The 50,889-nt window shown below is 57.7% G+C and overlaps 1 protein-coding gene across 2 annotated transcripts; it reads left to right on the forward strand.

Annotated features, from left to right (window-relative positions):
• The first annotated feature begins 15,123 nt into the window (after nt 1-15,123).
• On the forward strand, nt 15,124-36,544 carry IRF2 (interferon regulatory factor 2). Of its 2 annotated transcripts, XM_029076952.2 has the most exons (9): nt 15,124-15,286; nt 15,706-15,798; nt 25,083-25,182; nt 25,733-25,909; nt 27,123-27,169; nt 27,714-27,831; nt 33,357-33,521; nt 35,554-35,600; nt 36,208-36,544. In XM_029076952.2, exons 2-9 carry the CDS (start codon nt 15,712-15,714, stop codon nt 36,508-36,510), a joined length of 1,044 nt encoding a protein of 347 aa, XP_028932785.1. In that variant the 5' UTR covers nt 15,124-15,286; nt 15,706-15,711; the 3' UTR covers nt 36,511-36,544. The 2 variants fall into 2 exon arrangements, with proteins under 2 accessions (XP_028932785.1, XP_028932783.1); XM_029076950.2 differs by lacking the exon at nt 15,124-15,286 and having other exon boundaries at nt 15,598-15,798.
• The last annotated feature ends 14,345 nt before the right edge of the window (nt 36,545-50,889 follow it).

A 50,889-nucleotide genomic window follows, 5' to 3' on the forward strand; every position in this document is an offset into this window, starting at 1 on the left:
GGGCTCGGTCTTCATCCCCAGTTTACAGGTGAGGGAACCGAGGCACAGAGAGGTGAAGGGACTCGCCCAGGGTCGCACGGTAGACGAGTGGGGGAGCCGGGATTAGATCTGAGGTCTTTCTGACTCCCGGGCCTGGGTTCAATTCACTAGGCCGTGCTGCGTCTCCATTCTACGACCGTACCCGCACCGGGTTCTAGTAATTTTGCGGAATTTAAAGTGGGGATATTATGATAATCACGGTATTCGTTAAGCGCTGACTACGTGCCAGGCACTGTTCCTATCGCGGGGGCAGGCCCAGGGTATTCAGGTTGTCCCACGTGGGGCTCACGCTTTTAATCCCCGTTTTCCGGATGAGGTCACCGAGGCCCAGGGAAGTGAAGTGACCCGCCCACGGTCACCCAGCTGAGGAGTGGCGGAGCCGGGATCCGAACCCACGACCCCTGACTCCCAAGCCCGGGCTCTGTCCACGGAGCCACGCTGCCTCTCATCATCATCTTCAATAATGGGCGACGAGGGTATTGTTCTTATCCTGATGGTGGGGTTTCCTCTTTCCTTGTCAATTTGTGTCATCAGTCCCCTTCCCCCGCCCCTCCGTCCCCGCTCATTCTTAGGCCGTGAGCCCTTAATGATGATTCATTCGTTCAGTAGAACGCTGAACCGAGCGCTTACAGTGTGCAGAGCACTGTACTGAGCGCTTGGAATGGACAGATCAGTAACAGAAACGGTCCCTGCCCTTTGACGGGCTCACGGTCTAATCGGGGGAGACAGATAATAATAACGCTGGTATTTGTTAAGCGCCTACTATGTGCCGAGCACGGTTGTAAGCGCTGGGGCGGATACCGGCTCATCAGGTTGTCCCACGTGAGGCTCCCGGTCTTCATCCCCAGTTTCCAGATGAGGGGACTGAGGCCCAGAGAAGCGAAGTGACTTGCCCACGGTCACGCAGCCGACCCGGGACTCGAACCCGTGACCTCTGGAGAAGCAGCATGGCTCAGTGGAAAGAGCACGGGCTTTGGAGTCAGGGCTCATGAGTTCAAATCCCAGCTCCGCCACTTGTCGGCTGTGTGACTGTGGGCGAGTCACTTAACTTCTCTGTGCCTCAGTTCCCTCATCTGTAAAATGGGGATGAAGACCGTGAGCCCCACGTGGGACGACCTGATTCCCCTATGTCTACCCCAGCGCTTAGAACAGTGCTCGGCACATAGTAAGCGCTTAACAGATACCAACATTATTATTATTATTATTATTAAGCCCGGCCTCTTTCCACTGAGCCACGCTGCTTCCCTTTCGGGGGCCAGGGACTGTGTCTAATTATCATTTGGGCATTTTCTCCCCTTCATGTTCGTACACCGTCAGCGACTGGTATTTGTTGAGCACCCACCGTGTGCAGACCACTGTACGAGACGCCAGGGAGCGGACAGTGCAGTCGGTAGCCCCGACTCCTGGACCAGAGGGAGAGACGGATATTAAAATAAAAGACAGGTGGGGGAAATGGCAGTGAATAACATACCCTCACCCTTAATTAACGATGGTATCTGTGAAGCGCTTACTATGCGCCGAGCCCTCGTCTAAACACTGGGGTAGGTACAAGATAAGCAGGTTGTCCCACGTGGGGCTCCCAGTCTTCGTCCCCACTTGACAGATGAGGGAACTGAGGCCCAGAGAAGTGAGGCGACCTGCCCGGGGTCACACAGCGGAGAAGTGGCGGAGCCGGGATTAGAACCCGCAGCCTGGGACTCCCAAGCTCACGCTCCGCTGAGCCACGCTGCTTCTCTTGCATCTTCTCTCTCTCCGTCTCTCACACACAGACGTGGTCCGGCCCGGGGGTCACCGGGCGCCGACACGTTGTCACTTTCTGCCGTTCTTGATTTTCCCTTCCCCTCGGCCTCCCCGCCGCCGCGGTCGACGCGGGAAGGGTACGGAGGAGCCGACCCCGGGGAGGGACGACTATCGATTGACCGCCCACCGCCAACGTTATTACCATCACCCTTTGCGAGCCCGGCCGTTTCTCCTGGCGAGGGGAAAGGGTGGAGCCGGGGCGGGGAAGGAGAAAGAAAAGGCCCCAGGATCGAGGCCGGGAGCACAGAGGGCCGCATTTGTGTAATAATGATGTTGCTGTTTGTTAAGCGCTTCCTATGTGCCCAGCACCGCTCTGAGCGCCGGGGGAGATCCAGGGTCATCAGGTCGTCCCACGGGAGGCTCCCGGTCTTCATCCCCATTTGACGGATGAGGGAACTGAGGCCCAGAGAAGTGACTTGCCCGCGGTCACACGGCTGCCAAGTGGCAGAGCCGGGATTCGAACCCGTGACCTCTGACTCCAAAGCCCAGGCTCTTCCCCCTGAGCCGTGTAATCATGATTATTCTCATCATTTGTCTAATCGATTTTTTTAATCGGTTTTTTTTTTTAATGGTACTGGTTCGGCGCTTACTGTGTGCCAGGCACCGTACTGCTACTAATAATAATGTTGGTATTTGTTACGGTGCCAGGCACTGTAGTAATAATAATAATAATGTTGGTATTAGGGTGCCAGGCACCGTAGTAATAATAATAATAATAATAATGTTGGTATTTGTTATGGTGCCAGGCACTGTAGTAATAATAATAATAATGTTGGTATTAGGGTGCCAGGCACCGTAGTAATAATAATAATAATAATAATGTTGGTATTTGTTAGGGTGCCAGGCACCGTAGTAATAATAATAATAATAATAATGTTGGTATTAGGGTGCCAGGCACCGTAGTAATAATAATAATAATAATAATGTTGGTATTTGTTAGGGTGCCAGGCACCGTAGTAATAATAATAATAATAATAATAATGTTGGTGTTAGGGTGCCAGGCACCGTAGTAATAATAATAATAATAATAATGTTGGTATTTGTTAGGGTGCCAGGCACCGTAGTAATAATAATAATAATAATGTTGGTATTAGGGTGCCAGGCACCGTACTACTACTACTAATAATAATGTTGGTATTTGTTAGGGTGCCAGGCACCGAAGTAATAATAATAATAATGTTGGTATTAGGGTGCCAGGCACCGTACTAATAATAATGTTGGTGTCTGTTAAGCGCTTACTAGGTGCAGAGCACCGTTCTAAGCGCTGGGGGAGATCCAGGGTCATCGGGTTGTCCCTCGTGAGGCTCCCGGTCTTCATCCCCGTTTCAGAGGTGAGGTAACTGAGGCAACCGAGAAGCGAAGTGACTCGCCCACGGTCCCACAGCTGACAAGGGGCGGAGCCGGGATTCGAACCCATGACCTCTGCCTCCCAAGCCCGGGCTCTTTCCACTGAGCCACGCTGCTTCGCTAAGTGGATACAAGCGAATGGGGTCGGACACAGTGTCCCCATCCCCCGAGGGGCTCAGTCTTTAATCCCCGTTTTACAGGTGAGGGAACTTTGGGCCCAGAGAAGCGAAGTGACTCGTCCAGGGTCACACAGCAGACAAGTGGCGGAGCCGGGATCAGAACCCGTGACCTCCTGACTCCCAGGCCCGGAACAAGGGCACTTAAGCGCCTACTATGTGCCAGGCATTCTTCTAAGCCCCGGAATGGGCACAGGATAATCGGGTTGGACGGTCCCTGTCCCGCCGAGGGCTCACAGTCTTAATCCTACTTGACAGATGAGGGAACTGAGGCACAGAGGAGTGAAGTGACTCGCCCAGGGTCACACAGCAGACAAGCCCGTCAAAGGGCAGGGACTGTTTCTATCTGTTACCGATCTGTCCATTCCAAGCGCTTGGGACAGTGCTCCGCACTTAGTAAGCGCTCAATAAATACTAGTGAATGAATGAATGAAAGTGGCGGAGCCGGAATTGGAACCCAGGTCCTTCCGACTCCCAGGCCCTTGCTCTGCTAGATGGATTTCCTTTTCGATATCATCTGTTAAATGCTTACTATGTGCATTTGTCTCTATTATTTATTACCCTATTTATTTTGTTAATAAGGTGGATATCTCCTCGATTCTATCGATCTTGATGACGTCGTCTTGTTTTTGTTTCGTTGCTTGGCCGTCCGCCTCCCCCCCCCCCCCCCCCCGGCTAGACCGTGAGCCCGTCGTGGGGCAGGGATGGTCTCTCTCTGTGGCCTGATTGTCCATTCCAAGCGCTTAGTCCAGTGCTCTGCACAGAGGAAGCGCTCAATAAATAGGACTGAATGAATGAATGCCAGGCACGGGTGGCGATACAAGCTAATCAGGCTGGACACACTCCGCGTGTCCCCCATGGGGCTCACAGTCCTCATCCCCATTTTACGGGTGAGGTAACTGAGGCACAGAGAAGGGAAGCGACTTGCCCGAAGCAGCAGGCGGCAGAGTCGGGATTAGAACCCAGGTCCTCCGATCCCCCGGGCCTGGGCTCTTTGCGCTAGATCACACCGCCGCTGAGGACGATAGTGCTTAGTATGTGCTGCGTGCCGGGGTGGACGCAAGAGATCGGATGAGATGGTCCCGGGCTTCTCTAAGCAGCAGCCTGGCTCAGTGGAAAGAGCCCGGGCTCGGGAGTTGGAGGTCATGAGTTCGAATCCCAGCTCCGCCCCCTGTCAGCTGGGTGACGGCGGGCGAGTCACTTCGCTTCTCTGGGCCTCAGTTCCCTCATCTGTCAAAGGGGGATGAAGACCGGGAGCCCCACGGGGGACGACCCGATTCCCCTGTGTCTACCCCAGCGCTCAGAACGGCGCTCTGCACGTAGTAAGCGCTTAACAAATACCAACATTATTTCCTGGGCTTCGGAGTCAGAGGTCACGAGTTCGACTCCCGGCTCTTCCGCTTGTCAGCTGTGTGACAAGTCACTTAACTTCTCTGTGCCTCAGTGACCTCATCTGTAAAACGGGGATTAACTGTGAGCCTCACGTGGGGCAACCCGACGACCCCGTATCTACCCCAGCGCTTAGAACAGCGTTCGGCCCACAGTAAGCGCTTAACAGATACCAACGTTATTATTAAGCATAGAGAAGCAGCGCGGCTCAGTGCGAAGAGCCCGGCCTTGGGAGCCAGAGGCCGTGGGTTCGAGTTCCCGCTCTGCCACCTGTCAGCTGGGTGACTGTGGGCGAGTCGCTTCACTTCTCTGGGCCTCAGTGACCTCGTCTGTCAAATGGGGATGAAGACTGGGAGCCCCACGTGGGGCAACCTGATGCCCCTGAATCTCCCCCAGCGCTTAAAACGGCGCTCTGCACAGAGTAAGCGCTTAACAGATACCATCATTAATATCATCCCAGGCCGAAGGGAAAGGAGGCGGGCATCTCATCCCCATTTTACAGATGGATGAATAACAAACGTCCCGCAGGAGGGTAGTGGGAAGGCCAGGACTGGAAACAGTCTCTCAGTGGTATGTACTGAGCCCCTCCTTTTTTTAAAATGGTCTGTGTTAAAGCGCTTACTACGTGCCAGGCACTGTTCTCCGCACGGGGGTGGATACCAGCCGGTCAGGTTGGACCCGCTTCCCGTCCCCCACGGGGCTCACGGTCTGCACAGGGAAGCAGCGGAAAGAGCCCGGGCCTGGGAGGCAGGGGTCATGGGTTCGAATCCCGGCTCTGCCGCTTGTCAGCGGTGTGACCGTGGGCCAGTCGCTTCGCTTCTCTGGGCCTCGGTGACCTCATCTGTCAAATGGGGATGAAGACCGGGAGCCTGATGCCCCTGGATCTCCCCCAGCGCTGAGAACGGTGCTCGGCACATAGTAAGCGCTTGACAGATACCGTCGTTATTATTAGACCCCCCCCTTCCCCTCCATGGGGGGCAGGGAGGGTGGCCCAGGGGCCCTCGTCAATTCTCACGGACCGGAGGAGGAGCCAGGCTCGGGCCGCGGCACCCTCTGCCAGCTCGCCCTGCGGAGAAATGACCGTTTGTATATCTATATAATCATAATAATGACGATGGCATTTAATAATAATAATAATAATAATGATGTTGGTATTTGTTAAGCGCTTACTATGTGCCGAGCACTGTTCTAAGCGCTGGGGTAGACATAGGGGAATCAGGTCGTCCCACGTGGGGCTCACGGTCTTAATCCCCATTTTACAGATGAGGGAACTGAGGCACGGAGAAGTGAAGTGACTCGCCCACGGTCACCCAGCCGACAAGGGGCAGAGCTGGGATTCGAACTCATGAGCCCTGACTCCAAAGCCCGTGCTCTTTCCACTGAGCCACGCTGGCATTTGTTAAGCACTTCTGTGCCAAGCACTGTTCTAAGCGCTGGGGGAATACAAGGTGATCAGGTTGTCCCCCGTGGGGCCCACGGTCCTCATCCCCGTTTTCCAGATGAGGTCGCCGGGGCCCAGAGAGGTGAAGTGACCCGCCCAGAGTCGCCCAGCTGACGAGCGGCCGAGCCGGGATTCGAACCCATGACCTCTGACCCCCCCCCAGGCCGGGCTCTTTCCGCTGAGCCACGCTGCTTTTCTATATGTATATAGTTAGATATCTGTACACGTTGTTATCAGTGGTGTCCGTTAAGCGCTAACCCTGTGCCAGGCGCCGTTCTCGCCTCCGGGGTGGTTACGAGGTCATCGGTCCCCGTCCCCCAGGGGCTCACCGTCTTAATCCCCATTTTGCGGAGGAGGTAACTGAAACCTAAAGAATAATGATGATTCGTAATGACGATGGTACTCGTTAAGTGCCGTCCGTAGCAGTAATAACGTTGGCATCCGTTAAGCGCTTCCTACGCGCCGAGCACCGTTCTAAGCGCCGGGGGAGTTTTAATCCCCATTTTCCAGATGAGGGAACTGAGGCCCAGAGAAGGGAAGCGACTTGCCCGCGGTCACACAGCCAAGTGGGATTCGCCTACGCGCGCACGTGCGCACCCTCGCCCTCCCCACCCGCTCACCCCTCTCGGTTCTCGCACGCAGGGCCGAGGTGTCCCGGCTGCGAGCGGGGGGGACACGTCCCGTGCGGGCGTTTTTCGGGGCGGTGGGCCCCGAGCCGTCCGCGCTCTCCCCGTAGCCCCCGCGGGTGGCCGGCCGGCCGGTCGTCCCCGCGTGTCACCTCCCGGGGTCGGGGGGACCCCGGTTAAATCACGGGGGGGCGGTCGCTTGGGTTTCGTTTCGGGGCCGGAGGCCGCCGGGGGCCGCGTGTACCTCGGACGGAAGACGGACGGGGGCGGCTTGTGGACGCCGGGGCCGTCGAGGGTGATGGTGGGCAGGGCGTGTGTCTGTGCGTCCCCTCCCAAGCCCCCGTGGCACAGGGCGAGCGCTCAGCAAGTACGACCGACCGGATGAACGTCCCTCCGTCCGTCGGCGGAACGCGTCCGGCGCCCCGCGCTCGGGAGAGGAGGAGGCCACGGAGTCGGCGGACGCCTTCCCCGGCCACGGGAGCTCACGACGGAGAGACGGGACAGAGCCCGGCCCCAGCCGTTGGGTCCCCGCCCCACGCTGCGGCTCGGGGCCTGTGTTCGGGGGAGGACCGCGGTGGCCTTGGAGCGGGGCTGGGGGGCCCCGGGGGCCCTCCCGGCCTGCTGCCGTGCGGGATCTGGGGTAGACCCCTAGTCCTCGGGACCGTAAGCTCGTCGAGGGCCGGGAAGGCGAAGCAGGGTGGTGTGGCGGAGAGGACCTGGGCTTTAGAGTCAGGGGATGTGGGTTCGAATCTCGGCTCCGCCACCCGTCAGCTCTGTGACACGTCACTTCTCGGTGCCTCGGTTCCCTCGTCTGCAAAAGGGGGACGAAGACGGTGAGCCTCCCGGGGGACCGCCCGACGACCCTGTTTCTCCCCCAGCGCTTAGAACGGTGCTGCGCACATAGTAAGCGCTTAACAAATGCCAACATGATTCTCATTACCCCGGCTCTGCCGCTTGTCAGCCGCGTGACCTCGGGTAGGTCACTTAACCTCTCTGGGCCTCAGTTACTTCATCTGTAAAACGGGGATTAAAACTGTGAGCCCCATGTGGGACGACCTGATTACCCCAGTGCTCAGAACAGTGCCTAACACACAGGAAGCACTTAACAAATACTATGTTATTATTATTATCATTATTATTAATGCAGTGCTTAGAACAGTGCCTGACCCATAGGAAGCGCTTAACAGATACTAGGTTGTTATTATTTTTCTTAAACCAGTGCTTAGAACAGTGCTCGACACATAGTAAGCGCTTAAATACTATGTTATTATTATTAATGCAATGCTTAGAACAGTGCCTGACCCATAGTAAGCGCTTAACAGATACTATGTTGTTGTTATTTTTATTAAAGCAGTGCTTAGACCAGTGCTTGACACATAGTAAGCGCTAAGATACTATGTTATTATTATTAATGCAGTGCTTAGAACAGTGCCTGACACATAGTAAGCGCCTAAATACTATGTTGTTATTATGATTAATGCAGTGCTTAGACCAGTGCTTGACACATAGTAAGCGCTTAGATACTATGTTGTTATTATTAATGCAGTGCTTAGAACAGTGCCTGACACATAGTAAGCGCCTAAATACTATGTTGTTATTATGATTAATGCAGTGCTTAGAACAGTGCCTGACACATAGTAAGCGCCTAAATACTATGTTGTTATTATTATTAATGCAGCGCTTAGAACAGTGCCTGACACATAGTAAGCGCTTAAATACTATGTTGTTATTATTATTAATGCAGTGCTTAGAACAGTGCTCGTCACATAGTAAGCGCTTAAATACTATGTTGTTATTATGAATGCAGCGCTTAGAACAGTGCCTGACACATAGTAAGCGCTTAACAAATACTATGTTGTTATTATTATTATTAATGCACTGCTTAGAACAGTGCCCGACACATAGTAAGCGCTTAAATACTATGTTGTTATTATGAATGCAGCGCTTAGAACAGTGCCTGACACGTAGTAAGCGCTGTTGTTATTATTTTTATTAACGCAGTGCTTGACACATGGTAAGACCTTAACAAATACTATATTATTATTATTATTATATCTGACTTTCCCAAGATATATATTAGATCTATATTATTATATGTTATGCTGCATCCGCTTATTGTCGCACCCTCCCAAGCGCTCAGTTCGGTGCTCCGCACCCAGTCGGCGCTCCGTAAATACGATCTCCCGACTTACGCGGAGTCGCCCGCTGTGCCCGGCCTGTGAGAGGAGGGTCGTCCGTCGCCACCCTGGCTCCAAAAGATCATTGCCCCAGAATCCCACCAGGCTCCTGCCCGTCATTTTCATCACCGCAGCGTTTCGGGGTATTTTTTTCCTACGGTATTCGTTAAGCGCTTACTCTGTGCCGGGCACTGTACCGAGTGCTGGGTTAGGTAGCGGCTAATCAGGTTGGACACAGTCCACGTTCCCCGGAGGGCTCACGGTCTTCATCCCCGTTTTACGGACGAGGGAACTGAGGCCCAGAGAAGTGAAGCGACCTGCCCCAAAGCACGCGGCGGACGAGGGGAGGGGCCGGGATCCGAACCCGGGACTCGGCTCCCCGGCCCGTGGTTCCGGGGGCTTGGAGGGCGTCCTGCTTGGGTAGATCTTCCGAGGAGGAGGCGGTGCGGCGTTGGGGGGGGCGGGGGAGGCATCGGGATCGTACATTCCGAGCGCTTAGCACAGCGCTCTGCACATAGTAAGCGCTCGGTAGAGACGATCGAACGAGTGAACGGAGGTAATGGGCCGGGGCCGGTCGGGAAGCCGTCGGGGGGCCCGTCGGCAGCGGACACGCCGAAGCCTTTTCCTCCTCCTCCCCCAGGTTTGCCGGCCGAAGCACGGCTCGTTCTGCCGGTTTCTTTGTTTCCGTTCTTATTAATGTCGGCATCCGTTAAGCGCCTCCTACGTGCGGAGCACCGTTCTAAGCGCTGGGGGGGATCCAGGGTCATCGGGTCGTCCCACGTGAGGCTCCCGGTCTTCATCCCCGTTTGACAGACGAGGGAACCGAGGCCCGGAGAAGGGCAGTGGCTCGCCCACGGTCACCCAGCCGACAAGCGGCGGAGCCGGGATTCGAACCCGTGAGCCCCGCCTCCCGAGCCCGGGCTCTTTCCACTGAGCCACGCTGCTGGTGCCCAGGTCGTGTTGGTCAGCGGCCCCAGGTTCGACGGCTCCCACAGAAGTCCGCTGTATTGGACCACCGGGCTCCCATAAGGGCCTGCTGTGCTAGACCCCCCCGCTTCCCACAAGCCCCACCTGCACCCGGCCACTGGGCTACCACAGGCCCCTCCTTTACCGGACCACTGGGCTGGGAGAAGCAGCGTGGCTCCGTGGAAAGAGCCCGGGCTCGGGAGTCGGGGCTCATGAGTTCGAATGCCGGCTCCGCCCCTTGTCGGCTGTGTGACCGCGGGCGAGTCACTTCGCTTCTCTGGGCCTCGGTTCCCTCGTCTGTGTAAAATGGGGATGCAGACCGGGAGCCCCACGTGGGACGACCCGATTCCCCCGGGTCTACCCCAGCGCTTGGAACGGTGCCCGGCACATGGTCAGCGCTTAACAAATACCAACGTCGTCATTATTACTACGGGCCCCTCCTGTACCGGGCCACTGGGCCTATCCGTTCATTCGTTCCTTCAAAAGTATTTATTGAGCGCTTACTATGTGCGGGGCACCGGACTGAGCGCTCGGAACGAACGAGTCGGCAACGGATGGAGACGGGCCCCGCCGTCCGACGGGCTTCCGGACTGATCGGGGGAGACGGACGGACGAGAACGATGGCGATAGATAGGCTACCACTGGCCCCCCCCCCCGTGCCGGACCCCTGGGCTCCCGCAGGCCCCTCCTGTATCGGGCCACCGGGTCCCCTCGTCCCCCTCCGTACCGGCCCGCCGGGCCCCCATCAGCCCCCGCTTACTGGGCCGCCGGGCCCCCTCCGGCCCCGGCAGGCGAGTGGCGGAGCCGGAATTAGAACCCAGGTCCTTCCATCCCGCGGGACCGTGCTCTACCCAGGAGGCTACGCTGCCGCCCTGCTCTCCCCTCCCGCCCCCCCCATTAGTAATGTTGGTATCTGTTAAGCGCTTACTACGTGCAGAGCGCCGGTCTAAGCGCTGGGGGGGATACAGGGTCATCGGGGGGGTCCCCCGTGAGGCTCCCGGTCTTCATCCCCGTTTTGCAGATGAGGTCACTGAGGCCCAGAGCAGCGAAGCGACTCGCCCCCGGTCACCCGGCTGACAAGCGGCGGAGCCGGGATCCGAACCCACGACCCGGCTCCCGAGCCGGGGGCTCTTTCCGCCGAGGCACGCAGCTTCTCCCGTCGGATCCCGCCCCCGCCCCCAGAGGAGGGTGGGGAAGTGTCGGGGGCCCCCGGGGGCCAGCGGTCTCCCCGGATCCGGCCCGACTCGTCGGACCGGTTGCCGCCGGGGGCGTCCAGCCGCCCTCCGGGGGGGGGGGGGGGGGGGGCAGAGCGATCCGGGGGTCCGCCCTCCCCACCCCCCCGAGGGGCCCGGCAACGGGGAGGCCTCGGCGTCCACGCTTCGAGTCCACCCACGGCCGGAACCCCGGGGGCGGAGGGCTCACTCGTACTTATCGAGCACTCGGCCGTGTGCAGAGCACTGTGCTAAACGCCCGGGCGCGTCCAAGAGGACGATAAATCGACACGCCCCCCCCCCCCGCCCACGGTCTAGAGAAGCCGCGCGGCTCGGCGGCAAGAGCCACTTAGGAGGCCGAGGTCGTGGGTCCGAATCCCGGCTCAGCCACTCGTCAGCTGCGTGACCGTGGGCAAGTCGCTTCCCTTCTCTGGGCCTCAGTGACCTCATCCGGAAAATGGGGATGAAGAGAAGCAGCGTGGCCCGGTGGAAGGGGCCCGGGCCGGGGAGTCCGAGGTCAGGAGTTCGAATGCCGCCTCTGCCACCTGTCAGCTGGGTGACCGTGGGCGAGTCACTTCGCTTCCCTGGGCCTCAGTTCCCTCATCTGGAAAACGGGGGTGAAGACCGTGAGCCTCACGGGGGACGACCTGATGACCCTGCATCGATTAGACTGAGCGCCCGTCGAACAGCAGGGGCCGTCTCTATCTGTTGCCGACTTGTTCATCCCAAGCGCTTAGTACAGTGCTCTGCACGTAGTAAGCGCTCAATAAACACTATTGAATGAATTGAATGAATCTGCCCCAGCGCTTGGGACAGTGCTCGGCACATAGTAAGCGTTTAACGGGTACCAACGTTATTATTAAGATCGTGAGCCCCGCGTGGGACCACCTGCTCGCCTCGTATGCCCCCGGCGCTTAGAGCGGTGCTTTGCACCTAGTAAGCGCTTAAAACGTGCCACCGTTCTTATTATTAGAGGACTGCAAGGTCGGGGAGTGGCAGGAAGAGCTCAGCCGCCCCGACCATTTCCCTTGCGCCCACCTCACCCCGCTGCCCAGCCGGGCGGCCCACAGGGAGAAGGGTCAGCTGGTCGGTGATATTTATCGAGCGCTTACGGAGTGCAGAGGACTATACTAAGCGCTTGGGAGAGTCCGATATCCGGCACGTTCCCTGCCCGCAACGAGCTGACCGTCTAGCGGGGAAGACGGGCATTAATATCAATAAATCAATTACTGATATGGACCAGGAGAGAAGCAGCGTGGCTCAGTGGAAAGAGCCCGGGCTTGGGAGTCGGAGGTCACGGGCTCGAATCCCGACCCCGCCGCTTGTCAGCTCTGTGAGGGTGGGCAAGTCGCTTCACTTCTGTGGGCCTCAGTGACCTCGTCTGTCAAATGGGGATGAGGACTGTGAGCCTCAGGTGGGACAACCTGATTATCCCGTATCCACTCCAGCGCTTAGAACAGTGCTCTGCACGCAGTAAGCGCTTAACGAATACCAGCACTGTTGTCATCATTAATAGTGTGGGGGCCCGAGAGGGACGGCCCCCGCCTCGGTCCGCAACGCCCTACCTCCTGCCTCGTCCGGAGCCCGGGTAGAGCGTGGGTCTGGGAATCAGAAGAACCCGGGTTCGAATCCCGGCGCTCCGCCACTTGTCCGCCGGGGCTTGTGCGAGCCCAGAGGCTCAGTACAGAGGGAAGAGGAGGGGGAAGCTCTGTGGCCTAGCGGGTCTGGAAGTCTAAAGGAGCTGGGTTCTGGAGCCGCGGCGTGGCTCGGTGGAGAGCGCACGGGCCTGAGAGGCAGAGGTTTCTGGGTTCATTCATTCAGTAGTATTTATCGAGCGCTTACTCTGTGCGGAGCACTGGACTAAGCGCTTGAAAGGTTGGACGCTGGTGTTTGGTGTGCGATTTGATGTCGTACCGTTGTCGCGTTCATTCCTCCGTTCATATTTATTGAGCGCTGGCTATTCGTTCGATAGTATTTGTTGAGCGCTTACTGTGTGCAGAGCACTGGACTAAGCGCTTGGAATGGACAGTTGGGCGACAGAGAGAGACCATCCCTGCCCGACGACGGGCTCGCGGTCTAATCGGGGGAGAGTCGTCCCCCCGAAGAGGAGGCTGGGTTTCTGCACTGTGCATCATCGGATTGTGGCCTCTCCAGAAGAATAATAATGATGACGATGGCATCTGTTAAGCGCTTACTACGTGCAAAGCACTGTTCTGAGCACTGGGGAGGATACAAGGTGATGAGCTTGTCCCACGTGGGGCTCACGCTCTTCCTCCCCATTTTACAGATGGGCCAACTGAGGCGCAGAGAAGTGAAGTGACTTGCCCAGAGGGGGACAACCTGATGACCCTGTACCTAGCCCAGCGCTTAGAACGGTGCTCGGCACAGAGTAAGCGCTTAACGGATACCAACGTTATTATTATTATTATTATTATTATTAATCAGAGAAGCAGCGTGGCTCAGTGGGAAGAGCCCGGGCTTGGGAGTCGGGGGTCATGAATTCGAATCCCGGCCCCGCCGCTCGTCAGCTGGGTGACTGTGGGCGAGTCACTTCGCTTCTCTGGGCCTCAGTGACCTCATCTGTAAAATGGGGATTAACCTTGAGCCTCACGGGGGACAACCTGATGACCCTGTACCCACCCCAGCGCTTAGAACAGCGCTCGGCACATAGCGAGCGCCTAACGGATACCAACGTTATCAATCGGGGGAGTGGGACGGACGAAAACGCCGACGACGTCATCGCGATAGATAGAGTCGGGGGGACGGACGCCTCGTTAACAAAATAGCCGCCTGCCTAACGGGAGGTTCCTACCCCAGCATTTACCACGGTGCCTGACACGTAGCAAGCACTTTAAAGGCCAGAAAAAGCGGGAAGGGGGGTGGTGTCGAACAGGGAGGCCAACAGGCTGCTCGGTGTTGGAACGGTGTCCTTCCTGTTCTGCAACCCCGAGCTGCCTCGACACCCCTCCTGTTGGGCTGTTTGTCTGTCGGTTGTTGATTTACCCGTTGCCCCGGGCCTGTTCTTTAGACCAACTGTCAGGTTTAACTGGGGCCACTTCTCCCTCCCGGCCCGCCGCCCCCTCACTAGACCCCCCCAAGCCCCTCCTAGGCGTCCTCTTTTCATCGATCGATCGATCGATCAATGATATTTATTGCGCACTAGTCCCCCCCCCCCCCCCCCCAGACCGTGAACTCCTCGTGAGCGGGGAACGTGTCCACCAACTCCGATACGTCGCACTCGGCGCGGCGCCCCGATACTGAGGAAGCGCTCGGTAAATACGACCGACGGTAGACTAGACCGATAAACGCGACTGAACGAAGAGAGCGATGGATACGATCGACCGAGTATGGACTAGAGCGATGACGATGACGGTGGTATTGGTTAAGCGCCGACTCTGTGCGGTGCGCCGTTCTGAGCGCCGGGGCGGATACGGGGTCATCGGATGGTCCCACGTGGGGCTCACGTGTTTTTAATCCCCATTTGTACCGATGAGGTCACCGAGGCACAGAGAGGTGGAGCGGCCTGCCCGAGGTCACACAGCAGACGAGTGGCGGAGTCGGGATTAGGACCCGCGACCTCTGACTCCCAGGCCCGGGCTCTTTCCACGGAGCCACGCTGCTCCTCTGTGGGTATCTGTTAAGCGCTTACTCCGTGCAGAGCACCGTTCCGAGCGCTGGGGGAGATACAAGGGTCGTCGGGTGGTCCCACGTGAGGCTCACGGTCTTCATCCCCATTTTGCAGATGAGGGGACCGAGGCCCAGAGAAGTGAAGTGACTTAATAATGTTGCTATTTGTTAAGCGCTTACTATGTGCAGAGCACTGTTCTAAGCGCCGGGGGAGATACAGGGTGATGAGGTCGTCCCGCCTGGGGCTCTCAGTTTTCATCCCCATTTTACAGATGAGGGAACTGAGGCCCGGAGAAGTGAAGTGACTTGCCCACAGTCCCACAGCAGACAGGTAGCTGAGCCGGGATTCGAACCTGGGACCTCCGACTCCCGAGCCCGAGCTCTTTCCACTGAGCCAGAACGAACGAATGGACCGTGTGCGTTGGACGTACTTCCGGGACGGAGCGTGCGCCTGGGAATATTTCTCCGGCGACTGCCTGGGGGGCCGGTGGGTCGGTCGTATCTACCGAGCGCTCGCCGTGGGCCGGACACTGTGCCGGACGATAAGGAGGGTAGACTGTAGGAACGAACAGACGCGTTCCCCGCCCACAGCGAGCTTGCAGGCTAGAGGGGTTAGAGCAGATCCGGGGGGAGGAGTTCTCCGGTGGTCGCCCGGACGTTAGGGGGAGAGGGCCAGGGGAGGATTTTCCGTGACCGTCGGAGCGGGGGCCCCCGAGTGCGGCGTCCGGGGGTGCGCCGGGGGGGGGGGGGGGCGGCGCGTTCGCGGCGCTTAGCGGGTACGAGGCGCTCGGGAGAGGACGGCGAAGCGACCGACGGACCCGTCCCCTGCCCACCGCGAGCTTCCGGTCGGCGAGGGGGCTCTCGGCGTCCAGCTGATGCCGCCGGCTGTCCTGTCTTGGGCCGAAGGTGACGATGCCAGTGGAACGCATGCGCATGAGGCCGTGGCTGGAAGAGCAGATCAACTCCAACACCATCCCCGGCCTCAAGTGGCTGAACAAGGTGAGCTCTCGCGGGGGCCCCGGGGGGTCGGGGGGCCGCGGGATCGGGCGGGGGGACGGGTGGGCCCCCCCGCCTGCCGGTCATTTATTGAGCGCCTGCCGTGCGCAGAGCACCGGACCGAGCTCCGAGGCGTCCGCGACGGTGACGTTCCCCGCCCACAACGAGCTTACAGTCTAGAGGGGGAGACCGACGTTAACGGCGATCAATAAATGACGGGGACGGACGCGAGCGCCGGGGGGCTGGGAGCGGGGGTGAATCGAGGGAGCAAGTCAGGGCGACGCGGGAGGGAGCGGGGGAGGAGGGAAGGAGGGCCTGGTCGGGGAAGGCCTCTCGGAGGAGACGGGCCTTCGATAAGGCTTCGAAGGCGGTGGGGAGTGATGGTTTTTTTGGACGTGGAGAGGGAGGGTGCCCCGGGCCAGAGGCGGGACGTGGGCGAGAAGTCAGCGGCGAGACGGGTGAGGGGGAGGCAAGGTGAGGAGGTCGGCGTGAGAGGAGCAGGGGGTTCATTCATTCGTTCATTCAATAGTGTTTATCGAGCGCTCACTGTGTGCAGGGCACTTGTACTAAGCGCTCGGAACGGACGAGTCGGCGACAGATAGAGACGGTCCCCGCCGTCCGACGGGCCCACGGTCCGATCGGGGGAGACGGACGGACGAGAACGATGGCGGTAGGTAGAGTCGAGGGGAAGGACGTCTCGTGAAAACGATGGCGACTAAATAGAATCGAGGCGATGTACATTTCATTAACAAAATAAATAGGGGGACGAAGATATATGCAGTCGAGCGGACGGGCACGGTGCCGAGGGGATGGGAAGGGAGAGGGGGAGGAGCGGAGGGAGATGGGGGAGAAAAGAGGGTTAAGCCGCGGAGAGGCGGGGGGGGGGGGCGCGGTAGAGGGAGTGGAGGGAGAAGGGGAGCTCGGTCCGGGAAGGCCTCTCGGAGGAGGTGAGTTTTAAGTAGGGTTTCGAAGAGGGGAAGAGGATCGGTCCGGCGGAGGCGAGGAGGGAGGGCGTCCCGGGACCGCGGGAGGCCGCGGCCCGGGGGCCGACGGCGGGACGGGCGAGACCGGGGGACGGCGGAGGAGCGGAGCGGGCGGGGCGGGCGGGAGAAAGAGAGAAGGGAGGAGAGGTGGGAAGGGGCCAGGTGACGGACAGCCTCGAAGCCTAGAGCGAGGAGTTTCGGTTCGGAGCGGAGGTCGACAGGCGACCACCGGAGGTGTTTGAGAAGGGGAGCGACGGGCCCGGATCGTTTCCGCGGGAAGATGAGCCGGGCGGCGGAGCGAAGGATAGACCGGAGCGGGGCGAGAGAGGAGGAAGGGAGGTCGGAAGAGAAGGCCGACACGGCGGTCTAGCCGGGATATGACGAGAGCCCGTAGCGGCGAGGTAGCCGTCCGGGTGGAGAGGAGAGGGCGGATCTCGGCCATAGCTCGTAGAGGTGAGACCGGCGGGTCTCGGTGACGGATGGGACGCGTGGGGCGAACGGGAGAGACGAGTCGAGGACGACACCGAGATCGCGGGCCCGAGAGACGGGAAGGACGGTCGTGCCGTCCGCGGGAAAGGGTGCGGGCCGGGTGTAGCTGTCCAGCCGCTCGGTGCCCCCCCGTCCCCGATCGCAGGCCGGCCGGCCCCCCGGCCCGAGGCAAGCGGCCGGCCGCGGCGGCTTCGTCACGTCGGGTGCGGGGGGACCCCCGGCCCCGGTCGGCGGCGCCCACCTTTCTGCGCCCGGCGGGAGACGGGGCAGGAGTAGGGGGCGGCACGGGAGAGACGCCCCCCCCCCCCCCCCCCCCGGCGAAGCCCCTCCGTCCGGCCGGCCCGGGGCTCCGTCTCTCAGCGGGGGGCACCGGGGGGCTGGGAGGAGCAGCTATCAACCACGCTTCTCGATACCCTCCCTCAGGGTTCGGGACGGACCCTCCGGCACCCCTCCCCTCCCCTCCGCATCCCTGATTCTCCCCCGGTGACCCAGCACGGACCCTCCAACGCCCCCGACCCTCCCCTCTCCGTCCCCGACTCTCCCCACGGTGAGCCAGGATGCACCGTTATTCGCCCCCGACTCCTCCTCCTCCTCCTCCATCCCTGACTTTCCCTTACCGATGCAGCACGGACCATCCCGTACCCCGACTCTCCCCTCTCCGTCCTTGTCGTTCATTCCTTCGGTAGTATTTACTGAGCGCCTACTATGTGCAGAGCACTGGACCGAGCGCTTGGAATGGACGATTCCCGGCTCTGCCGCTTGTCGGCTGTGTGACCGTGGGCAAGGCGCTTAACTTCTCTGTGCCTCCCTCACCTCATCTGTCAAATGGGGATGAAGACCGGGAGCCTCACGTGGGACGACCCGATGACCCTGGATCTCCCCCAGCGCTTAGAACGGTGCTCTGCGCATAGGAAGCGCTTAACAGATACCAACATTATTGTTGTTATTAAAATTCGGCGACGGAGAGAGACCATCCCCGCCCAACGGCGGGCTCCCGGTCTAATCGGGGGAGACGGACGGCAGAGCAAAACAGAACAAAACGAAAACAAGACAACGTTATCGCGATAAATAGAATCGAGGGGATGGACACCTCATTAACAAAATAAATAGGGGAAGTAAATCGGGTAGGTCTGACATCTCTAACTTTCCCTTCTGGAGATTTTATAATACAGCCACGATCGATATCTCTGTGAATCTATTGTAAGCCTACTTCCAACCTTCCGGCATCCGTAATTTTCCCTTCGGACGCACACGCTCACACCCTCGGTTGTACGTACGTCTGTATTATTCTTATTATGTTTCATATACAATGTATTCTTCCTGCCCCACTTCTGCTACCAACGGCCGCAGCGTGCGGAAAGGAGAAATAATTGCATCCGAACGTGAGCCGAGATTATGTTTCGGTATTAAAGGTGGCTGTTACCGCGACCCGGCCGGGGAAATCGGAGATTAATCAGGGAAGGTTTCCTGGAAGAGGTGGGGTGTTTAGAAGGACTTCGGAGTTGGGGAAGTCTAGAGAGGAGACTGATGCGATCATCTCCCCCAAGAGATCGGACCAGGGTGGCAGCCATTCGGCCGGGGAGAAGGCAGATCCAGGAAATCGGTCAGTCAGTGGTATCTGCGTTGATCGGGCGCTTGCCGGGCGCAGGGCGCTGTACTAAGCGCTCGGCACGGCGAGCTTACGGTCCGGGAAACGGGGAGGCGATCGGACAGGGTTCCGAGAGGCTGAGTGGGAGAGCGGAAGGAGGACGAGGACACGGGGAGGGCCAGCGTCTTGCCGACAGCGGCGGGAGAGATCCGCGGAGGAGAGGATTGGGGAGGGAAGACGAGGAGTTGCGTTGTGGGCGTCGGGCTCCAGCGGGACACCAAGGTGGCGGTGTCCTGGAGGCGGGAGGAGACGGAAGCAGCGTCACCCAGTGGAAATAATAACGTTGGTATCTGTTAAGCGCTTCCTATGTGCGGGGCACCGTTCTAAGCGCTGGGGGAGATGCGGGCTCATCAGGTGGTCCCGCGTGAGGCTCACGGTCTTCATCCCCATTTGACAGATGAGGGAACCGAGGCACAGAGAAGGGAAGTGACTCGCCCACAGTCACCCAGCTGACGCGTGGCGGAGCCGGGATTCGAACCCGTGACCTTCGACTCCCGAGCCCGTGCCCTTTCCGCCGAGCCACGCCGGTACGGAACGTAGACCGGGGGGGTCCGAGGACCTGGGCTCTAATCCCGGCTCCGTCACCGTCCTGCCGTGTGGCCTTGGGTAGGTCACTTCTCCAGGCCTCAGTTCCCTCATCTGCAAAGTGGGGGTTCAGTACCCGTGCTCCCTCTTAGAAGGTGAGTCACGGGTGGGATCTGATTATCCTGTATCTCCCGGTGCTAAATAAAATGTCCGGTACATAGTAAGCTCTTATCAAATGCCAGAATAATAAGTGTTGTTATTCTTCTTATCATGTGGGGCGTAGACCCGAGAATCTTCAGCGGAGATGGGGTAGCTGACGCCGTATGAATCGTTGAGCCCCCCCCCCCCCCCCCCCCCGTGAGAGTGAGGTTAGGATCGTTTAGACTGTGAGCCCGTTACTGGGCGGGGGTCGTCTCTCTCTGTTGCCGAATTGTCCGTTCCGAGCGCTTACTACGGTGCTCTGCACGTAGTAAGCGCTCAAGAGATACGATCGAATGAATAAATGCTGCTTTCGAGGGGAGATAGGAAGTAGAACTTCAAGGGACGCCTGCAGAGAGGGACCGAGAGGCGGAAGAGAAGGAGCGTGGCCTAGTGGAAAGAGCACGGGCCTGGGAGTCAGAGGACCTGAGTTCTAATCGCGGCTCCACCACACGCTTGCTCTGTGACCTTCCCGTCTCTGTGCCTCGGTCCTCTTGTTCTCCCCCCTAATTAGACCGCGAGCCCCGTGCGGGGCCAAGATTGCGTCCCACCTATTTCACTCGATCAGACCGTAAGCCCGTCAGACGGCGGGGGCCGTCTCTGTCTGTTGCCGACTTGTTCGTTCCGAGCGCTTCGTCCGGTGCTCTGCACGTAGTAAGCGCTCAGTAAATGCTAGTGAATGAATGAACTTGTATCTACCCCAGCCTGAGAAACCGCGTGGCTCAGTGGAAAGAGCCCGGGCTTGGGAGTCGGAGGTCGTGGGTTCCAATCCCGGCTCCGCCGCTTGTCGGCTGTGTGACCTTGGGCAGGTCACTTGACTTCTCTGTGCTTCAGTTCCCTCATCTGTCAAACGGGGATGAAGACTGGGAGCCCTACATGGGACGACCTGATCATTCTGTATCTCCCCCAGCGCTTAGAACGGTGCTTGGCACATCGCAAGCGCTTAACAAATACCAACATCATTATTTAGAACAGTGTTTGACCCATATTTAGCACTTCGCAGATGCCATTTTTTAAAAAAAGAGAGAGAATGAGTCTGAGGAATGGCCTAGTGGATAGCGCACAGGCCTGGAAGTCAGCAGGACCTGAGTTCTAATCCCGGCTCTGCCGCTTGCTTGCCGTGTGGCCTTGGGAAAGTCACTTTGCCTCTCTGTGCCTCAGTTCCCTCACCTGTGAAATGGGGATGAAGACTGTGAGCCCCAAGTGGGACACGGACTGTGTCCAGACTGATATCCAACCTATTTCACTTGTATCTACCCCAGCCTGAGAAGCAGCGTGGCTCAGTGGAAAGAGCCCGGGCTCGGGAGTCCGAGGTCGTGGGTTCTAATCCCGGCTCCGCCGCTTGTCGGCTGTGTGACTTTGGGCAAGTCGCTTCACTTCTCGCTGCCTCAGTTCCCTCATCTGTCAAGTGGGGGTGAAGACCGGGAGCCTCATGTGGGACAACCTGATGACCCTGTATCTGCCCCAGCGCTTAGAACGGTGCTCGGCACATAGGAAGCGCTTAAATACCGACATTATTGTTATTGTTATTACCTTGTGTCTACTGCAGCACTTAGTACGATGCCCGGCACGTAGTAAACGCTTAACAAAAACCATAGAAAAAAAAAAGGGGGTGGCCAGAGAGGGAGGAGGAGGCCAGAAGAGAAGGATATCAAGGATATCGTGTCTCGGAGGAGGGAGGGAGAGAGGTCGAGGTGGATGAAGACGGAGTCGAGGAGGTCGTCGGTGACCCGGGCGTGAGGGGCCGGATGTAGCGGGGCGGGGAGGAAGCCGGCGGAGGGGAAATGGAGGCCGCGGGCTCCCGTGAACCGCCGGAGGAGTTCGGATGGGAACGCCAGCCGGGGGGCTGGGGCCGGAGGCCGCCGGGTGACCCGCGGAAGGTCCGTGTAGTTACTTCGAGACGTCATCCACTGGGGTCTCGAGGCAACCCGTTAAAAAGCCCCAGGGGTCGGGCGCTGAGGTTACGTGACTTTCCTCCTCCGTGCCACCCCGGCCCGCTCGCCCCACGACGAGACTTCCCGCTGAGGGGGACGGAGCAGAAGTTTCCGCTTTCGCTTCTCCGTGGCCACGACGCTGAAGCCCGGGGGGGGGGGCTTTCCCTCAAAGTCTTTGGCCTCTTTTTTAGTTCCCCTGGGTGAGTTCTAGGTGCAGGACTGAGCGTGTCCCGAGAGATGGGCCCGAACCTACGTTTGTTAAGCATTTACTGTGTGCCGGGCGCTGTGATGGTGATGATGATAATGATGATGATGATGATGATGGTGTTTGTTAAGTGCTTACTGTGTGACAGGCACCGTACTAAGCGCTGGGGTGGAGACAGGCAAATTGAGTTGGACACCGTCCCTGTCCCCCCGTATGGGGCTCGACTAAGCACCGGGGCGGATACGAGCTTGTCAGAACGGTCCCCTGTCCCACATGTCGTGATCCCCATTTTACAGATGAGGTTACCGAGGCTCAGAGAAGTAAAACGATTAGCCCGAGGTCACGCAGCGGACGAGTGACCGAACCGGGAGTAGAACTCGGGTCCTCCTGGCTCCCAGGCCGGGGCTGTATCCACCGGGCGGTGCTGCTTCGTCGGCACCAGCTCCGCTGGGGAGCACTGCTCCGAAGAACAGATGTGCCGGACACTGTGTTCAACACCGGGGTGGATACGGAAGAATTATTAATAATAATTATTGTGGCATTTGTTAAGAGCTTAACAAAGAGTTAAGGTGGCAGGTTCTGTACTAAGCACTGAGTGGGGCTCACAGTCCCCATCCCCGTTTTATAGACGAAGTAACCGAGGCCCAGAGAAGTGAAGCGACCTGCCCAAGGTCACCCAGCAGACCGGCGGCGGAGCCGGGATTAGAACCCGTGCCTCTATCCGCTACACCGTGCTGTTTCCCAGTCGGACCGGACACGGTTCCCGTGGCCCACGGGGCTCGCAACCTGAGGCAAGGGGAGCAGGCAGCGTGCCCCCATTTTACGGATGAGGAAACTAAGGCCCAGAGAGGTTAAGTGATGACGATAATGATTTTGGTATTCGTTAAGCACTTACTGTGTGCCAAGCGCTGTTCTAAGCGCTGGGGAGGATACAGGGTGACCAGGTTGTCCCACACGGGGCTCACCGTCTTCATCCCCGTTTTCCAGATGAGGGAACCGAGGCCCGGAGAAGTGAAGCGACTGGCCCAAAGTCACACGGCTGATGTGGCGGAGCCGGGAGTGGAACCCACAACCTCTGACTCCCAAGCCCGGGCTCTTTCCACTGAGCCACGCCGCTTCTCTGCATAAGGTCACGCAGGAGGACGGGGCGAAGCCAAAACAAGAAACCGGGTCTCCTAATTTCCCCGTCGTAGGTACTTTCCACTAGACCGCGCTGCCTCCTGCTATTACTCTTTTTTGCTATTGTTATTATTATTATTAGCAACAATCTCCTAATGTGTGAAAAATAATTGCCCATCAGCGAGCTGATCGTTCCGGTAAGTGGATGCTTACCCCTTTGAAGTAGGAGGTTGTCGGGGGTTTTCTTCCCATTTTATAGATGAGGAAACTGAAGCCAGGAAGGCCGAGTGAATTCCCCGAGGCCCAACGGCTGGCAGAAGTGAGAACAGAGAAGCGGCGTCGCCCGGCGGAAAGAGCCGAGCTCTGAGAGTCCGGGGACCTGGGTTCTAATCCCCGCGCCTTCACTTTACCGCTGTGTGAGCTGGGGCAAGTCACTTCACCTCTCTGAGCCTCAGCGGCCTCATCTGTAAAATGGAGATTAAGACTGTGAGCCCCACTTGGAACAAACTGATAACTTTGCATCTTCCCCGGCGCTTAGAACGGTGCTTGGCATATAGGAGAAGCAGCGTGGCTCCGTGGAAAGAGCACGGGCTTGGGAATCAGAGGTCATGAGTTCAAATCCCGGCTCTGCCGCTTGTCAGCTGCGCGACTCTGGGCGAGTCACTTCACTTCTCTGGGCCTCAGTGACCTCACCTGTAAAATGGGGATGAAGACCGTGAGCCTCACGTGGGACGACCCGATGACCCTGGATCTACCCCGGCGCTTAGAACGGTGCCCTGCGCATAGTAAGCGCTTAACGAATACCAACATCAGCAGCGTGGCTCAGTGGAAAGAGCACGGGCTTGGGAGTAAGAGGTCATAAGTTTGAATCCCGGCTCTGCCGCTTGGCGGCTGGGTGACTGTGGGCGAGTCACTTAACCTCTCTGGGCCTCAGTTCCCTCATCTGTAAAATGGGGATGAAGACCGTGAGCCTCACGTGGGACGACCCGGTGACCCTGGATCTACCCCAGCGCTTAGAACAGTGCTCTGCGCATAGTAAGCGCTTAACGAATGCCAACATTATTATTAGTAGGCACTTAATACCGTCATTATTATTGTTCTCTGGGCCTCGGTCTCCTCGTCTTTAAAATGGGGATTCAGGACCAGCAGATGAGTCAATGGACAGTATTCACTGAGTACGTAAGTGGGTTCAGAGCGCTGTACTAAGCGCTCGGGAGAGTCGGTAGATATGGTCCACGCCCACGAGGACTTTGCAGTCGAAAGGGGAGACGGACATCAGAATAAATTACGGATCTATACGTAAATGCCGAGGGCGGGCCGAATAAAGGGTGCAAATCCAAGGTGCGAGGGTGATGCGGGAGGTGGGGGGGGGGAGGGAAAATGAGGGCTTAGTTGGGGAAACCCTCTCGGTGGAGGTGCGATTTTAATAAGGCTTCGAAGGTGGAGAGAGTTAGGTTTGTTGGCCGGGAAGGGGGAGGGAGTTCCAGGCCAGAGGCGGGGCAAGGGGCCGGCGGCCGGACCGACGGGGACGAGGTACGGTGAGTCCGTCGACGTTCGGAGAGCGAGGTCTGTGGGCCGGGTCGGAGTAGGAGATCGGAGAGGTGAGGGAGGATGGGGCCAGCCGAGCGCCTTGAAAGCCGACGATATTGCTGGATGGGCAACCGCTGGCGGTCCCTGAGGAGCGGGGAGACGTGGCCGCAACGTTTCTTTCACCAAAACGATCCGGCCGGCGGAGCGAAGTACGGACCGGACTGGGGAGAGACGGGAGGCAGGGAGGTCAGCGGGGAGGCCGACGGAGCAGTCGGGAGAGGATACGGGCTCGGATCTCGGCACTTATAGCAGGGCTTTACTAAACACGCCTGTCGTCGATAATGTCGTCAGCGAGGCGACGGTGAGCCCGGTAGCCATCCTCGGGAGAAACCGATCGGTCGCCGAAGCGGCGTGGAGTCGTGGTCGGAAGCCGGGCCTGGGAGTCAGAAGGTCCCAGCTCCGCCGCCGGTCCGCTGTGTGACCTCGGACGTATCGCCTGTTTCTCTGTGCCTCATCCACCTCGGCCGCGAAACGTGGATCGAGACTGCGAGTCCCACGCGGGACGGGGACCGTGTCCGACCGGTTCGCTCTCCGCCCCAACGCACGGTGAGCGCTTGACGGATGCCACAATCATTATTATTCCTTTCTGCTTCCAGGAGAAGAAGATTTTCCAGATCCCATGGATGCACGCGGCCCGGCATGGGTGGGATGTGGAGAAAGACGCTCCCCTATTCAGGAACTGGGCCATCCATACGGGTACCTGCCACTTCCCGCCCCCCCGCGCTCGTTGGGGGAGAGGGTTGGGGGCCGGGGGAGGGATCGAGCCCGTTGTCGGGTAGGGATCGTCTCTATCTGTTGCCGGATTGTTCTTTCCAAGCGCCTGGTCCGGTGCTCTGCACACAGTAGGCGCTCAGTAAATACGATGGAACGAATGAGTGGGCTCACGGCGGCCGTCGCGGACGAAACCCCCGGCAGCGGCACGGGCCCGGAAGCCAGTGTTCCCCGCCACGTGTCGGATGGGTGGGGGAGGATGTCAACCGTTTCTTCTTCGTCGTATTTATCGAGCGCTTACCGCGTGCAGAGCACCGTACTCGGCGGCTTGTCGAAACGCGGTCTCCGGGCCGGGGAGCCCCCTCACCCCGAAGTATGCCGAGGGAAGGTCCGAGGTCCCGGCCTCTCGGGCGGGGTCCCCCCGCCCCCGCGCGTCGCTCGGCGGGGTAGGGGGTTAAAGCCTCCGCGTCCGGCCCTAACGCGCTCCCCCCCACCCCTCCCTCCGTCCTCGGCCCCCTTTCCGACCCCGCTCCAGGGAAGCATCAGCCCGGTGTGGACAAGGCGGACCCCAAGACCTGGAAGGCCAACTTCCGCTGCGCCATGAACTCCCTGCCCGACATCGAGGAGGTCAAGGACAGGAGCAACAAGAAGGGGAACAACGCCTTCCGGGTCTACCGCATGCTGCCGCTGTCCGAGCGGCCGTCCAAAAAAGGTGCGGCCCCGGGGAGGGCCGCCGGCTGAGCCCGCCCCCTCCCCACCTGGCTGGCGCGACCCATCTGCCCCCCGGCCCCGCACGCCGGGGGGAGGCGGGCGCCGCCAGCCCCATTTTACAGAGGAGGAAACCGAGGCCCAGGGAGGTGACGGGGCTTGTCCAGTGTCCCACGCCGGAGCCAGGATTAGAACCCAGAATCCACCAGTCAGGAGTATTTACCGAGCAGTTACTGGGTGCAGAGCACTGTAGTCGGTGCTTGGGGGAGAGTCGGTAGACGCGTCGCTCGCTCACGGTGAGCGTATAACGGTCCGGCTTCCGCACGAGGGCTGGGACCCGATCCTTCTCCTCCCCAGTTGAGGGGTTCGGAGGGGTGGGGGAGGACTGGGGGGGCAGAAGGGGGTGCGGTCGGGGTCGGGATTCATTCATTCAGTCGTATTTATCGAGGGCTTAACTGTGTGCGGAGCACTGTACCGAGCGCTCGCAAAGTACAACTGGGCAGCAGTTAGAGACGATCCCTGCCCACCCGGGGCTCACAGTCTAGAAGGGCGGGAGACAGACGTTAAAACGAGTAGACGGGCATCGATGGCATCCATGTAAATAGAATTATAGATCTATACACGTCACTGGTAAAAGAAATAGAATTATAGATATGTTCATATCTACACACGTGTTGTGGGGCGAGGAGGAGGGTGGAGCAGAGGGAGCGGGTGGGGCGACGGGGGGGGGGGGAGGAGCAGAGGGAAAGGGGGGCTCAGTCCGGGAAGGCCTCCCGGAGGAGGTGAGCTCTCAGGAGGGCTTGGGAGGGGGGAAGAGAGTGAGTCTGGCGGAGGTGAGGAGGGAGGGCGTCCCGGGACGGGGGGAAGACGGGGGCCGGGGGTCGTCGTCGGGACGGGCGAGAACGGGGGACGGCGAGGAGGCGGGCGGCGGAGGAGCGGAGCGTGCGGGCCGGGCCGGAGAGAGAGAGAAGGGAGGAGAGGTAGGAGGGGGCCAGGGGATGGACAGCTCGGAAGCCAAGAGTGAGGAGTTTTTGTTTGGAGCGGAGGTCGATAGGCGACCACTGGAGGTTTTTGAGGAGGGGAGTTCCTGTAGAAAGAGAATCCGGGCAGCAGAGTGAAGTATATAGACTGAAGCGGGGAGAGAGGGGATGGATCAGCGGCCCGTGGGCGGCCGTGGAGCCTGCCGGATCGTAACAGACTTGGTCCTCGGGCCGCAGGAAAGAAGCTGAAGACCGAGAAAGAGGACAGAGTCAAGACCATCAAGGTGAGTTGGGGGTCTGGTGGGGGGAAAGGGGGCCGGGATCAGAGAGGGATTCAGGGTGGCCTGGGGTGCCGGGCATCTGTTCATCCTGATTACGTTGACTTGTTTCTGTCCGTCCGTCTCCCCCGATCAGACCGCGGGCCCGTCACCGGGCAGGGATCGTCCCTATCTGTTGCCGAATTGTCCATTCCGAGTGCTTAGTACAGTGCTCTGCACATAGTAAGCGCTCAATAAATACGATTGAATGAATGAATCTGTTACCCCCGAGCCCAAAGCAACGTCCCTGCCCACAGGGAACTTCTGCTGTGGCAGATCAGAGTTGGTTCATTCATTCAGTCAGTCAGTCAGTCGCATTTATTGAGCACTTACTGTATGCAGAGCACTGTACTGAGCCCTTGGGAGAGTTCACGGGGGCATCTACGGCCTAGGGCAACCGGGTCCTCTGTGGGACAGGCCGGGGGGAAAGGCGCCCAGCCCGGACCAAGTTTGGAGGAGAGAGGAGAAGGAACCCACCTCAGGCCCGCTTTCTTCTTCTCCTTCCTCCTAGCAAGAGCCGGTAGAGTCATCTCTGGGGCTGAGCAACGGGCTGAGCGAGGTCTCTCCTGACTACGCGGTCTTGGCGTCGACGATAAAGAGCGAGAAAGAGAGCACGGTGAACATCATAGGTGAGGAGGGACGGCCGGAGGAGGGCCCCGGGGAGGGGACGGCGGGCCCCGACTGCAGCGGGAGGAATTTCACTTCGAGGCGAAGGAGCGGTTGCTCGCCTCTTCCACGTTGACGTCAGTCGACTGGCATTGCGGTCAGGGTACCTAACGTGTGCAGGCGCTGTGCTGGATGCCTTGAGTGTGCAGGGGGACTGTACTGGGCACCTTCGTGGCGCAGGACCTGTTTTGAGGATTTCCTAGCGAAGCGGCGTGGCCTCGTGGATAGAGCCCGGGCCTGATAGAAGGACCTGAGTTTTAATCTCGGCTCCGCCACTTGCCTGCAGTGTGGTCTTGGGCAAGTCACTTCATTTCTCTGGGCCTCAGTTCCCTCATCTGGGAATGGGGATTAAGACTGGGAACCCCATGTGGGGCGGGGACTGGGTCCAACCTTGATTGGCTTGTATCTACCCCGGAACAGTGCCATTAGGAAATACCACAGCGTGGCTCAGTGGAAAGAGCCCGGGCTGGGGAGTCAAAGGTCGTGGGTTCTGATCCCGGCTCCGCCGCTTATCACCTGTGTGACTTTGGGCAAGTCACTTCACTTCTCCGTGCCTCAGTTCCCCCATCTGGAAAATGGGGGTGAAGACCGTGAGCCCCACGTGGGACGACCTGATTACCTTATATCTAACCCAGCGCTTAGAACAGCGCTCGGTACGTAGTACTCGCTTAACGGATAACACCGTTATCGTTACTGTCGTCACCGTCGTCGTTCTTGTTAACAGATACCATTTTTTTAAAAAAGGGGTGAAGGGAGCCACCGCGGTGACCGGCGCCCCCCCCCCCCCCCCGGCGATTTTCCTTCCGATTATTCCCGCCCGGCTGAGGCGGGACGTCGTCGGAATACCGGAGCCTGAGGCCCGGGCCCCGGGGCCCCACCCGGCCTCAGTTTTGGCCTTTTTGCCCGCGGATGGAGAGGCCTTAAGCGCGACCACTGTTCGGCCGTGAAAAGCTCGGCCTTTTCCCCGTGCAGAGGCTCCGGGACCGGGAAATCGCGAGGGCTCCGTGCTGCCGTTTTCTCCCACCCAGCCTGGAAGCCGGCACGGCTCTGGGGACCGATTAAAACTAATTAACGTAACGCAGCAGCGAAGTCGGGTTTGCAGGGGTTGTTTTTCTGCCTGGGCTTTCGGGGCAGGGTTCCCTGTCGTGTAACCTTGTCGGAGACGCGGGGCCCGGCCCTCTGTTCACGTGGGCTCCGGTTCCACCCTCTTCCTGGTGCCGGCTACCCAGCGTCGGGCCAGCCCGGCCCCCGTGGCATCGGCCGACCGACGCCCCGTCCTGCCTCCGCCGGCCCCCGGAGTGAAAGGAAGCTTTCCGAGTCACGGTTTTTCCTTTTCTTCATTCCGCTTTTCCCCTGGTTTCGTGCCAGGCAGAGGAAAAGACTCCCTTAACAATAATAATAGTAACAATTACGATATTTAGTAAGCACTTACTATGTGCCAGGCACTGTTCTAAGCGCTGGGGTAGTTAATAATAATAATAACCATAATAAGTATGGCATCTGTTAAGCACCTACTATGTGCCAGGTACTGTTCTAAGAGCTGGGGTAGTTACGCTTGTTTTGTTCTGTTGTCCGCCTCCCCCGTTCTAGACTGTGAACCCATTGTTGGGTAAGGATTAGCTCTATCCGTTGCCAGATTGTACCATCCAAGCGCTTAGTCCAGTGCTCTGCACACAGTAAGCGCTCAATAAATACGATTGAATAATGAATAATAATAATTATGGCATTTTTTAAGCACTTCCTATGTGCCAGGCACTGTACTGAGCGCTGGGGCGGATACAAGAAAATCGGGTTGGACACAGTCCCGATCCCACATGGGGCTCAGGGTTTTAACCAGAGTGGCTCGGCGGAAAGAGCCCGGGCTTGGGAGTCAGAGGTCATGGGTTCTAAACCTGGCTCCGCTGCTTGTCAGCTGTGTGACTTTGGGCGAGTCACTTCACTTCTCTGTGCCTCAGTTCCCTCATCTGTAAAATGGGGATGAAGACTGTGAGCCCCACGTGGGACAACCTGATGACCCTGTATCTCCCCCCAGCGCTTAGAACAGTGCTCTGCACGTAGTAAGCGCTTAACCGATACCAACATTATTATTATTCTCTGTTCCTCAGTGATCTCATCTGTAAAATGGGGATGAAGACGGTGAGCCCCAAGTGGGACAACCTGATCACCCTGTATCTCCCCCCCCGCCCCAGCGCTTAGAACATGCTTTGCACACAGTAAGCGCTTAACAAATACCGTCATTATTATTATTATTCGCCCCCATTTTACAGATGAGGCACGTGAGACCCAAAGAAGTGAAATGTCTCACACAGCGGAGAGGTGGCGGAGGCGGGATTAGGACCCAGGTCTTGTGACTCCCCAAGCCTGCGCTCCTCCCGCTGGGCCCCGTACCGAAGGACCCAGGAATCGAAACGCGGAGTTGGCGTGGGGCACGGCTGCCCGCCAGCGCTCGGGCTGAGGGAGTGGGGGTGGCTCCGTACGGGTCCTGCCGGCTCTGTGACCTTGGCCAAGTCCCTTCACTTCTCTCTGCCTCAGTTCCCTCGTCCTTAAAATGGGAATTAAGGCTGTGGAGCCCCTCGCGGGACGTGGACCGTGTCCGGCCTGAAGTCTCGTATCCGCCCCGGCGCTTAGTACAGTACCTGGCACGTAGTAAGCGCCTGACAGGCACCATTAAAGAGAGCCGGGGGGCGGGGAGCGCAGAACTAAGCATTTGGGAGGGTACGATATAGTTGGGAGAAGCAGCGTGGCTCAGTGGAAGGAGCCCGGGCTTGGGAGTCGGAGGTCGTGGGTTCGAATCCCGGATCCGCCACTTGTCAGCTGGGTGACTGTTGCCGAACTGTCCATTCCAAGTGCTCGGTACGGTGCTCCGCACATAGTAAGCACTCAATAAATACTGTTGAATCAATGACTGTGGGCAAGTCACTTAACTTCTCTGGGCCTCAGTTACCTCATCTGTAAAATGGGGATTATCAGTGAGCCTCACGTGGGACAACCTGATGACCCTGAATCTCCCCCGGTGCTTAGAACAGTGCTCTGCGCATAGTAGGTGCTTAACGAATCCCAACATTATTATTATTATTATTAGTTAGTAGACATGATCCCTACCCTCAAGGAGCTTACAATCTAGTGGGGGAGGTGGACACGACAAATTAAAGGGAGAGAGAAACAACGGGTTTAAAGACGGGAGAGTGTGAGGGGCAGCTTGGCTTAGTGGAGAGAGCTCAGGCTTGGGAGTCGGAGGCCGTGGGTTCTAATCCCGCTCCACCGCCTGTCCGCTGTAGGACCCTGGGCAGGCCGCTTAACTTGTCCGGGCCTCAGTTCCCTCATCTGTAAAATGGGGATTGAGGCCGTGAGCCCCACCTGGGACAACCTGATGACCTGGTATCTACCCCGGCGCTTAGATCGGTGCTTGGCACGTAGTAAGTGCTGAACGAACGCCGTCGTCATTATTCCGGTTGTGCTTTGAGGCTGAGGATTCTTCCTCCGTTCCCCCGGCACAGAGACCACCGAACCTTTGACCCCCGTCGGGTTTTCTCGAGTCATCGTGCCCCGTTCAACCTTCCCACCCAAACTACCTCCCCTCGACGGCCAGATCGACATCCCCGTCACCATCCCCTCCGTCGAACCCAACGCGCTCGCCCCCCATCCCTTGGTCAGTCCCCTACCGCGAGCCCACGGCCCCGGATCGCCTCCGCAGTCCGCGGCCCTCGCTCCCGGACGCAGGGCGCAGAGCGCTGCTGGCGGAAATCTAGATGTATCGGGCGCCCTCCTCCACCGCCAGTTCATCCTTGCGTGCTTTGACTCTGCCCTCTCTGCTGCCAGGCAAAATCATCTCTCCGGCCTCATTGGCACCCATCGTGCCCGTCACCCTCGCCGGTCGTTCGAGGCGTTTAACTCCCTCCTCCAACCCCCTGGGCCACCGCCTCCCTCTTCCTTTGCCTCTAACGACCTGGCTACCTACTTGATTGAAAGAATTGAAACCGTGGCGTAATCTCCCTAAAATCTCCCTCGCTCCTCTCCAGTCCCTCCCTCCCCCTTCCCTTTCTTCAACTCTGCCATCTTTCCCAGCAGTTTCCCGAGAGGAGATCCTCCTGCCTTCTCTCAGAATCCACCCCCTCCACCTGCGCATCTGACCCCATCCCTTTGCGTCTTATCGAAGTGCTTGCCCCCTCCTCTTTTCCCTCCCCGACCGCCATCTTCATTCATTCATTCATTCATTCGGTAGTATTTATTGAGCGCTTACTATGTGCAGAGCACTGTACCAAGCGCTTTGAACGTACAAGTCGGCAACAGGTAGAGACGGTCCCTGCCCTTTGACGGGCTTACGGTCTAATCGGGGGAGACGGGCGGTACGATAAATAGAACAAAAGCAATAAATAGAGTCAAGGGGAAGAACATCTCATAAAAACAATGGCAACCAAATAAACTTCAACTGTTCACTCTCCAACAGATCCCGCCCCGCCACTCTCAAACATGCTCCCGTCTCCCCCATCCTAAAACGCTCTGCCTTGACCTTACGGTCGCCCTCCTCTATCACCCCTTCCCCCTCCTACCATTCCTCTCCGTCTCCTTGAGCGAGGTGTCGACCCCCGCCCTCTCAAGTTCCTCTCCTCCACTTCTCTCCTCGATCCCCACCCCCTCCGATCTGGCTTCCAACCCCTTCGTTCCACAGAAAGCCCTCTCTCAAAGGTCACCAGCGATCTCCTTCTTGCCATATCCGGCGACCTCGACTCTTTCCTCGGCCTCCTCGGCCTCTCGGCTGCCTCGGACACCGTCGACCGCCCCCTCCTCCTGGAGACGTCGTCCGACCTCGGCTTCACGGACGCCGTCCTCTCCTGCTTCTCCTCTTATCTCTCTGGCCGCTCCTCCTCTGTCTCTTTCGCGGGCTCCTCCTTTACCTCCCACCCCCTCACGGTGGGGGTTCCTCCAGTTTCTGGGTCCCTTTCTATTCGCCATCTCTACCCACTCATCTTTCTCCCCGTAGTTTCTCTGCGGATGCTTCCCAAACCTCCATCTCCAGCCCTCACCTCTCTCCCTCTCTGCGGTTTCGCATTTCCTCCCGCCTTCAGGACGTCTCTCCTCGGTTGCCCCGCCGTGACCTCCGATTTAACGTGTCCGAAACCGAACCCCTTATCCACCCAGACCCGGTCCCCCCCGCGACACCCACGCGTTCGATCGGTACCGGATCTTGTCCGTTCAGCTTTCGTAAGCGTTAAAATCCGTTCGGCCTAAACCGCGGTCACCCCGGCGCTTAGTGCGGCGCCTGGCACACAGTAAGCGCTGAAAGGAATGTCACGGCTCTTCTTCTTCTTCTGATTAAACAGCCGAGATCCCACCCGGGGTTGTCGAGGATGGGGAGGGTCTCCTCTCTGACAGAGGGAGGCTGGTGGGCGCGTGGGGAGTGAGTCGGGGAAGGACGTCCCCGCCCGGCGGCGCCCCCGGCTCTGGGGGGGTCGGGCCGGTCGCCGCACGGTCCGCCCTTGTCTTGCAGTGGTGGGGCAGTCGCACCTGGACGGCGCCATCGAGGACCAAGTGATCGTCGCCAACCCGCCGGACATCTGCCAGGTGGTGGAGGTGACCACGGAGAGCGACGAGCAGCCCGTCAGCATGAGCGAGCTCTACCCCCTACAGATCTCCCCCGTCTCCTCCTACGCAGGTGCGGGGGACCCCCGGCTCCTGGGGGAGGGGCTCCCCGGCCGATCCAGTCAGTCAGCCAGTCGATTCGATGGAGCGCTTTACCGCGTGCAGAGCACTGGACTAAACGCTTGGGAAAGTACCCCCACCTCCCCAGCCGAAGGGCCCCGCTCGGTACCCGGAGACGACTTAATCTATCAATCAGTCCGTCGGTTAATGACCGGCAAGCTCCCCCCGTCCGGTCGTTCGTTCCTTCAGTTGTCTCAGTGGAAAGATCCCGGGCTTGGGAGTCAGAGGCCGCGGGTTCTAATCCCAGCTCCGCCACCCGTCAGCTGGGTGACTTTGGGCAAGTCGCTTCACTCCTCGGTGCCTCGGTGACCTCCTCTGGGAAATGGGGATGAAGACCCCGAGCCTCCCGCGGGACCACCTGATGACCGCGTATCTACGCGGGCTTGGGAGTCAGAGGTCGTGGGTTCGGATCCCGGCTCCGCCACCCGTCAGCCGTGTGACTTCGGGCAGGTCACTTCTCTGGGCCTCGGTGACCCCATCTGTAAAAAGGGGATGACGACAGCCCCACGGGAGAACCTCATGACCCCATATCCCCCCGGTGCTTAGAACAGTGCTTTGCGCACAGTAAGCGCTTAACGAATGCCATCGTCATTATGATTCTCATTATTACTTGGGAGAGTACAGCGTAACAGAGTCGCACGGCGCAGTGGAAAGAGCACGGGCTTTGGAGTCAGGGCTCATGAGTTCAAATCCCAGCTCTGCCACTTGTCAGCTGTGTGACTCTGGGCAAGTCACTTAACTTCTCTGTGCCTCAGTTCCCTCATCTGTAAAATGGGGATTAAGACTGTGAGCCCCATGTGGGACAACCTGATTCCCCTGTGTTTACCCCAGCGCTTAGAACAGTGCTCTGCACATAGTAAGCGCTTAACAAATACCAACATTATTATTATTAGAGTCGGCAGACACCTTCCCTGCCCTCGGTGGGCTCTCCAGTCTAGAGGGGGAACCGAGGCCCAGGGAAGTTAAGTGATTTGCCCGAAGTCAGAAGGCGAGCGGTTGTCCGAGCTGGCGTTAGGACCCGGGTCCTCTGACGCCTAGGCCCGTGCTCTTTCCACTGGGCCACACCGCTCGATCGATTAGATTGAGATGAAGCAACGGGTTCCCTCCCTAAACCGTCGCCCCCCCCGAGGAAGCGGTCCCCGGAAAACGTCGGTGCTGGTCGTTGGCTTGGTTCTGCTGCTGCCGGCTGAGGCGATGGGGGTCGGGGGGAACCGGGGCGGTGGCCCCGGGGGGTGACCTTCTCTGTGGTGCTGACCGCTGTCGGCGGAGCATCATAATAATAATAAAGGTATTTGTTAAGCCCTTACTATGTGCCGAGCACTCTTCTAAGCGCTGGCGAGGATACGAGGTCATCAGGTTGTCCCACGTGGGGCTCACGGTCTTCCTCCCCATTTGATAGGTGAGGGAACTGAGGCGTAGAGCCCTCAGGTGACTTGCCCAGAGTCGCACGGCCGATAAGCGGCGGGGCTGGGATTCGAACCCGTGGCCTCCGACTCCCAAGCCCGGGCTCTTGCCACTGAGCCGCGCTCGGTACGGCGCTCCGCGCCTAGTAAGCGCTCGATGAATACCGTCGACCGATCGATCGTTCGGGGGAGAGTTGAAGGAGGGAGGCTTCGCGGTTGACTCCCGGGAGAAGCAGCGTGGCCTAGTGGCTAGAGCAGAGGCCTGGGAGTCAGGAGGCCCTGGGTTCTAATGCCGGTTCTGCCACTCGGCTGCCGCGCGACCCCGGACCCGTCACTCACGTCCCCGGGCCTCGACCACCCCGGCTGCGAATCGAAGAGCGGATTGAGGCCGCGAGCCCCGTTTGGGATGGGGGCCGTGTCTACTCCGGCGCTCGGCCCAGTGGCCGAGGCGTAGCGAGCGCTTTAAGGGGCGCCGAAGTGATGGTCGTCATTTCGTGGTCCGAGAGGGCGGTGGGGGCCGCGCCCTCCCTCCGAGGGTGCCGGCGGCCCGGGTCAGGCCTTCCTTTACCGTTTGCCCGACAGAGAGCGAAACGACGGACAGCGTGCCGAGTGACGAGGAGAGCCCGGAGGTGAGTGTGGGCCGGGCCAGAGGGGCGGAGAGGGGCCCGGGAGGGAGGGCGGGTCTTCTCCCTATTTCGCGGAGGGAGAAACGGAGCCCCTCACTCTCTGCGGAGCACCGTCCCGAGCGCTTGGAGAGTTCAGTTCAGCAATAGAGACGGTCCCGGCCCCCGGGCGGGCCGGCGGTCGTCTCCATGGAGCGCTTAACTGTCGTGCGGAGCACGGCGCCGAGCGCTCGGGAGGATCAGTCCAGCGATAGAGACGATCCCGGCCCCCGGGCGGGCAGCCGATCGTCTCGACCGAGCGCCTAACTGTAAGCGGAGCGCTGTACGGAGCGCTCAGAAAGTTCATTTCAGCAATAGAGACGATCCCTGCCCGCCGGCGGGCAGGCGGTCGTCTCGATCCGTGCGCGGAGCACTGCGCTGAGCATTTGGAAAGTTCAGTTGAGCGACAGAGACCGATCCCGGCCCGCGGGCGGGCGGACGGTCGGACGGTCGTCTCGACGGAGCGCTCAACTGCGCGCAGAGCAGCGTAGCGAGCGGCGGGGAGGCCCGCGGGGGCCCCGCGGTGGGGCGGCGGGGCGGAGCCGGGCCTGACTCGGGGCGTCTGGGCCTCCAGGGCGGTCCCCTGTGGCGGCGGCGGAGCGTCGAAGGGAAGCGGTACCTCTCCGACCGCGGCTCTTCCTGCCTGCTCCCCGGGATGGCCACCTTCGTCACGTCCAACAAGCCGGACCTGCGGGTCACCGTGGAGGAGGAGAGCCGCCCCCTGCCCTACGACAGCTCCTGGCCCCCCTTCGCCGGCGTCTCCCCGGCCCCCGCCGACCCCCCGGCGGCCCCCGGCGGCCGACCCGGCCGCGAGACCCGGGCCAGCGTCATCAAGAAGACCTCGGACATCGCCCAGGCGCGGGTCAAGAGCTGCTGAGGGAGGGGACGGGACGGGCCGGCGGGGGGGCCGGGGGGAGGCCGGGCCACGCGCCGCCCCGCTCCCCTCCCCGCCCCGGGCCCGGGGCCCGCCCGGCCCGACCCCCCGGACCCGGACCCGGACCCCCCTCCGCCTCGGAGACCGTCCTTGGCTCTCGAACTCAGGACCCCGGCCCACTCGGGGCGGCTCTCTCCGTCCGTCTCCCCCCACCCTCCGTCTCTCCGACCCCACCCCGGGCCGGGGGGTGGGGGCGGGGACGGGACCGGGCGGCCGAAGAGGAAAATGTGAACTCGCTGGTTAATTATTATTATTATTATTATTATTGTTATTTGGGGGGACGAAAGAAACCACAAACAGATCTCCCGTGGATATGTACATAGCGCAGCACTCGCCACGCTGCAGGCTGCTTCCGCACCTTACCCCGAAGCACTTAGGTCGGCCTCTCCGGCCCTCCCCGCCCCCCGCCCCGCCCCCTCCCCCAGCCCCGGCTTGGGGGGGCGGGGGGTCGCCCCGACCCGCCCGGGACCGGACCCGGAGACCTTGCGCGGACCCCCACGCCGAAGGAACGAAGAGTCTCCGATCCTACCCAGAATGAGCTTTTTTTATTTTTTTATACGGGGGGGGGGGAGAGGGAGGGCGGGGACATATTTTATTCGAGGTAAAAAGAGAAAAATCCTAAAGCGACTAGAATCGGTTTTTTTTATCTTTTTCTACGGCAAAGTTATCATCTCCAGATTCGGTTCCTCCTCTCTCAGCAACTATGACATCCTCGTGGCACATTTTTTTTTTTTTAATTTTGTAAAGGTGAAATAGCTTTTATGAGCTCATGTAGCAATCAGATTATCCTGTGGATCGATAAGAAATAAATATGATATATAGTTAAAGTTTGGAACGCGCGTCCTCGCCGCCGTCGTCGTCCCGGGACGGGGAGGAGCGCGAAACGGGCCCCGGCCCCTCTCCCTCAGAACGATGATAATCATAATGGCGACGATGATGGTATCTGTGAAGCGCTTAGGACGCGCCAGGCACCGTTCTGAGCGCTGGAGGGGGGGATACGAGGCGACGAGGCTGTCCCGCGTGGGCCTCGCGGTCTCCACCCCCGTTTTCCGGATGAGGTCGCCGAGGCCCGGAGAAGCAAAGTGACTCGCCCGAGTCACACAGCTGACGAGTGGCAACGGCGGGATTAGAACCCGCGACCTCGGACTCCCAAGCCCGGGCTCTTCCCACTGAGCCACGCCGCTTCTCGGAAGCGGCGGGATCCCGCCGGAGGGATGGAGGGGGAGGGCAGAGCCACAGGATTTTAATAATAATAATAATGATGATGATGATAAGGACGAGGGGATCTGTCGAGCACTTACCCTGTGTCCAGCGCTGTCCCGCCCGTGAAAAGCAGCGTGACTCAGTGCAGAGCCCACGGGTTTGGGGGTCGGAGGACGTGGGTTCTAATCCCGGCTCCGCCGCTCGTCTCCCGTGCGACCCTGGGCAAGCCGTTTGCCTGTGCCTCGGTTCCCTCATCTGCCAAATGGGCTGTGAGCCTCACGTGGGACGGGGACCGGATCCAACCTGATTATCTTGGTTCTACTTCAGAGTTTAGTACGGTGCCTGGCACGTAATAAGCGCCCAAGAAGTACCGTTAAACAACAGCAACCACGAACGGGGGTCTCCCACTCCGTCAGACATCCCAACTGGGGTAGGGGGAGTCAGAGATGAGCGGCGTCGCAGAATCCCATTGCGGGGCACAACCTCTAAGCCACCTGTCCTCTTCCTCCTCTTCCTCCTCCTCCCGCCACCGTCACGTTCATCTTCCCGTCCGCGTTCTGGAACTTCATCTCAAGATGAGCGGGTGAGTTGTCCGGGGCCGGAGGGCCGGGCCGGGGCCGTGTAGCCCTCGGTCTCGTCTCCCCGTGGCGGACGTCAGGGTCGGGGCTCGGTGGGGACCGGAGGGTGCCCGGGGGCCAGGGTCACATGGCGGCAATCCCGGCCGGCTTCCCGGAGTTGTGTCTCCGAATCGCATCTGGATGGTAGAGAGTGGCGGGGTTCGACGAAGAGATGCCGCCAGCTGAAACTCAACGTGTCTGAAACCGAGCTCCTCATCTTCCCTCCCAAACCCGGTCCTCTCCCCGACTTCCCCGTCACCGTGGACGCCGCCGCCATCCCTCCCGTCTCTCGGGCCCGCGACCCGGGTGCCGTCCTCGACTCGTCTCTCGCGTTCACCCCGCGCATCCGATCCGTCGCCGAGGCCTGCCGCTCTCACCTTTACAATATGGCCGAGATCCGCCCTTTCCTCTCCAGCCAAGCGTCTATCTTAGCGGTACGGGCTCTCGTAATATCCCGGCTGGATTATCGCGTCAGCCTTCTCTCTCATCTCCCTTCCTCCCGTCTCTCCCCGCTCCAGTCTATTCTTCATTCCACCGCCCGGATCATCTTCCTGCGGAAACGCTCCGGGCCTGTCCTCAGAAACCTCCAGTGGTCGCCTATCGACCTTTGCACGAAACAAAAACTCCTCACTCTGGGCTTCGAGACCGTCCATCCCCTCGCCCCCTCCCACCTCTCCTCCCTTCTCTCTTTCTCCGGCCCACCCCGCACGCTCCGCTCCTCCGCCGCCCGCCTCCTCGCCGTCCCCCCTTCTCGCCCGTCCCGCCGTGGACCCCCGGCCCGCGTCCTCCCGCGGTCCCGGAACGCCCTTCCTCCTCACCTCCGCCAAACTCCCTCTCTTCCCCTCTTCGAAGCCCCGCTGACAGCTCACCTCCTCCAGGAGGCCTTCCCAGAGGCCCAGAGGCTTCCCTCCTCCCCTCCCCATTACCCCCCTCCCGCCCTCTGCTCTTCCCCTTTCCCCTCAGCACCGTGCATATTTGTATATATTATTTATTACCCTATTTATTTTGTTAATGAGGTGTACATCTCCACGATTCTATTTATCTTGATGATGTTTTGTTCCGTTTCGCTCCGCTGTCTGTCTCCCCCATTTAGATCGTGAGCCCGTTATTGGGTAGGGATTGTCTATCTGTTGCCGAACTGTACATTCCAGTCGCTTAGTACAGCGCTCCGCACGTAGTTAACGCTCAATGAATACAGTTGAATGGATGAATGAAAGGAGATGGGGAATAAAGAGAGACCCCTTCTAGCTCACACACCACCCTCCCGGATCCCCAAAGTCATCCATCGAGAGTATCGCTTGGCACCCACCATGATGCTGTGCTGAGGTCGGGGGCGAAGACGGTAGTAATAATTACGATTGTACTTAATGGTACTTGTGGCATTTGTTAAGCATTTAGTCTGTGCCGGGCACTGTACTGGTCGCTGGGGGGAATGGTTGGGCACAGTCGCCGCCCCCACCGGCTTTCCTCCCGGGGAGCCTCGGTGCTGAGGATCTCTGGACAGGCGGAGCCGGTGGCGGAAGGAGGAGGCGCGGCCCGGGACCGCGTAACCCACAATCCCGAGAAAATACGGAAGGCTCACGATGGACACCGACAACGGGAGTCCAAGTTGGCGTTTCTCCAGGTTACGGCCTCCGGCCTCCGGCCCCCAAGGATGTAAAGCTTCCTAAGAGCGGGTCTCTCGCTCATCTTTTACCCCGCTGAATTTAGTACTTCTACGCTCGGGAGACGCTCAGTAGATGCCGCTGACATCGACTGGGGTTTCATTCTGGCCCCTTGCTCGCCCGAGGGATGATCCCCCCATCGGGAGAAGGGCGTGGGGGGGTCCCCCTTCTCCCTCCGCGGGCAGCTGCCCTTCCCAGCCCCACAGGAGCCGCGATTTCTCCTCATCGGCTGAATCCGTGGCCTATCTGCCCGGGTCTGCTCCATTTTCCACAGTCCACCCGGACTCCCATCCGCCCTTCCCCTTTCGGCCCCGACCCACCGAAGGTCGGGAAGCTGCGACCGTGGCCGGGACCGGCCGGGACCGGTGGACTCCGAGCCGTGAGGTCCCCGGGACTCTGCTCCCCCAGGGAAGCGGCGCGGCCCAGTCGCCCGAGCCCGGGCCTGGGAGTCAGAAGGACCTGGGTTCTCAGCCCGGCTCTGCCACTGGTCGGCCGCGTGACCTCCGTCAAGTCGCTTCACTTCTCTGAGCCTCGGTTGCCTCGTCTGTAAAATGGGGATTAAGACCGTGAGCCCCGCGTGGGACGGGGACTGGGTCCGGCAAGTCGAGCCTTTTTGGGCTTCCAAGGACCACTTTGGTACCATAATTAGGGTATTTGTTCATTCATTCAATAGTATTTGTTGAGCGCTTACTGTGTACCCAGCACTGGACTAAACGCTTGGAATGGACACTTGAGGAACAGAGACAATATTGTTTTTCGAGTTGTCCGTGGTATTTACAAAAGCGTAACGAGTACTTCATCATGGTCAAGCCCCCAGATCCCAGCCCTCCTGTGCTTATCATCAGTACGCTGGTCGCGTGGCTCAGTGGAAAGAGGACGGGCTTTGGAGTCAGAGGTCATGGGTTCGAATCCCGGCTCCACCACTTGTCAGCTGTGTGACTGTGGGCGAGTCACTTCACTTCTCTGTGCCTCGGTGACCTCATCTGTAAAATGGGGATGAAGACTGTGAGCCCCACGTGGGACAACCTGATTCCCCTGTTTCTACCCCAGAGCTTAGAACAGTCCTCTGCCCATAGTAAGCGCTTAACAAATATCAACAATATTATTATTTCTGTTTCATCCTTTTTTGTGGGGCCGGAGACTGGGCCATGACAAGTTGTCACCTGAATATTTTTTCACTCGTTCCTTCATTCCATCATATTAATTGAGTGCTTACTGGGTGCAGAGCACTGTACTAAGCGCTTGAAAAGTACAATTTACAAAGTACTGAGAAGCAGCGTGGCTCAGTGGAAAGAGCCCGGGCCTGGCAGTCAGAGTAATCCCGGCTTCGTCACTTGTCAGCTGGGCGACCTTGGACGAGTTACTGTGCTTCTCTGTGCCTCGGTTCCCTCGTCTGTAAAATGGGGATGAAGACTGTGAGCCCCACGTGGGACAACCTGACTCCCCTGTGTCTCCCCCAGCGCTTAGAACAGTACTCGGCACATAGTAAGCGCTTAAACAAATGCCAACATTATTATTATTACAATTCGGTAACAGCTAGAGACGATCCTTACCCACATGAGCTCATGATCTCCCACTGCTCAGCGCAAGGCTCTTATAATAATAATGATAATAATAATAACCGTGGTATTTGTTAAGCGCTTACTATGTGCCAAGCCCTCTACGAAGCGCCGGGGTGGATACGAGCAAATTGGGTTGGACCCAGTCCCTCTCCCACGTTTGGCTCACGGTCTTAATCCCTTTTTTCCAGGTGAGGGAACTGAGGCACAGAGAATAATAACAATAATGACAATGACATTTGTTAAGCGCTTACTATGTGCCGAGCACCGTTCTAAGCACCGGGGGGGATATTTATCGTGATTACGTAGTCTTGCTTTTGTCCGTCTGTCTCCCCCGATTAGACTGTAAGCCCGTCATTGGGCAGGGATTGTCTCATTGGGCAGTGATTGTCTCTATCTGTTGTCGAATTGTCCGTTCCAAGCGCTTAGTACAGTGCTCTGCGCATAGTAAGCACTCGATTAATACTATTGAATGAATGAATGAAAGTTTGTCCCACATGGGGCTCCCAGTCTTCATGCCCGTTTTCCAGATGAGGTCACTGAGGCCCAGAGAAGTGAAGTGACTTGTCCAAAGTCACCCGGCAGGCAAGTGGAGGAGGCAGGATTAGAACCCAACTCCTTCTGAGTCCCAGGCCCGTGGAGTACTCGCTAGGCGAGGCTCCGTACGTGGACTTAAAGCGAGTGGCTAGTCGATGCGCTCATCACTACCGTCACGACCCTCCTAGTAGTACCTACTCCGTGGCTCAGTGGAAAGAGCCCGGGCTTGGGAGTCAGAAGTCATGGGTTCTAATCCCGGCTCCAGCCACTTGTCAGCTGTGCGGCCTTGGGCAAGTCACTTAACTTCTCTGTGCCTCAGTTCCCTCATCTGTAAAATGGGGATGAAGTCCGTGAGCCCTACGTGGGACAACCCTTGTATCTCCCCCAGCGCTTAGAACAGTGCTCGGCACATAGTAAGCGCTTAACACATACCAACATTATTATTATTATTATTATTACTCCTGTGGTTTAGGGGGGAGAAATTTCTCGGGTCTCACCGTGGACCCCGAGGAGTTTGGGATGGAGGAGCCGGTGGGTGGCCCGAGGCCCGGGGGGAAGGTTTTTTCCGGTCCGCACTCCGGAGTGACCCCACGGGCAGGGCCGAGGGGGACCAGCTGCCCGGTTTAGCTGGGAAAGTCCCGGAATTTGGGGCTTTCCAGCTGTCCCGTCTGGTGCCGAAAGGATCCACTCAAACCACCCCAGGGACCTCCTGGACTCAAGTGGGGGGCTTGAGGGGGGTGGGTGCCCGGAACTGAGAAACCACGGTCGGTCTCCTCCCACCCCCGTGTTCATCCGTTCATTCATTCAGTAGCATTCATTGAGCGCTCACTAGGTGCAGAGCACTGGACCGAGCGCTTGGAATGGACAATTGGGCAACAGTTAGAGACCATCGCTGCCCACTGCCGGGCTCACGCTGTCGAATGTGGGAGGCTCCCAGGGGACTAAGGAGGCAAGGAGCCTCAGGTCAGTCAGGCCGGGGATTTCAGCTCCCGGAAGCCAGGCTTTGAGGATCAGTGATGAGGTCAGGGATCCTAATAATCACAATAATCTTCGTATCTGTTAAGCGCTTACTATGTGCAGAGCACTGTTCTGAGCTCTGGGGGAGATACAGGGGAATGAGATTGTCCCGCGTGGGACTCACGGTCTTCATCCCCATTTTCCAGATGGAGGTAAGCGAGGCACAGAGAAGTGAAGTGACTTGCGCACGGTCACACAGCCGACAAGCGGCAGAGCCGGGATTTGAACCCATGACCTCTGCCCCCCAAGGCCGGGCTCTTTCCGCCGAGCCACGCTGCTTCACAAGGGCACCTCTACTTGCGACGGGGTGGAACAGGAAAGAATCCCAGACGGAGCGTACGAATGCGCGTTTGCTTAGAAACATGATTCACATCAATCCATCCGTGGTAATTATTGAGCACTTTACTGTGTACGTACCACTGAACTAGTCGGTCAGCCTGTCACTCGTATTTATTGAGCTCTTACTGTGTGCGGAGCACTGTACTAAGCTCTTGGGAGTGTACACTAGAACAATAAATAGACACATTCCCTGCCCCCCATCCGTCCATTCATTCAGTCGAATTTATTGAGCGCTTACTGCATGCAGGGCACTGTACTAAGCGCTTGGAAAGCTCAATTCAGCAACAGAGACAATCGCTGCCCGACAACGGGCTCACGGTCTAGGCAGGAGGAGACAGACATTAATATGAGTGAATAAATACAGATACGATGCGAGGGCTCAGTGGAAAGAGCTTGGGCTTCGGAGTCAGAGGTCATGGGTTCGACTCCCGGCTCTGCCACTTGTCAGCTGTGGGACTGTGGGCGAGTCACTTCGCTTCTCTGGGCCTCAGTGACCTCATCTGTAAAATGGGGATTAACTGTGAGCCTCACGGGGGACAACCCGATGACCCTGTATCTCCCCCAGCGCTTAGAACAGCGCTCTGCACGTAGTAAGCGCTTAACAAATACCAACATTATAAATAAAATCAAATAAAAACAGATACGTACTGTCGATCAATCAGTCGACTTTACTGAGCTCTTATTGTGTGCAGAGCACTGCACTAAGCACTTGGGAGAGTGTAATACATCAGAGTTGGTAGACATGTTCCCTCCCTCCGGTTGTTCACAATCCAGAGGGAGAGGCAGACGTTCAAATACTGCGAGCCCGTCGTTGGGCAGGGATGGTCTCGATCTGTTGCCGAACTGTCCATTCCAAGCGTTTAGTACAGTGCTCTGCACATAGTAAGCGCTCAATAAATACGATTGAATGAATGAATGAAATCAATGACAGATACGGACGTAAGTGCTGTGGGGCTGAGGGTGGGGTGACTATCAAGTGCTTTAGGGGGACAGATTCAAGTGCAAGGGAATCCCGGAAGGGAGAGGGAATAGGGAAAATGAGGGCTTAGTCAAGCCAGCCCTGTTGGGAGAGATTATTATTTTTATGGCATTTGTTAAGCGCTCACTATGTGCAAAGCCCTGTTCTAAGCGCTAGGGAGGATACAAGGTGATCAGGTCGCCCCACGTCGGGCTCACCGTCTTCATCCCCATTTTACAGATGAGGTCACTGAGGCCCAGAGAAGTGAAGTGACTCGCCCAAAGTCACACGGCTGACAAGCGGCTGAACCGGGATTTGAACCCATGACCTCCGACTCCCAATCCCGGGCTCTTTCCACTGAGCCACGCCGCTTCTCTAGATGAGAGATGTGATTTCTTTTTACGTGCATGTGTGTATACAGACCCACGGTTGCGTGGCTGGGCTTATTTGCGGGCATTAGAGAAGCAGCGGGGCTCTGCAGAAAGAGCCCGGGCTTGGGAATCAGAGGTCACGGGTTCTAATCCCGGCTCCGCCACTTATCAGCTGGGTGACTGTGGGCAAGTCACTTCACTTCTCTGGACCTCAGTTCCCTCATCTGGAAAACGGCGATTCAGACCGTGAGCCCCACGTGGGACAACCTGATGACCTTGTATCCCTCCTCAGCGCTTAGAACAGTGCTTTGCACATGGTAAGCGCTTAACAAATGCCACCATTATGATTATTACTCCCTCTCCTTCTCTCCCGGCCCTCCTCCCCATCGTCATCATCATGTGCGTGTGCTCTCGAGGCCTCCCTTGGTCGCCGGCTCCAAGCCAGGCAAGCGGAGATCTGAAGGCAGGAAAGGGAGGGAGGAAGGGGCCTAAGCCGGCGAGCGTTGGCTGGGCAGAGAAGTGTCTTTTCTTAAAAAGGCAAGGCGCTTCCAGCCCACCGCCCACCACCCCACCGTTCCCCGAACCCCCGGGACCTCAGCTCAGCAACAATCCAGCGCTCAGCCTAGTGCCTGGCACATAGTAAGCGCTTAACAAATACCATCATCGTTTTTATTATTATCACCTCCCCACGAGGAGCAGCGTGGATCGAAGGGAAAGAGCACAGGCCTGGGAGTCAGGAATAATAGCAGCGGTAATAATTGCAGTATTTGTTCATTCATTCATTCATTCATTCATTCCTTCAATAGTATTTATTGAGCGCTTACGATGTGCAGAGCACTGGACTAAGCGTTTGGAATGGACAATTAGGCAACAGAGACCATCCCCGCCCAGAGACGGGCTCACAGTCTAAACAGGGGAGACAGCAAAGCGAAACAAAAACAAGACATTATCAAGATAAATAGAATCAAGGGGATGTTCACCTCATTAACTAAATAAATAGGGTAATAATATATACAAATGAGCACATGTTAAGCGCTTTACTATGTTCCTGGCACTCTACTAAGCGCTGGGATGGATAGAAGCAAATCGAGTTGGACACAGTCCCTGTCCCACGTCGGGCTCGATCCCCGTTTTTACAGATGAGGTAACCAGAGACTGGAAGTGACTTGACCAAGGTCACACAGCAGCCAACTGGCAGAGCTGGGATTAGAACCCATGACCTTCTGACTCCCAGGTCTAAGTTCTATCCACTATACCGTGCTGTTTCTCTTGGGTTTTAATAGACCTGGGTTCTAACCCCAGCTCCACTGCTTGCCTTCCAGGTCACCTTAGGCAAATCCCATCACTTCTCTGGGTCTCTGTTTATTCATCTGAAGATGGGGGTTGAATACTCGATTTCCCGCCTACTTAAAAATACGAATCCCATCTGGTTCAGGGACTGTGTCCCTTCTGATTCTCTTGTGCCCAGGGCTTAGTAGAGGGCTCGGCACCCAGGAAGAACTTAGAAAGAGAAGCATCGTGGATAGAGCACGGGCCTGCAAGTCAGAAGGACCTGAGTTCCAAATCCGGCTCTGCCTCCCTCCTCAGATCCAACAGACGACTACTCTCCCCCCCAGCCTTTGGGGTCTTGTTGAGGGCCCGTCTCCTCCAGGAGGCCTTCCCAGACTGAGCCCTACTTTACCTCATCTCCCACTCCCTTCCGCATCGCCCCGACTCGCTCCCTTTGCTCTTCCCCACCTCCCAGCCCCACACCACTTATGTACCTAACTCTCATTTTATTGATTTGTATCGAGGTAGACTGCAGACTGCTCTACACTGTAAACTCTTTGTGAGCGGGGAATTGTCATACTGTGCTTTCCCAACTGTTTAGTGCAGTGCTCTGCCCACAGTAAGCGCTCAATAAATATGACAATGAATGAATGAATGAACGAGTGCCATTTTGTCCATGGTATTAGCTAAGCGCTCCCAATGTGTCAAGCACTGTTTTTCACGCTTCCCCCCTTCACCTCCCCTCAGCTAAGCCCCCTTTCCCTCTGCTCCTCCCCCTCTCCATTCCCCTCCCCTCAGCACTCTGCTCATTTGGGTACATTTTTATGACCTTATTTATTTTGTTAATGAGGTGACCATCCCTTTAATTCTATTTCTCGTGATTATGTTGTCTTGTTTTTGTCCGTCTCCCCTCAGCTAAGCCCCCTTTCCCTCAGCTCCTTCTCCTCCCCTCAGCACTGTGCTCCTTTGGATATATTTTTATTGCTCTATTTATTTTGTTAATGAGGTGCACATCCCCTTGATTCTATTTCTCGTTGATTATGTTGTCTCGTTTTTGTCCGTCCGTCTCCCCCGATTAGACTGTGAACCCGTCACTGGGCAGGGATTGTCTCTATCTGTTGCCGCACTGTCCATTCCAAGCGCTCCGTACAGTGCTCTGCACATAGTAAGCGCTCAATAAATACTATTGAATGAATGAATGAATACCAGTCCATCAGGTTGGACACAGTCGGTGGCCCACACGATCTAATTTGGAGGAAAACCTTGGGCAAGTCGCTTCTCTTCTCTATGTCTCAGTGGCCACATCTGTAAAACGGGGATTAAGACCGTGCGTCCCATGTGGGACGGGGACTGTGTCCAACCCGATTAGTTTGGATCTACCGCAGCGCTTAGTACAGCGCCTGGCACGTAGTAAACGCTAAACACGTAACACTGAAAAATAAAATGTCACCATCATTATCGTCACCACGGCCGGAGGGATGGCCTGTCCCTCGCACCTTCAGTGCCTCACACTAACAAGCGCTTAACAAATGCCACAGTTATTATCATTATTACCTTCCACACATATTTGAAGCTATTATGCATCCCCGCTCAGGCTTCTCGGCAACTCTGAACAGTAAAGACAGCTCCGATCTTATCCCAGACCAGGTGGTGAATCCAGAAGACGGGGGCCACCACATTTTAATAATCTTCTCAAAATAGCTCCTACCTCAAGAAGAGGCACCTCCGAAGCAGGGACGACCTCTTAATATGCAAAGACGAGGCTCTTCTTAACGGGATTTCCGGGCAAAGCAGCGTACTAAAAGTACAAGGCAAGAGAGTTGGTATTCGTGGATAGACGTGTTCCCTGCCCAAAAAGAATTTAGAGTCTAAAGTGGGAGACGGACATCAAAAAAAATTCTGGCTATGGATGTAAGTGCCGTGAGGCAGAGGGAGGGGGTGAATAGAGGGCGCAGATCCTTGTGCGAACGTGACACAGACGGGAGTGGGAGTAGGCAAAAAAGGGCTTAGGTGGGGAAGGCCTCTTGGAGGAGATGTACCCTTAATAAGCGCGGCTCAGCGGAAAGAGCCCGGGCTTGGGAGTCGGAGGTCGTGGGTTCGGATCCCGGCTCTGCCACTTGTCAGCTGCGTGACTGTGGGCGAGTCACTTCATCTGTAAAATGGGGATGAAGACTGGGAGCCCCACGTGGGACAACCTGATCACCTGTATCCCCCCCCCCAGCGCTTAGAACAGTGCTTTGCACATAGTAAGCGCTTAACAAATGCCACCGTTATGATTATTATTCCCTCTCCTTCTCTCCCGGCCCTCCTCCCCAGCGGAAAAGAAACCAGAACTTCTCCGTGAAACTTCTCCCTCCTGCAGACAAAAGAGGAATCGAAAGGACCAAAGGGAACGCCAGGAACCAAAGCTGTCTGTTAATATCTCCCGCTCCCGGCCTCCTCCTGCCCAAAGCCCCTGAAATCATTTAGTTTTGTTTTTATTTAATGGTATCCCTTAAGCGTTTTTTTGTGCCAGGCTCTGTACTAAGAGCTGGGATATGTACAAGCTAATGGGGTAACAACCGTAATAATAGCAATTGTGGTATTTAATAATAAAAATAATTACGGTATTTGTTCATTCATTCGTTCAACCGTATTTATTGAGCGCATACTATGTGCAGAGCACTGTACTAAGCGCTTGGAATGCACAATTTGGCAACAGATAGAGAAAAGCCCTGCCCGACGACGGGCTCACAGTCTAAACGGGGGAGGCTTTTACTCCGTTTAGTGTTTACTATGTGCCTAGCACTGTTCTAAGCACTGGGGTAGATACAAGGTCATTAGGTTGTCCCACTTGGGGCTCACATTCTTCCTCCCCATTTGCTAGATGAGGTCACTGAGGCCCAGAGAAGTGAAGTGGCTTGCCCAAAGTCACGCAGCAGACAGGTGGCGGAGCAGGGAGTAGAACCCATGTCCCAAGCACCTGGTTTTTCCACTAAGCCACACTGCTTCTCACGCTGTTAAGCACTTAACACGGTGCCAGGCACTGTACTAATCACGGGGGGGGATGCAAGCAAATCCATTTGGACACAGGCCACGTCAGTCAATCAATCGATCGTATTTATTGAGCGCTTACTGTGTGCAGAGCACTGTACAAAACACTTGGGAGAGTGCAGTATAACAATACCAGACACATTCCCCGCCCACAACAAGCTTACGGTCTAGAGCGGGAGACGGGCCTTAATATAAATAAATACATTTTGGATATGGATATGTAAGTGCTGTGCGGCTGAAGTGGGGGTGGATAAAGGGAGCAAACCAGAGAGACGCAGAAGGGAGTGGGAGAAAAGGAAATGAGGGTTTATTCAGGGAAGTCTTCTTAGGGAAGATGTGACTTCAAGGTTGGCCTCTGGCAAGCCTAGATCTCGATAGTCCCAGATCCTGGCTCCTGGGCTTCGCCCTGGGTTTCGGAGGGCTCGATAAATCCATAAATGAATGCCCCCCGTCTCAGTGGGGCCAGTGGGGCTCACAGTCTTAATCCCCATTTTACATCCGAAGAACTGAGGCCCGGAGAAGTGACGTGACTTGCCCAAAGTCACACAGCAGACCAGTGGTGGAGCCGGGATTAGAACCCAGATCCCTCTGACTCCCAGGCCCACGCTGGATCCACTAGGCCGCACCGCTTCTTCTCTGGTCTTGCTTCCCGTTCAGTCTTTCTGGCAAAGCTACTCACTACTTAACTTTCAGTGAACTACTTAAAACTAAAACTTTCACCCGAAAAGGCTGCTTTATCCCATCGACCGGCTCATCCCGTGACTTTTTCTCGAAGGTCGCGCAGACCCGCCTTTAAAGAGTCTGAAAATGTGAATGTGCTGAAGACTGATAGCAATTAGAGAAGGAGCGTGGCTCAGTGGAAAGAGCACGGGCTTTGGAGTCAGAGGTCATGGGTTCGAATCCCAGCCAGGCCACTTGTCAGCTGTGTGACTTTGGGCAAGTCACTTCACTTCTCCGGGCCTCGGTGACCTCATCTGTAAAATGGGGATGAAGACTGTGAGCCCCACGTGGGACGACCCGACTCCCCTGTGTCTACCCCAGTGCTTAGAACGGTGCTCGGCACATAGTAAGCGCTTAACAAATACCAACATTATTATTATTATTAATTATTTATTTCAATTAATATTCATCTCCCCCTCTAGACTTTAAGCTCGCTGTGAGCAGGGAACAGGTCTACCAACTCCGTTGCTCATGACTCTCCCGAGTGCCCGGTACAGTGTTCCGCGGGCAGCGAGCGTTCAATAAATAAAGCTTCCACGAGGATGATTTTCTGGGATTGGGAGTCTAGATTTCCTGGATTTTGACCACAGAGTCCCTACAGGTTCCACAGCGATGAGGTTCCACAAGATGACAACCAGGCCTGCTGCTTGGGAGGGTGGCTCGGGTCCGTCTGCCACACCTCCGGAGCCTCGGGGAAGCAGCGGCCGCAAGAATAATCGTAATGACGATAATATCGGTGGTATCTGTTAAACATTTACTGTGTGCCTGGCCCTACACTAAGCACTAGGGTGGATGCAAGCAAATCGGGTTCCTGTCCCACGTGGGGCTCACAGTCTTAATCCCCATTTTACAGATGAGAGAACTGAGGCCCAGAGAAGTGAAGTGACTTGTCCAAGGCCACAAAGCAGGCAAGTGGCAGAGCTGGAATTAGAACCCATGACCTTCTGACTCCCAGGCCCGGGCCCTAGCCCCTACTCCGTGCTGCCCCCCGGCCTCCCAGGAAGATTTGCTGCCTATGGAGCCTCAGGGAGGCAA

The sequence above is a fragment of the Ornithorhynchus anatinus genome, chromosome 12, assembly GCF_004115215.2.
Source record: "Ornithorhynchus anatinus isolate Pmale09 chromosome 12, mOrnAna1.pri.v4, whole genome shotgun sequence".
NCBI lineage: Eukaryota > Metazoa > Chordata > Mammalia > Monotremata > Ornithorhynchidae > Ornithorhynchus > Ornithorhynchus anatinus.

Bases quoted from the DNA above. Each gene is read 5' to 3' on its own strand.
- IRF2 (XM_029076952.2), top strand. From the start codon at position 15,712: ATGCCAGTGGAACGCATGCGCATGAGGCCGTGGCTGGAAGAGCAGATC. The intron at 25,183-25,732 runs GTACCTGCCACT...ACCCCGCTCCAG, and splicing joins GAACTGGGCCATCCATACGG to GGAAGCATCAGCCCGGTGTG. The intron at 25,910-27,122 runs GTGCGGCCCCGG...CTCGGGCCGCAG, and splicing joins CGAGCGGCCGTCCAAAAAAG to GAAAGAAGCTGAAGACCGAG.